Here is a 72,089-nt window from a genome sequence, read left to right as displayed (position 1 = left end):
GGTTCTTCTTTTTTTGCATAGGTGAAGTATGAAGTGTGAAGCCGTGAAGCCTATCAGCAAGAGTAGCATATTATGTATTGTAATATCAGGAGTGTAATATTAGTCAGGGTAGCATATTATGTATTGTAACATTTAGTGTTGTTTTGGATGAATTTCATTTGCTCTATAGTATGTTTGAAATATTTATTGTGTATATAATTTCAATACCTATGAAATGGAAACCTGGCCAAGGGGGCCCACTTATGAAAATTGTTTGACAAATTGAAAATTGTTTGACAAATTTTGAAATTTCTGACATGTGGGTCCAATGGTTATATCAACATGACAAGTGGGACCAATATGATCAGTGGGACCGGCACAAAAATAATATGGCTGAAAATAGAAAATTAATAGTAATGGCCCAGAAAATAAGGCTGAATAGTTGGGCCTGGCCCATATAGCTGACCAAAATTATTAAGAAAAAATAATATAAAAAGGCAGAATTGTTGGGCTCGGCCCATCTAAAACACCAAATTGAACCGGGTTGAATCTTATCAACGACCTTTTCAATTGGTCGCAATTTTGTCATGTCAGATTGCCACGTCGGATCTAACGTGGCCTGACAGACAGCCAGTGACCAAAACAAAAGGTCATGGGTTCCACAACCTTTTGTTTTGGTCATAAACATCTACGACCTTATCCCGAAGAAGGTCGTTAATTTCAGTTTACGACCGCCAGCTTTTGACCATCTGTTTTTGGTCACAAAAAGGTCGCAAATAAAAAACAATGACCTTTCACTAACCAATAGTGGTGGTCACAAGTTGACATATTTCTTGTAGTGGGCGGCCGTTGTCTGGGATTAGACGGGCTCCATCGTGGCAAGATATACCGCAAACGAACGGATGGTTGCTTGAACACTCTCAGCGATTGCCAACTCTTCGGTCGTGGGTTGCCGACCATTGTCGGAGAAGCTTCGTGTGATTCGTGCGGTGACCGCCAGGAGCTGGGCGTGGGCAGCCTCGACATGATCGTGGGCGGCCTCCATTAGGGATAAGGTGGACACTGTAGAACGGACAACTTTTGTGCCGCTCTCGCTAGTTGCTATCCATGTCGCAGATGTTGGTGCCGCCATCTGAGCTGCAATAGCGGCCGTTTGGGCTGCCGCGGCCGCCCGGTCACAGATTGCGGCCACGCTCTTGCAGGTTGTTAGCACCCTCATGGCGGTTGCGGTCGCGCTCTCGCCGGAGTGGGCCGCCAAAGTTGCCCTCATGATGCGGGTTCATGTCTCCATCTTTGACCGACGATGATTGAATAGTGAAATGATATTTGGGGAGCGAGCTAGTGTGCTTGATGCATCGGTTGTGGATTGTAGCCGGCAAACCTTCTCGCGTAAGCCTTATACTATGACAGTGCTACAAGATTTTTTTGTACTACACCTCACACGATTGGTGATAATAAATTGTGTGTGATGTACTTGATTTTCTTGTTGATTTGAAATACATAATGGGGTCACAGTGGCAAAGGAGGGTGTTTGAATTACTAGAACTTTTATCTGCAGTGAATATGCAACTATAGGAGTGTCGTATTAAAATTTGGAATTTTTGGGGGTTTGTTTGGACATTTTTATACATTAAATGAGTTTTCTAAGCATTTTATGTGCATAATTCAAATTTGAACTACAGGCACATGCTCCAATGACCAAATGGGTTAAAAGGTCAAATGTGTGTCCTTGGGTGCATTCTTAGGTCCCATGAAATAAATGGGAATGAATTTCAAACACCTCGGCACCGTCGCTCGGCCGCAAACATTGATATACTTTTTTTTAAATCCTGGTAAATCCAAAACTCATCTGAAATTCATGAAACTTGCCATGCTATCATGGAATGGCACCAACATGTTGTGGTAAAAAAAAATCCCATTCAAGGCCGGTTTTGGTATAAGCTTCTCAGAAACCAGAGCTTCTCACAAGAAGCCTCATGGTTTCAGTAGGGAACGTGTCACGTTTGTGGATGAAATGATATTCGTTGCCTCTTCTTGCTTTGAAATTTTTTTAGTGGCAACATAGACCAACCAGAGTGTCGTGTTAAAATTTCAATTTTCGGGGGTTTTGTTTGGACATTTTTATACATTAACTAAGTTTTCTAGGCATTTTATACGCATAATTCAAATTTGAAATACAGGAACATGCTCCATTGACCAAAATGGGTGGAAAAATCAAATGTGTGTCCTAGGGTGCATGCTTAGGTCCCATGCAACAAATAGGAATGAATTTGAAACACCTCGGCACCGTCGCTCGGTCGCAAACATTGAGATACTTGGTTTTCAAATTCCAGTAAATCCAAAACTCGTCTGAAATTCATGAAACTTGGCATGCATTAATGGAACGGCACCAACATGTCGTGGTAAAAAATTTATCCCATTCGGGGCAGGTTCTGGTATAAGCTTCTCACAAACAAGAGCTTCTCACAAGAAGCCTCATGCTACCGGTAGGGAACGTGTCACCTTTGTGGATGAAACGATATTAGTTGCCTCTTCTTGCTTTCAAATTTCTTCTAGTGTAAACATAGACCAAAAGGAGTATCGTGTTATAATTTGGAATTTTTGGGGTTCGTTTGGATATTTTTGTACATTAGCTGAGTTTTCTAGGCATTTTATGTGCATAATTCAAATTTGAACTACAGGCACATGCTCCAATGCAGACAAATGGGTTCAAAAATCAAATCTATGTCCTTGGGTTCATGCTTAGGTTCCATGCAAGAAATGGGAATGAATTTGAAACACCTCGGCACCATCGCTTGACCGCAAACATTGAGATACTTGGTTTTTATATAATAGTAAATCCAAAACTCGTATGAAATTCATGAAACTTGGCATGCTATCATGGAATGGCACCAACATGTTGTGGTATTTTTTTTTCTAGATAGAACATAGACTAACAAGAGTGTCGCGTTAAAATTTGGAATTATTCAAAGTTCGTTTAGACATTTTTATATATTAACCGAGTTTTCTTGGCATTTTATGTGCATAATTCAAATTGGAACTATACGAACATGCTCCAGTGTAGCAAAGTGCGTTGAAAAATCATATGTGTGTTCTTGGGTGCATGCTTAGGTCCCATGCAAGAAGTGTGAATGAAATTCAAACACCTTGGCTTCGTGGCTCGGCCACAAACATTGAGATACTTGGTTTTAAAATTCTAGTAAATCCAAAACTCATCTGAAATTCATGAAACTTGGCATGCTATCATGGAATGGCACCAACATGTTGTGGTATTTTTCGTGTCCAATTTGAGAGAAGACACATGAATTAACAACCAACAAAGGCATTTTGAAACAAATAGGTGCCACATTATCATCTCAAACGTTTGTATAATTTAAACCGTGGGCGTTCTGCTAACCATTCTCGTGATGCCACACATCATACTTTTACTGGCTAGGAGGTGCCATCGTTCATCTTCTTCAGGTGTGCAAGCGCAATCCACTACACAGGCTTATCGGGAGGCGTGCGAGCGCAGTCCACTGCACAAGCTGGCCGGGAGGCCTGCAAGCAGTCCTCCGTTGCGCAGGCTCACCGAGAAGCGCGCGAGTTATATGCTGAGTAGGCTCACTGGGAAGCGAGCCTTTTGACTTACATGGCTGCCCGCCTTGCTCCTAACCTGTCAATAAATGGCGCCCAAGCTGTTGTTTAATATGGGCAACCTTACTCTTCGCCTCCCATTCCCCTCTCGCAGACCTCCACCAACGCCATGGCATAGAAGGATCATCTGCCACTAGTCTTCCAGTTTGGTGAAGTCAACTCGGAGCCGGAGGAGATAGAAAATAAGGAGGAATGGGGCCTCATGGACATGGCCCTGAATGAGCTGGCCGGGGCGGATGCTGCCCTGTGGCCTTCTAAGTGATACATCTCTAACGTATCTATAATTTGTGATTGTTCCATGCTATTATATTATCTGTTTTGGATTTTTTATATGCATTAATATGTTATCTTATATTATTTTTGGGACTAACAACCTAGAACCCAGTGCCAGTTTTTGTGTTTTCCTTGTTTTTTAGCTTCGCGGAAAAGGAATATCAAACGGAGTCCCAATGGAACAAAACTTTCGCGATGATTTTTCTTGGACCAAAAGACACCCAGTGGACTTGGAGTATAAGTCAGAAGAGCCATGAGGCGGCGGCAAGGGTGGAGGGCGCGCCCCTGTAATGCCCGAATAATTAAGCTACAGTGAAACTCTGCTAATGATGCGACGTCACCTCCGTTACCATTGCTAATCTCTCGTTAATTCAAAAACCGATTCAAATTCAAATTTAAAATCAAGCAAACAATAAAAGTTTTCAAATATTAAGACTAAAATGTTCCGAGTGAAGCAAATATTGTATAGGAAATTATGGTGGAGAAACCCAACATCTTTAGGGGTGTTTGAATGTCCTAACACAAATCAAAAGTAGCAAGAACAATTAATAAAATGCCTTTTAAGAATAATAAAATATTGAACTATTTTATCTAGTTGCCCAAGTTTGTGTGGCATTAGAATATGTAGTAACACTATTTTAGGAACTAATTTTATATTTTACTAAAACTAAATTGTATTGCAAATAATAGAAAATTGTAAAGGAAAAATAAGTAAAAAAGAAAAGAACAAATCAGAAAGCAAAAAAAGGACCCCGGCCAACTGGGCCAGACGGCCCAGCCGACCAGCCCACCAACCGGCCCAAACCCCCCCATATCCCCAACGGGGGAAAAACCCTAAACCCCCACGACCCCACACCCCACTCCCTCAACTGGATCTGGATCGGGAGGAGCCCGATCCCAACGCCCCCCCGGTCGCCCGCCGCCGCCTACCTCCTCCTCCCCGCCGGACTGCTTCCTCTCCGTCCCCGTCGTCTTCGTCCTCCTCCTCGCCTCCCGTTTCCCCATTCCATCCAACCCGCGGTGAGGCCCCGTCCTCTCCTCTCTCCCTCGCCACGCGCTCACCACGACCCCGTCGCGCCCACGACCGCGCCTTTGCGCGCGTGCCCGTGTCTGGACTGTGCACGCATCGCCGCGGCCGTCTGGCGGAGCTCGCGCTCCGGGCGGCACTTGCCACCCCGCGCCTCTGGCCTCTCCTCCTCTTGCCGCGCGGTCACGCCAGCCACCGCGCGCACTGCCTTTCGGCCGGCGTCGGCCCTCGCACATCTCCCGCCGCGGCGACCGCCTAGCCCCGCTCCGCCCTGTCAACCGCTCGCCGTCGTCTGCCCGATGCTGCCCCGTGGCCGCGGCCTCCTCCCCGCACCGCGCGTGGGCAGTAGCCCCTGCTCGCGCCCCTGCAGACGTCGCTGCCGCTGCCGTCCACCGCTGCTAGCCAGCGCCTGCGTCCAGTCGCCCTCGCCACGCTCCGGCCAGGCCTCGGTCGTGCGTGGCCGCGCCCACACTCGCTTCGGTGAGCCGCTGCCCTCTATCGCTACCTCATGTGCCCGACGCGCGCGCCTCGATCTACGCCCCTCCTGGCCATCCGCTATCGTCGCTCCGTTCTCCTCGCCAGCGTTGCACGCCGCGCCGGCAGCGCCGCCCGTTAGCGCCCAGGCGCCCCGCTGGCCGCTACGCCCGCCCGACACGCTAAGGCCACAGGGGCCTATGATAGCTGGGCCCCGCCCCATGTGTCAATGACTGGTGGCCCAAGCCCCTGGAACGTAAAAAAGGAATTAAAAATAATTATTATTATATAAATAATAATTAATTAATTAATCAATTAATTAATTAACCTAATCACTTAGTTAACTATTTAATCATGATTAGTTGGTCTAGCCAATGACAATAGGGACCCACACGTCTATTGACCCAGTCAACAGGCAGTTGATAGCTGACATCGCGCTGATGTCATAATTACATTTTCTAATTAAATGAATTCTAAAAATGAATTAAATCTTTAAAAATTAATATAAAATAATCGGTAGCTCGGATGAAAATACTTTGTACAGTAAAGTTGCTCAGAACAACGAGACGAATCCGGATACGCAGCCCGTTCGTCTACCACACATCCCTAGCATAGCGAACACGCAACTTTCCCCCTCTGGTTCATCTGTCCGAAAACGCGAAACACCGGGGATACTTTCCCGGATGTTTCCCCCTTAGCCGGTATCACCTCTTACTGCGTTAGGGCACACCTGGCACCATTACTTGTCATGTCATGCATCGATATGCATCTATTTGCATTGTATTCGTTGTTTCTTCCCCCTCTTCTCTCTGGTAGACTATGAGACTGACGCCGCTGCTGGTGCCCCGATCGACTACGTTGTTGATGACCCCTACTTGCCAAAGCAACCAGGCAAGCCCCCCCTTGATCTGAAGGAAATATGCCCTAGAGTATTTATTTCCTTATTTCATGATAAATGTTTATTATTCATGCTAGAATTGTATTAACCGGAAACATAATACATGTGTGAATACATAGACAAACAGAGTGTCACTAGTATGCCTCTACTTGACTAGCTCGTTGAATCAAAGATGGTTAAGTTTCCTAGCCATAGACATGAGTTGTCATTTGATTAACGGGGTCACATCATTAGAGAATAATGTGATTGACTTGACCCATTCCGTTAGCATAGCACTTGATCATTTAGTTTGTTGCTATTGCTTTCTTCATGACTTATACATGTTCCTATGACTATGAGATTATGCAACTCCCGTTTACCATAGGAACACTTTGTGTGCTACCAAACGTCACAACGTAACTGAGTGATTATAAAGGTGCTCTACAGGTGTCTCCAAAAGGTACTTGTTGGGTTGGCGTATTTCGAGATTAGGATTTGTCACTCCGATTGTCGGAGAGGTATCTTTGGGCCCTCTCGGTAATGCACATCACCTAAGCCTTGCAAGCATTGCAACTAATGAGTTAGTTGCGAGATGATGTATTACGGAACGAGTAAAGAGACTTGCTGGTAATGAGATTGAACTAGGTATTGAGATGCCGATGATCGAATCTCAGGCAAGTAACATACCGATGACAAAGGGAACAACGTATGTTGTTATGCGGTTTGACCGATAAAGATCTTCGTAGAATATGTAGGAGCCAATATGAGCATCCAGGTTCCGCTATTGGTTATTGACCGGAGACGTGTATCGGTCATGTCTATATAGTTCTCGAACCCGTAGGGTCCGCACTCTTAAAGTTCGATGACGGTTATATTATGAGTTTATGTGTTTTGATGTATCGAAGGAGTTTGGAGTCCCGAATGAGATCGGGGATATGACGAGGAGTCTCGAAATGGTCGAGACATAAAGATCGATATATTGGACGACTATATTCGGACATCGGAAAGGTTCCGAGTGATTCGGGTATTTTCGGGAGTACCGGGGAGTTACGGGAATTCGTATTGGGCCTTAATGGGCCATACGGGAAAGGAGAGAAAGGCCTCAAAGGGTGGCCACACTCCTCCCCATGGGCTGGTCCGAATTGGACTAGGGAGGGGGGCGCCCCCTTCCTTCCTTCTCCTTTTCCCTACCATTTCCTTCCCTCCTACTCCTACTACTTGGAAGGGCTCCTAGTTCTACTAGGAAAGGGGGAATCCTACTCCCGGTGGGAGTAGGACTCCCCTAGGGCGCGCCATAGAGAGGGCCAGCCCTCCCCCTCCTCCACTCCTTTATATACGGGGGCAGGGGCACCCCAAAGAGACACAAGTTGATCAGTTGATCTCTCCCAGCCGTGTGCAGTGCCCCCCTCCACCATATTCCACCTCGGTCATATCGTAGCGGTGCTTAGGCGAAGCCCTGCGTCGGTAGCAACATCATCACCGTCACCACGCCGTTGTGCTGACGGAACTCTCCCGTGAAGGTCTGCTGGATCGGAGTTCGCGGGATGTCATCGAGCTGAACGTGTGCTGAACTCGGAGGTGTCGTGCGTTCGGTACTTGGATCGGTCGGATCATGAAGACGTATGACTACATCAACCGCGTTGTGCTAACGCTTCCGCTTTCGGTCTATGAGGGTACATGGACAACACTCTCCCCTCTCGTTGCTATGCATCACCATGATCTTGCGTGTGCGTAGGAAAATTTTGAAATTACTATGTTCCCCAACAGTGGCATTAGAGCCTAGGTTTTATGCGTTGATGTTGTGCACAAGTAGAACACAAGTGAGTTGTGGGCAATATAAGTCATACTGCTTACCAGCATGTCATACTTTGGTTCGGCGGTACTGTTGGATGAAGCGGCCCGGACCGACATTACGCGTACACTTACGCGAGATTGGTTCTACCGACGTGCTTTGCACACAGGTGGCTGGCGGGTGTCAGTTTCTCCAACTTTAGTTGAACCAGGTGTGGCTATGCCCGGTCCTTGCGAAGGTTAAAATAGCACCAACTTGACAAACTATCATTGTGGTTTTGATGCGTAGGTAAGAACGGTTCTTGCTAAGCCCGTAGTAGCCACGTAAAACTTGCAACAACAAAGTAGAGGACGTCTAACTTATTTTTGCAGGGCATGTTGTGATGTGATATGGTCAAGACATGATGCTAAATTCTATTGTATGAGATGATCATGTTTTGTAACCGAGTTATCGGCAACTGGCAGGAGCCATATGGTTGTCGCTTTATTGTATGCAATGCAATTGCGCTGTAATGCTTTACTTTATCACTAAGCGGTAGCGACAGTCGTGGAAGCATAAGATTGGCGAGACAACAACGATGCTACGATGGTGATCAAGGTGTCGCGCCGGTGACGATGGTGATCATGACGGTGCTTCGGAGATGGAGATCACAAGCACAACATGATGATGGCCAGATCATATCACTTATATTGATTGCATGTGATGTTTATCTTTTATGCATCTTATCTTGCTTTGATTGACGGTAGCATTATAAGATGATCTCTCACTAAATTTCAAGATAAAAGTGTTCTCCCTGAGTATGCACCGTTGCCAAAGTTCGTCGTGCCCAGACACCATGTGATGATCGGGTGTCATAAGCTCTACGTCCATCTACAACGGGTGCAAGCCAGTTTCTGTACACGCATAATACTCAGGTTAAACTTGACGAGCCTAGCATATGCAGATATGGCCTCGGAACACTGAGACCGAAAGGTCGAGCGTGAATCATATAGTAGATATGATCAACATAGTGATGTTCTCCATTGAAAACTACTCCATTTCACGTGATGATCGGTTATGGTTTAGTTGATTTGGATCACGTGATCACTTAGAAGATTAGAGGGATGTCTTTCTAAGTGGGAGTTCTTAAGTAATATGATTAATTGAACTTAAATTTATCATGAACTTAGTCCTGGTAGTATTAGCATATCTATGTTGTAGATCAATAGCTCGCGTTTAGCTCCCCTATTTTATTTTTGATATGTTCCTAGAGAAAACTAAGTTGAAAGATGTTAGTAGCAGTGATGCGGATTGGATCCGTGATCTGAGGTTTATCCTCATTGCTGCACAGAAGAATTATGTCCTTAATGCACCGCTAGGTGACTGACCTATTGCAGGAGTAGATGCAGACGTTATGAACGTTTGGCTAGCCCTAGTTCTACTAGGAAAGGGGGAATCCTACTCCCAGTGGGAGTAGGACTCCCCTAGGGTGCGCCATAGAGAGGGACGGCCCTCCCCCTCCTCCACTCCTTTATATACGGGGGCAGGGGGCACCCCAAAGAGACACAAGTTGATTAGTTGATCTCTCCCAGCCGTGTGCGGTGCCCCCCTCCACCATATTCCACCTCGGTCATATCATAGCGGTGCTTAGGTGAAGCCCTGCGTCGGTAGCAACACCATCACCGTCACCACGCCATTGTGCTGACGGAACTCTCCCGTGAAACTCTGCTGGATCGGAGTTCGCGGGACGTCATCGAGCTGAACGTGTGCTGAACTTGGAGGTGTCGTGCGTTCGGTACTTGGATCGGTCGGATCGTGAAGACGTACGACTACATCAACCACGTTGTGCTAACGCTTCCGCTTTCGGTCTACGAGGGTACATGGACAACACTCTCCCCTCTCGTTGCTATGCATCACCATGATCTTGCGTGTGCGTAGGAAAATTTTGAAATTACTACGTTCCCCAACATGATCACCATATATCGCCTATTCTTCTCTCTACTGCTCGCATTAGAGTAGTGTACCATGTTACTGCTTTCGATTAATCCTATTCTGTTGCATAGCCTGTCCTTGCTACTACTATTGTTACCTTTACCTGCAATCCTAAATGCTTAGAATAGGATGCTAGTATTTCATCAGTGGCCCTACATTCTTGTCCGTCTGCCATGCTATACTATCAGGCCGTGATCACTCAGGAGGTGATCACGAGTGTATACTTATATACATAATACATGATAAATGTGGTGACTAAAGTCGGGTCAGCTCGTAGAGTACCCGCGAGTGATTCACGTATTGGGACCAAAAGGACGTTTGTCCTGACGGCCCCCGACTGTTACTTTGTGGTAGAGCGGCATGCAGGTTGAGACCACCTAGGAGAGAGGTGGGCCTGGCCCTGGTCGGCGTCCATGGTTAATTCAATTAACATGCTTAACGAGATCTTGGTATTTGATCTGAGTCTGGCCACTGGCCTATACGCACTAACCAACTACGCGGGAAAAGTTATGGGCACTCGACGTCGTGGTATCAGCCGAAGCCTTCTTGACGTCAGCGACTGGGCGGCGCACGTTGAGTTGGACTGGAATGCCTACTCTTGTATAAGGAGGCTAGGTCTGCTCGCCGGCCGCGTCTGCAACGTGCAGGTGTGCAATGGAGGATGGGCCCAGACCCCCGCGCCATAGGATTTAGACTGTCGTGCTGACCTCTCTGTTGTTCCTAGGTAGGGTTGCGACGTGTTGATCTTCCGAGGCCGGGCATGACCCAGGAAAGTGTGTCCGTCCAAAGGGGATCGAGCGTGTTGGGAAATGTGGTGCACCCCTGCAGGGAAGTTTATCTATTCAAATAGTCGTGTCCCTCGGTAAAAGGACGACCCGGAGTGGTACCTTGACCTTATGACAACTAGAATTGGATACTTAATAAAATACACCCTTCCAAGTGCCAGATACAACCCGGTGATCGCTCTCTCACAGGGCGGCGATGGGAGGATCATTGGGTAGGATTTTGCTATACGATGCTACTTGGTGAACTTACCATCTACTATCTTCTATATGCTTGAAGATGGAGGCTGCCAGAAGCGTAGTCTTCGATAGCACTAGCTATCCCCCTCTTATTATGGCATTCTGCAGTTCAGTCCACATATGCTACTGAGGGAGTCCTGGATTAGGGGGTGTTCGGGTAGCCGGACTATACCTTCAGCCGGACTCCTGGACTATGAAGATACAAGATTGAAGACTTCGTCCCGTGTCCGGATGGGACTTTCCTTGGCGTGGAAGGCAAGCTTGGCGATGCGGATATTCAAGATATCCTACCATTGTAAACGACTCTGTGTAACCCTAACCCTATCCGATGTCTATATAAACCGGAGGGTTGTAGTCCGTAGGGGATCAACTCCATACACAACAATCATACCATAGGCTAGCTTCCAGGGTTTAGCCTCCTTGATCTCGTGGTAGATCTACTCTTGTACTACCCATATCATCAATATTAATCAAGCAGGAGTAGGGTATTACCTCCATCGAGAGGGCCCGAACCTGGGTAAAAAACATCGTGTCCCTTGTCTCCTGTTACCATCCGGCCTTGACGCATAGTTCGGGACCCCCTACCCGAGATCCGCCGGTTTTGACACCGACATTGGTGCTTTCATTGAGAGTTCCTCTGTGTCGTCGCCTTTAGGCCCGATGGCTCCTTTGATCATCAACAACGATGCAGTCCAGGGTGAGACTTTGCTCCCCGGACAGATCTTCGTCTTCGGCGGCTTCGCTCTGCGGGCCAATTCGCTCGGCCACCTGGAGCAGATCGAAAGCTACGCCCATGGCCATCATGTCAGGTTTGGAAGCCTAAACTACACGACTGACATCCACGGGGACTTGATCTTTGACGGATTCGAGCCACAGCCAAGCGCGCCGCACTGTCTCGATGGGCATGATATAGCTCTGCCGCCGAATAGCGCCTTGGAGGCCGCATACGCATCGGTTCCGACACCTAACTCGGAGCCTATTGCGCCAATCGAGGATGAACGGTTGGACGTCACCTCAGGGGCTGCGATCCCGAAAGCGATCGAGCTGAACGCTAGCCCCGCACTCTGCACTACCCATGACTCCGAGGATCCGGACTCCTCTCCGGACTCCAAACCCCCCGCGCCCCTGCCAATCGAATCCGATTGGCCGCCGATAATGGAGTTCACCGCCGCAGACATCTTTCAGCACTCGCCTTGTGGCGATATCCTGAACTCTCTCAAGTGTCTCTCCTTATCAGAAGAGCCCTGGCCGAACTACGGTCGGCGAGGATGGGATACGGACGATGAAGAAATTCAAATCCCACCCACCACCCACTTGGTAGCCACTGTCGACAATTTAAACGACGTGCTCAACTTCGACTCCGGAGACATCGACAACATGGATGACGATGCAGGAGATACCGATGAACCAACGCCCATAGGGCATTGGACAACCACCTCATCTCACGATGTGTACATGGTGGATACCCCTAAAGGAAAGGACAACGAGGAAAAATGGGATGGGACGGGAGATCGACCCCCCGAAAAGCAATCAAAGCGTCGGCGTAAACGCCGACCCAAGCCCCGCCTCGACAAAAACCCAGCCATAGAGCAGGACGAGCCGGTAGACGACGAGTAGGCCTTAGAGCAACCGTTCGAACAGGGCAACACGGATAGAGAAACCGAACATCCCTCCTCCGGCGAAAACTGCATTCCGGACGACCTCACGCCAAATAAACCTCTGGAGCAGAAGAATCTCCACGAGAGGCTCGTTGCAACTGTACGCAGCCTAAAAAAGCAGAAGCGGAAGCTAAAAACAGCGGAAGATGCACTCCGGATTAGATGGAGCAAAGTAATCAATACCACAGATAAGTACGGTGACAGTCGCCGCACTAAAAGCTATCCGAAAAGAAAGCTACTGCCTGAATTCGACGAAGAGGCCCTAGAGCCCTCGCATTCAAAAAATGAAAGAGCCACACGGTCGGATAGACGACCCCATAAAGCGGCAAGCGGCGCCGCACCTAAATCGGCATGCGACCCACTTAAGGATTCGCATCACGGCCCAGTCAGGTCCATTTATGGGCCAAGAAAGCAAGCTCTCGTAAGCAACGCTATGAAGCCATCATCAGAATCCGGCACACCCAAATACAGGGGCGCCGCACACCCCCTATGTTTCACCGATGAGGTTCTGGACTATGAATTCCCAGAGGGATTCAAACCCGTAAACATAGAGGCATATGATGGAACAACAGACCCTGGAGTTTGGATCAAGGATTATATCCTCCACATACACATGGCTAGAGGAGATGATCTCCACGCCATAAAATATCTACCCCTTATGCTTAAAGGGCCAGCTCGGCATTGGCTTAAAAGCCTTCCCGAAAACACAATTGGAAGCTGGGAAGAGCTCGAGGATGCTTTCCGAGCAAACTTTCAAGGGACCTATGTCCGCCCTCCGAATGCAGACGATCTTAGTCACATAACTCAACAACCCGGAGAATCAGCTCGGCAGTTCTGGAATAGATTCCTCACTAAAAAGAATCAGATAGTCGACTGTCCGGACGCCGAAGCCTTAGCAACTTTCAAGCATAACGTCCGAGATGAATGGCTCGCCAGAAACCTCGGCCAAGAAAAGCCAAGAACAATGGCCGCACTAACAAGCCTCATGACCCGCTTTTGTGCAGGGGAGGACAGCTGGTTGGCAAGGTACAGCCCCAGCGACCCAAGTACATCCGAAACTAGGGATGGAAATGGAAAACCGCGACGCAACAAGGACCGTCGCTGGACTAAGGACAAAAGTCCAAAGAGCACGGCAGTCAATGCCGGATTCAAAGGCTCACGACAAAAACAGGAAAAATCGCCCCCCAGGATAACAGGGACGATCCATCCAACCTAAATAAAATCCTGGACAGGATATGTCAGATACACAGTACTCCCGGGAAGCCTGCTAACCATATCCATAGAGACTGTTGGGTTTTCAAACAATCCGGCAGACTAAATGCCGAACACAAGGGGCTCGACACACCAAGCGAAGACGAGGACGAACCCCAAAAGCAGAGCACCAGGAAACAAAAGAGCTTCCCACAAGAAGTAAAAACAGTGAACTCACTTCACATAACAAAACGTGCGGCGCCCGTAAAGGTACACACCACACGGCCCATCCCCAAAGGGTCCCGCCACTGGTTGTCAAAACCGATCATCTTCGATCAGCTAGATTATTCTAGGAATATCAAGAATGTAGGCTGGACTGCCTTGATACTCGATCCAATAATTGGCGGACTCCAGTTTTCAAATGTCCTTATGGACGGCGGCAGTGGACTAAACCTGATATATCAGGATACAATCCAACACATGGGGATAAACCCAGCAAGAATCCGCCGCAGCAAAACCTCCTTTCAAGGGGTAATACCTGGTCCGGACACCCATCGTATGGGTTTTCTCCGGCTCGAAGTCATATTCGGCTCAGCCGATAACCTCCGCCGCGAAAAGCTGACCTTCCATATCGTCCCGTTCTCAAGTCGCTATCAAGCACTACTGGGACGTGAAGCTTTCGCTCGCTTTAACGCAATACCGCATTATGCATCTCTTACGCTTAAGATGCCCGGTCCACGAGGCATCATCTCTTTGAAGGGGAAGCACTAAAGTGCACCTCCCCAAGCGGAGGACTGTGCGGCCGCTTTGACAGCCCCACAGCAAAACGGCCTCACCGGCCAGAAAACTTCGAAATAGGTCATTAAAGACCACGAACGCAGATAGACGAGTTCGGTGCAAAATCATCATTGATGCAGGCCTAGAAGCCATATACCCCCGCACTAGGGGCTCCACGCATATACAATAAGAGACAATAAAGCTCAATATATCTTACTTTATACTTTGTTTATTTTAAACTTTTTTCGGCACGACCCATTTTCAACTCAGTTCCTCTCTTTTACAGATGAACGTCGTGCGGCGCCCGTCCAGGATACGGCACAACGGAGACACAGGCGCAGACGTGCAGTAGGGACCCGTCCTAAAAGATTCTTTTTAGATTAAGACCCTGCGTAAACCTTTTTTTACTGTCTCTTGTTGCTACACATCCCCTGGTTTTTTCTTTCTGATATAACCAAGGAGGAGGTTGGCGTCTTGGCATGTGGCCACGTCAGAATTTTTGCACGTACCTGGACACTAGGGGCTTTTTTTTAATAAAGAGTGTTGTTTCGCCCGCACTCACAAAGACCGAACACCTTATGGAGTGTTCGGCGTCGCGAGTTTTGGCATTATATGCATCAGCTCCGAATCATGTCTTTGATCAAATGTTGGGTTGCCAGGCTCCTGAGTTCGGCTACCTTACGTTCCGCTTTATCGGCTAAGGTAGCACCAGGAGAACTACTACGATTGTGCCCCTGGTTCGGCCGGGCGAGCACCTCAGTAGAGAAAGCCGAAAACTGACTGTCATGATGTAGCGTGAGACTGGTCAGCCACTCGATGACCTATCGGAATCTATCGGATTCCTCCGCTTTAATGAAGGGCCGCTTCCCGGTCAGGCACATACGCGCTCCGAATTCGGACGAGCGCAGTTGCCACCAAGGAGCTACCTAAAGAGTCTCATTGTCAAACTCCTATGGCTAAGTGAAAGTGTTAAAGCATTATAGTCCGGTTGCCTAGCCCACTGCGCTATCACCTCCTTTGTAGGACCAAGATGTTGGGTTAAGTGTGAAAATGTGTCTTCTGCGAGCACCCCCGCACTATGTGCGTGGGGGCTGAAGCCAACGACTGCCATCTTTCAGATTCTATATATATATATATATATATCTTAAAACGGCCGCACAGGAGGTGTTCCCAATACTTGGAGGCACAAGTATAAAAAAGGACACTACAGTTTATCAAAATATTACTTTATAATTACATATGCTATCATAACATAGCATCTTTCGGGCACTGCGTCTCTATTACACGAGCGCCTTCAAGAACTTCCTGAAAATAGTGCTCGGAGGGTACTCGGCTTTGTCCGAATCTCGGGACGCAACAACGGTGGTCTCCATCTCTGCCCAATATGTCTTAACACGGGCAAGAGCCATCCTAGCGCCCTCTATGCATGCTGACCTCTTCATTGCATTTATACGCGGCACCGCGTCAAGGAATTACTGCACCAAGCTGAAATAACTCTTCGGCTCCGATCTCCCCGGCCACAGGTGACCCATGACGTACTTCATGGCGAGTCCAGACAACCTACTCAGTTCGGCCCATTGAGCCAAACGATCATCCACTGCCAGTGGACGCTCTGGATTGTGAAACTGCGACCAGAAAAGCTTTTCCACTTCGCGATCTTTCTGATCTCGAAAGTGTTCGGTCGCATCAGCAGCACTCGCTGCCAAGTCCAGATAGGTATCCTCCACACTCCACATCTGGTCCAAGGGAGCAAACTTCGGATCACAAAATTTCCTTCGCAGCATAAAGGGCTTTCCAGCCGCAATCTGTTCGGCCTGACGCAACTCCTCCTTCGCAGCTCTCATCGCAGAGCGAGCGTCCTTGGCATCGGCAACAGCCTTCTCTAAGTCCGTCTGTCTCGCTCGGTCTTCTTTCTCAAGAAGTTTGCAACGGTCTGCAGCGCTCTTTAACTTCTCGGCCATCTCGGCCATCTCTTCTTTGCTTCGGCAGTGAGCAGCCTGTTTGGCTCTCAGCTCTTCAAGGGCCTTCTCGGCAGCCACATCGCTTTTTCTGGCTTGCTCCTTAGCTCGGGCAAGTTCTGCCCTAAGATTCTCCACGGCGGCCGTACCATCTGCGTCAAGCACACACATTGTAAGACACTGGCATGAAGCTCCTCTTACCTGATGCCGCCCGAAGAATTACATACCTTGAGCCTCATCAAGCCGCTTGTTGACAAGCGCGATGTCGGCATCTGCCACGTCCAGTTGCCGCTTTAGTTCGGCTACATCATCAGTTCGGCTAGATTCCGGACACCTCGCCACCTACATTCAAAGGCAACATCTTAGACCTGGGATTATGATCCTCTGCGCACCATCATTTCTTGACAATGCGCAGAGTCTCAGGGGCTACTATCTACACAGGGCGCATCTTACTTATGCGCAACTGACAAAAGTGTACACTATCTAACGTACCTCAAGACCCGTCAGTAAACTTTTGACGGCCTCATGCAATCCGCTTTCTGCGGATGAAATCCTTTCAATCACCGTGCCCATCAATGCGCGGTGCTCCTCTAAGATAGAAGTTCACCCCAGCAGAATCTTTAGCTCCTCCGGCCGAGCACCAGACGGTGCCGGACTTGTCCTATGGCCTCTTTCGAAGGCCGCATGCGGAGAGCCTTGGGGGGCCACATAGCTATCTTCCGCCCCTGCCGGATTCAGAGAAACCCTCCGCGACGACACCTCAGGGTCGCCCGCCCCGCTAGGCGGTACGACAGGGGGAGGCGTCCCGCTCTCCATCATCTTTGGAAGAAGATCCCCCGAAGACGAGCTCTGCTGAGAAGGGCTGAGGTCCGAGCTACAAGGTAAAATTTCGGTCAATCTTCTCAGATATAAATCAAGGATTTCTTTCATCCCTCAAAAGGAAAACCTCTCTCTACTTACGGCTCGCTGGAGGGCTGATCCCTTTGAGGGCGTAGTTCGGCTGAGGAACTCCCCGGCGTCGGACCCTCTGACGAGGATTTTCTCCCCTGCTTCAGGGCCATGGTCTCCGGGTCGTCAAAGGCGGCCCTCTTCTTCCCCTTGGGAGAGGAATTGTCGGTTCCTCCCTTCGGAGCAGCCTCCTTCGAGGAGGCCATAGTTCCCTTGTCCTTCCCCTTACTTCCCTCCAAAGGCATTATCTTCAACATCCTGACAAGCACGGGATCCGGCCTGGTTTCAGGAAGGGGAGCCGGACACCTGATCAGCTTTGCCTTCGCTATCCACTCCTGTTTAAAAGGACAACTCTTTTAAGGGCAAGTTTATGACGATTATATGGATAGTAGGTCCGGGCACAAGGTTACTTACTTCGGTATCTGGGCGATTGCAGCTTAGGCCTGCGTCCTCGGTCAAATCCGGACACATCATTTGTGATCCGAAGAACAGTTTATACATCTCCACGGGCGTTGCGCCCATAAAATGATGGAGAGCTCGTGGTCCCTCCGGATTAAACTCCCACAGACGAAGGGAGCGACGTTTGCCGGGCAGTGTTCGGCGAATCAGCATGACCTGCGTCACCTTGACCAGGTTGAGGTCTCTTTCTAAGAGATCCCTGATGCGGCCCTGCAACAAGGGCACGTCTTTGGATAACCCCCAATCTAATCCTTTGTTGACCCATGACGCTAGCCGTGATGGGGGACCCGAGCGAAAGGCAGGAGGCGCCGCCCACTTGGCGCTCCTGGGAGCGGTGATATAGAACCATTCTCGTTGCCACAAGCCGAGCTCCTTTTGAAAGGAGCCCTCGGGCCATGGAGCATCAGCATTCTTACTTATGACAGCGCCTCCGCACTCTGCGTGCCGTCCCTCGATCATCTTCGGCTCCACTCCAAGAGTCTTGAGCCATAATCCGAAGTGAGGGGTGACACGGAGGAACGCTTCGCACACAACGATGAATGAGGAAATGTGGAGGATGGACTCCGGAGCTAAGTCATGAAATTCCAGCCCGTAATAAAACAGCAGCCCCCTCACGAAGGGATCCATCGGGAAGCCTAACCCCCGAAGGAAGTGAGACATGAACACTACGCTCTCACCGGGTTGGGGACTGGGAATAGCCTGCCTTTGAGCAGGCAACCTATGCGAAATTTCAGCGGTCAAGAACTTAGCCTCTCTCAACTTTAGCACGTCCTCCTCCGTGACGGAGGAGGGCATCCATCGGCCTTGAAGGTCGGAACCGGACATTGTCGAAGGTCCGAAGCGCCTGGAATCTGGAGCCTAGGGTGTTGGAACTCGAGGCAACGGGCGAACTCATTGGAGATTGGAAAAAGGAGTAAGGCCTTGGTCTCTTTATAAGAGGTTGAATACCAGGAGCCCTCCCCGTAACCGTTTAGGACTCACTTTTAATCGAGAAAACATGCTAACGGGCTCGATTGGGTTACCCACGTCCGTATTGATGAGAATCCCGTAAAAGGGGGGCACACGATCTCTGCTTTGACAAGACGTGCCAAGGAAACCGCCTCGCAAAACATGCTGAGGTGGAAAAGTGAAAACGATTCGAGTAAAGGACTTGGCTGTAGTGTGACGACGCACTGCGGAATACGTCAGCAGATTTGATTTGTGTTAATATTATTCTCTCTATGGCAATATGTGGAAGCTTATTTTGCGGAGCCGGACACTACTCTTGGTGTCTACAATCTTCTATGAAGGACTTGGAGGAGGAACCCGCCTTGCAATGCCGAAGACAATTTGCGCGCCGGACTTGTCGTCATTGAAGCCTGGTTCAGGGGCTACTGAGGGAGTCCTAGATTAGGGGGTGTTCGGGTAGCCGGACTATACCTTCAGCCGGACTCCTGGACTATGAAGATACAAGATTGAAGACTTCGTCCCGTGTCCGGATGGGACTTTCCTTGGCGTGGAAGGCAAGCTTGGCGATGCGGATATTCAAGATCTCCTACCATTGTAACCGACTCTGTGTAACCCTAACCCTATCTGGTGTCTATATAAACCGGAGGGTTGTAGTCCGTAGGGGATCAACTCCATACACAACAATCATACCATAGGCTAGCTTCTAGGGTTTAGCCTCCTTGATCTCGTGGTAGATCTACTCTTGTACTACCCATATCATCAATATTAATCAAGCAGGAGTAGGGTATTACCTCCATCGAGAGGGCCCGAACCTGGGTAAAAAACATCGTGTCCCTTGTCTCCTGATACCATCCGGCCTTGACGCACAGTTCGGGACCCCCTACCTAAGATCCGTCAGTTTTGACACTGACAGCTACCCTTTTCCATTTGATACCAATGCATACATATGTAGTGTAGCTCCTTGCTTGTGAGTACTTTGGATGAGTACTCACGGTTGCTTTGCTCCCCCTTTTTCCTCTTTCTATACCCAGTTGTTGCGACCAGACGTTGGAGTCCAGGAGCCAGACGTTGGAGTCCAGGAGCCAGACGCCACCGTCGACGACGACTCCTACTACTCTGGAGGTGCCTACTACTACTACGTGCAGGCCGCTGACGACGACCAGGAGTAGTTTAGGAGGATCCCAGGCAGGAGGCCTGCGCCTCTTTCGATATGTATCCCAGTTTGTGCTAGCCTTCTTAAGGCAAACTTGATTACTTATGTCTGTACTCAGATATTGTTGCTTCCGCTGACTCGTCTATGATCGAGCTCTTGTATTCGAGCCCTCGAGGCCCCTGGCTTGTAATATGATGCTTGTATGACTTATTTTATTTGTAGAGTTGTGTTGTGATATCTTCCCGTGAGTCCCTGATCTTGATCGTACACGTTTGCGTGTATGATTAGTGTATGATTGAGTCGGGGGCGTCACAAGTTGGTATCAGAGCGGACTGCCTGTAGGAATCCCCTTCCACACTCCTTGGCCGAAGTCAAGTCTAGACATTACAAAACTTTTACTAACATGGTTGTGTGTCTTACGGGCCCACGTCGCCATTTGGGCGGTATTAGGATCTTTTACTCCTTGATCTTTACTCTGGGACTCTAAACTCTCTTCTATTCGGGTTAAATGAATTTACTAACTCTAACATTAGGATCCCGTGACCACATTTACCCCAAAGTTGGATAAGCCCTAATTATTCCTTAGATTAGTATTTTGAACAATATCCACACTGTCATTTGACTCATTTGAAACATCTTTGTTTTCATATGAAACCCATGAAGCAGGTCATGCGCCATATGACGGACATTGGTGTCTCAGGATCACCTGCTGTGTTAGCTGAGATGATGACCCATCTGGGTTATCGCTGGCACCCTGAGTACACCGTGTACGAGTAGTACAAGACTTTAACCAGGAGCAGTATCGTGCCATCGTCCACCTCTACTCTCGGGAGTATGACTCCACTACTGTGCTGCACACTGCTCATGGTGTTGGAGTGACTATCGACATGGCAGTCCATGATGCTACTTATGCTGCTGTGACACGTCTTCGTGGAGAGTATCAGGAGTTGGACACCTCCCCTTTCAGGCACATTGCTATCGCATACGATGTTGGTGCGGATGGATACTACATTGCTGCCTACTCCACCATCACCCGAGAGCCCTTCTACCATTAGAACCTAGTTCTGCATGCTGATGGGCTGGATCGAGCTAACCGTGCTCTTCGCCATGAGTTGTACACCACCCGTCAACATCTTTACCGTGCTCTGACGCTGTTGCACCCCCTTGTCCGATCTGGTGAGCTGTCGCGATGTGCGGTCTACCCAGCCAGGACCGTGATGCCCCAGGGTGTCGGTGGCCAGATGTGGGAGGCTGCTCTCCCGCACTTGGTCCTCTTCTGCCACCTGAGCGTCGGGTTCTGCACCAGAGTATCCGCGGACCCCAGACTACTGACGTGGAGGACTTCCCGTCGCGTCACTACCATGTGTTAGGCTACACCTACCTCCACAGTGCCTCCCGGGACTGATGTAGTCTTGCTTATTAGTATTAGGTGCCTTTGTCATGAGCCTACGTGCCGCCTATTATGTCCTTAGTCTATGTACTGAACTCTGTGTACCGAACTCTATGCATGATCCCTTTTGTAAGATATGCCGACTACTATGTAGTATCTATCGCGCTTCTTGCATTGTGCATGCTTCATCGTGAATGATGCTTGTCTTTGCAAATTTCTCAATGCTAAACTACCCCTGTTATATTTTAGTAGGATGGTTAGACCAGGTGGTCGTGGTCGTGGTGGCCATCCCCCACCACCGCCTGAGTACATGGCTGGTATGATGCAACAGTTCGAGATGAATCGCCAGTTCATGGAGAATATTATGGCTCAGTTTCCTCGCCCCAATATGAACCAGCAGCCAGCCCAGGTGACTCTGTAGGATTTCATGCGCCTCAACCCAACTGTGTACCGCAGCTCAACTCAGCCTCTGGATGCTAATGACTGGCTCCATGACATCACCTATGAGATGGAGTCTGCTGATGTAGCCCCTGCCAGCTATGTCACCTTTGCTTTCTCCTTCCTGAAGGGACCCGCCACTCAATGGTGGGATAGCCACTGGCGTACTCTGCCGGTTGGAACAATCATCACCTGGCCAGGCTTCCAAGCTGCTTTCCGTGAACGCTTCATTCCTTAGGGAGTCATGGACTGGAAGAAGCGCGAGTTCCACAACCCCACCCAGGGCAACAAAACTATGGAATCTTATCAGCGGGAGTTTCTGGATTTATCCCGCTATGCTGAAGAAGACATTGCAACTAATGCACGCAGACAGGAGGAGTTTCGTGATGGCCTTCAAGCTGACATCAAGCTCGCACTCTAGTGCATGACTTTGTTGATTTCGCCACCTTTGTGAACAAGGCCATCAATGTCGAAACTGGTCTGCAGGAACACCAGAGCTCTCATAGGCGCAACCATGACACGGGCTCATCTTCGGGCCCATCCTCGCAGAAGCGTAGGATATGGATTCCCAACAGCATGTACCAGCCAACTACACCTGCTCCAAGGCAGTCCTATGCTGCACCGCGTCTGCCTCCCCCACCAACTAGGCAGCCAAGACTTCCAGCTCCACCACCCCGATCTCCTATCGCCACTCCCAATAATGGTCTGTGCTTCAGGTGTGGTCAACCAGGACACCGTGAAAGGGAATGCAACCAGAACCAGAATCAACTGGCCCTCCCTATAGCTGGCCGTGGAAGCAACCAGCCTCGCAACAACAATGTCAAGTCTTATGGTCGTCTTCATGCCAACCACGTTGATCTCAATGAAGTTCTAGACCAGCCTGCTACTGTGATGGGTACACTCCTCGTAAATTCTGTAACAGCATCCGTTTTATTTGATACAGGAGCATCGCATTCATTCATATCAGCTGAGTTTGCATTCATGCATGGCATTAAATACGAAGAGATGAACACTGCAATAGTGGTACACACCCCTGAGGGCCAATGTCAAACCTCTATGGTTAGTCACAACATTCCCGTTGAAATCGAAGGACTGGAATTCCTTGTCTCTCCCATCGTACTGAAGTCATGTAGTATTGACCTCATTCTGGGAATGGATTGGTTGAAAGCGCATATTGCTTCTATAGTTTTCTCCACTAAGACCGTCCATCTGCTACACCCTTCTAATGAAATAATTACTTACCAGGCTCATCTGGTTCAGAATGTCGAGGCATGGCTTTATGCCTTGAATGTATTGAACGCTGCACCACTCGAGGGCATTGAAAACATTCCCGTCGTTCATGAATTCCAAGACGTCTTTCCGGAAGAACTTCCAGGGATTCCCCCTACTAGAGCTGTCGAATTCATCATCGACTTGAAACCAGGCACCACTCCTATAGCCAAACGACCCTACAAGAACTCATTGAGCTTAAGGAGGAAATCGACAAATCTCTGCGCAAAGGTTTCATTCACCCTAGTTTCTCTCCTTGGACCTTCTCTCTTTGTTAAGAAGAAGGGTTGGACGAACCGATTAGTCCAAGACTGCCGCCCTATTAACCAAGCCACTATCCAGAACAAATATCCCCTCCCCCGGATCAATGATCTTTATGATCAACTGGCTTGTTCATCAATGTTCTCCAAACTTGACTTGAGGTTGGGTTACCACCAGATTCGTGTTCGTGAAGAGGATATCCCAAAGACCGCCTTCGTGACTCGGTATGGATCATACGAGTACATCGTCATGTCTTTCGGCTTAACCAATGCTCCAGCCACCTTCTCTCGCCTGATGAACTATATATTCATGGATTACCTCGACAAGTTCGTCGTGGTTTATCTAGATGATATTCTGGTATTTTCCAAGAACAAAGAAGAACATGCTGAACATCTTCGTCTTGTGTTGGAAAAGCTTCGAGAGCATCAACTATATGCCAAGCTCTCCAAATGTGAATTCTGGCTTCCCGAAGTAACCTATCTTGGGCATGTCATCTCCAAGGATGGTATTGCCGTCAACCGTGAACGAGTCCAGGCTATTCTCGATTAGACTCCTACGAAGAATGTCAAGCAAGTCAGAAGTTTTCTCGGACTCGCCAGCTATTGCCGTCAATTTGTCGAGAACTTCTCCAAGATTGCTAGGCCTCTGACTAACCTTTTGCATAAGGGTGAAAAGTTCCAATGGTCAGACCAATGTCAGGAAAGTTTCCAGGCACTCAAAGACAAGTTGACCTCTGCCCCAGTGCTTGCTCCACCTGACACTAAGAAGGACTTCGTCATTTACTATGACGGCCCTCACGAAGAGAACTACCCAGTTCATGACGTCGAGCTTGCTGCTGTCATTCATGCTCTGAAGCAGTGGTGACATTACCTTCTCGGTAATCGTTGCGAGATCTTCACCGACCACCAAATTCTGAAGTATATGTTTACTCAGCCAGACCTGAACCTCCGTCAGCAGAGATGGATGGAGACTATTGCAGACTTTGACGTGGGTATATCATGTACCCCAGGTAAGGCTAATGTAATGGCTGATGCCTTGAGCCGCAAGTCTTACTGCAACCACCTCCAGGTTCGAAAAGTTTAGCCCTCGCTTGTCGAGATTTTAGAAAGCTGAACCTTCATATTGTCCCTCCTGGTGCACTCGCTCCCCCTCCCCCAGAGTTCCAAAAGATGGATCTTCGTGTTGTTACTAAGGGTTCTCTAAATACCCTGGCTGTCATACCAGATCTCGTAGACGGTATCAAGACTATTCAATTTTATGACTCTGAAGTCGAGAAGATTAAACGCTATCTCGCAGAAGGAAAGCCCTCATTCTTCACTATCGCCGATGATGGCGCCTTGTACTTCAAAGGCCGCCTAGTGGTACCATGTTCGAGGAAAAACCTGGATAAGACTAAATGGGTTATGAAAGAAGCTCATGATACGCCTTTGTCTATTCATACCGGTAGTACAAAGATGTACCAAGACATTCGTCAGAGATTCTGGTGGTCTAATATGAAGCAAGACATTGCTTGTTATGTTGCTGAGTGTGATGTTTGCCATCATATCAAAGCTGAACATCAAAGGCCTGCTGGAACTCTGTAGCCTATCTCTATTCTTGAATGGAAATGGGACCATGTTGAAATGGATTTCGTCACTGGATTTCCCAAATCACAGAAAGGTAACAATGCTATTCTTGTCATCATTGACCGGCTTTCTAAAGTTGCACATTTTCTGGCGGTCAAAGAAACAATCACTGCTAGTCAGCTTGCAACTCTCCACATGTCCAGAATTGTTCACTTCACGGTATTCCACCGGTTATCAGTTCAGACCGTGGCAGCTTGTTCACTTCAAGATTCTGGGCAAGTTTCCAACAAGCTATGGGAACTCATCTGTTGTTCAGTACTGCGTTTCATCCTCAATCGCAAGGACAAGTTGAACGTGTCAACCAAGTTCTCGAAGGCATGCTTTGAGCTTGTGTAATTTCCTTGGCAAGAAATGGGAGGAATCTCTTCTGTATGCCGAGTTCTCTTATAATAATAGCTATCAAGCTAGTCTGAAGATGGCCCCCTTCGAAGTGTTATATGGACGAAAGTGTCGAACCCCTCTGAACTGGTCAGAAACTGGGGAACATTCACTCTTCGGTCCGGATATTATCCAACTGGCCAAAGAACAAGTCCGCATTGTTCGTGAGAATCTTAAGACTGCTCAGTCATGTCAGAGAAGTCAGTATGACCGTCATCACAAAGACATGGTCTATCAACCTGGCGAAAAGGCTTATCTTCGAGTTACACCAATGAAGGGTGCTCACTGCTTCAGAATCAAGGGCAAGCTAGCTCCTCGCTATATCGGTCCCTTCACTATTTTGGAAAGGCATGGAAAAGTGGCATATCAATTGGAGCTCCCACCGAACCTTTCTCAGGTTCACGATGTGTTCCACATGTCACAGCTCTGCCGCTGCTTCAAGGACCCAATCCGAGTAGTGGTCATGAAGTGCTTGAATTGCAACAGGACCTCTCCTATAAAGAGCATCCGGTCCGCATTCTCGACGAAGCTGAACGCCGCACATGTTAGAAGGCGATCAAGTTCCTCAAGGTCCAGTGGTCGCATCACTCTGAAGATGAAGCCACTTGGGAGCGCGAGGACCACCTGCGTGATGAATACCCCGCACTGTTTCCTTCTACCTCCTAAATCTCGGGATGAGATTTCTTGTAGTGGAGGAGTTTTGTAACGCCGGATAATTAAGCTGCAGTGAAACTCTGCTAATCATGCCATGTCACCTTCGTTACTGTTGCTAATCTCTCGTTAGTTCAAAAACCGATCGAAATTCAAATTCAAAATCAAGGAAACAATAAAAGTTTTCAAATATTAAAACAAAAATGTTCGGAGTGAACCAAATATTGTATAGGTCATTATGGTGGAGAAACCCAACATCTTTAGAGGTGATTGAATGACCTAACACAAATAAACAGTAGCAAGAACAATTAATTAAATGCCTTTTACGGTTAATAAAATATTAAACTATTTTATCTAGTTGCCCAAGTTTTTGTGGCATTAGAATATGTAGTAACACTATTTTAGAAACTAATTTTATATTTTACTAAAACTAAAGTGTATTGGAAATAATAGAAAACTGTAAAGGAAAAATAAGTAAAAAAAAGAAAAGAACAAATCAGAAAGCAAAAAAAGGACCCCCGGCCAACTGGGCCACACGGCTGCTACCTCTTGAGCACTGCATTGGTTTTCCCTTAAAGAGGAAATGTCAGGACCCCGATTCCAAGTCACACCGATCTAGCCGGTAACACCTCATATCACTTTGCGGCCTCACGCACGGTATCCCACGGGTGTCGCCTTACCATGGCCCGGGACCGTTTGCGCCTTTTGGCTCACGTATATGATAGTGTCGCTAGCATCCATATGACAGAGAACCCGGGCCGACATGGCTAGTCATGAACCCAAAGCGGCACAGACCTATGGAGACAGGCATACATGAATCACATCGAACATGTCGATCATCAATGAGTGATTCCGGGCTGTAGCATTGGGCTAACAGGACTCCGGGGAACCCGGGCTGTAGCACTGGGCTAACAGGACTCCGGGGAACCCGGGCTGTAGCAGGCTAGGCAGGACTCCGGATATCACCGCGTGACATTTCCCCGAAGGGACAGACATAGGAACGAAGTGAAACACATGCCGGCCAGTCAAGTGTCCTGAGCAGTAGTGCTGGGCTAGCAGGACTCCGGTGAACCGGGCTGTAGCGGACTACTATGGCTCGAGGAACACTAGACTACATTTCCCCATAAGAAAGGCTGCCAAGGATAAACAACTAGATTGTCGGATCCCACTCATACCAAGCATTTCAATCATACACACAATATGCCCGATATGAGTACATACAACATGGCATCACAACAAAACTCTACAACTCAAGTACTTTATTTAAAGGCTCCAGAGAGCCATACATAACATGTTCATACAGATAGGGGTCACATGACCCGACACTCAAGTCATACAATCATACAAGCACATGTGGAAGCAACTAGTCTGAGTACAGATCTAGAAAGAAAGAAGGCTTCTCGAAGCCTGTCTATCTACATAGGGCCCTCCATGGCCAGGATCACCACCTGGGTGGCTAGTCACTCGTCGACGTCAAGGTCTATGTAGAACCCATCGGAGGGGGCGGTGTTGTCGTCTGAAAACAGTAATTAAGCAAACATGAGTACAAAGGTACTCAGCAAGTCTTACATCAGAACCTACTATACATGCTTATTCTCAAGAAGGTGGTGGGGTTAAATGCAGCAAGCCAGCTTTGACTCTTGGCTAAACTATCCTACGGAACTTCACCAGTACAATAGTTTTCGCACACGAGTCCACTACTCACCAACACAATACTCCACCGGGGATCCTCCCTCGTCATCCTATGAGAGGGCCATCCTCGGTACTCACACTTATCTTAAGTCTTTTATTAGTACCCATTAACTTGTCTATGAACTGTATAGGCAACCAAGTAGTCCTTTACCGCGGACACGGCTATTCGAATAGTTTTATACCCTGCAGGGGTGTACTTCTTCATACACGCTTTCACCACTTACCGCCGTTTACACGACATGTACTCGGCAACCTTCAAGCGGAAGCCCAGCGAGGGTGTCCGCCACGGCCTACCTAAACACTTAAGTCTCTAGTCCAGGTTTACCGCCTATCCAGGTTCCATCCGCAGGGAGTCCGGCCGAGGTTTCCACATACGGCCCTGAACGATGTGAACAGGGTTCCCGAGACACCAAACGGGTGACTCGGTACACTGTGCCACAGTGTATCTACCGCAACATAGCCCACCCCTAGGGTCAGCGCTACGCACGGCCGCCAACACATAACCTACAAACACTAGAAACTAGTTGCAACTCCTGGACAGAGTACTAGGGTGGTTAAGAAGCCGAGAGGGTCAATTAAGGATCCCAATGCATGGTAGTAGCTGAATCTTAAATCACACATACAGATCTTAGTTCTTAGGGACGGCCTCAATGAAACAACCCACCATGTACTCCTACATGGCCTCTCATCGATACCTTTACCAAAACATGTTCAACACATCCCTCACATTACCGGCATAAGCATTTCACTCTGGCCCATCACCCAGATGAACCAGACCCGACACAACTCTAAGCATAGCAGGCATAGCAAGGTAGGAATCACATACATGGCTCAATCAACTCCTACACATGCTAGTGGGTTTCATCTAGTTACTGTGGCAATGACAGGTCATGCAGAGGATAAGGGTTCAACTACCGTAGCACACAACAGTTTGAATCGCGTTGTCTTAATGCAGTAAACAAGAGCAGAAGCGAGAACATGGGTTGTATCGGAATGATCAATGGTTGCTTGCCTGATGGAGTGGTAGTGGGATACTGCCCTTTAGTTGGATACTCGTGAATATCCTCGGAGGCAGAACCTACCACGAAGAACACATCGGAACACAATCAACACATGGCGATATGCAACAATATGATGCATGCTATGACATGGCAATATGATTGTGTCTTGGCCTAATGCAAGTTATAACAGAAAGGAATGAACTCATTTGAATCAAAGATTCAAATATTAGCTCATTAAACATGGCCTTAATAGTGCATTTCCTTATTCTGCTTAAACAGCAAGGTAAACTTGTTTTGTCATGCATGAAACCATTATAGATGGATAGACTGAATTTTTCTAATAATTTTTCATATATAAATTATTTCATTTGGAGCTATGGTTGATTTTCTATGATTTTTAGAAGTTTTAACTATTTTCTGGAAATTCCTGAATAAAAATAAATCCAGAAAATGCATTACTACGTCAGCATTGTGTCATGCTGACCTCAGTAGGTCAAAGGCGCCAGCCCAGGTCAAACCTGACTGGTGGGCCCCTTCTGTCAGCCTCTCAGCTAATTAACAGGATTAGATTAACACTAATTAGCTGTCAGTGGGGCCTGGGCCCACATGTCAGTGACTGATTTAATTAAAATTAATTAAAACTAATCCTAAATTAGTTAGCAGACCGGCCCCACCTGTCATAGACTCAGGGGGGGTCACCTGGGCCCACCCAGGAGTCAAACTGGGTCAAACTCGTCGGTGACTCGACGTCGGCGAGGCCCGGGACGGCGGAGGGCTTCGGATTTGGTCCTCCAGTGACAAAATCGACGGCGGAGACGTGCTATGCGTAGTTGGGGAGCTGCCGCATCCAGTGGTGCAAGTGGTTGGACACGGGGACGCCGGAAACGACGCCGGCGACGACCTTGGCGGTCGCCGGAGTTCGGGCGTGGATGTATTCGACGGTACGGTGCATGGGAGAAGGAGCTGGTGGTGGCTACGGGTTCCTGGTGCTGCGCTGAGCACAACGGCGAGCTTGGCCTCCAGCCACTGTGGCTCTAGCCACGACGGCGCCATGGTCGGCGGCGGGGAGCTCTCGGGTGCGGTGGGAATGGCGGCTACGGAGGCCGAACGAGCACGGAAGCTAGGGAGAAAGGAAGAGGAGCTCACAGCGGGGTCAGAGAGGGGGTCAGCGAGCTCGGGGAGGACTTGAGGCTGGCGAATTGAACGACGGTGTCCGGCGGCCGTGGACGGGGAAGAAGGGCACCACGTCGTCTTGGGGTCGTCCGAGCTTGCGTGGGTCGACGGAGAGGTCCAGGGTGATGAGGCGGAGCGATTGGGCTCGTCGGAGGGGCGAGGGAGTGGCCCTGGTGGCAACTACGGCGATTGGCGGTGAGGGACGCGCTCGGCCATCGCGGGAGAGAGTGAGGGAGACGAGGGGGAGAGTGCGAGAGGATGAGAGGGGACGTGGGGGGTCGCGTGGCACCCCTAGGCGTCTCCATGGGTCGGCAGAAGCAGGAGGTGGCCGACGTGTGGCCGCAGGCGCCGGCCACACGCTCCGCGTCCTTCTGGCGCGAGGCTGACGACGACTGGCAGGGCCAGTCAGCTGGGCCGAGCCAGGTGGCTGGCCAGCACAGGTAAGGCCCAGGTGGGCTTCCCTCTTTTTTTTATTTGTTTCTATTTTTCTATTTAACTGCAACTGTTGGGCTTTATTAAAAATACTAAAACGTTTCCAAAAATCCTGAAAATAATTGTGGGCTCTGTTTAGAATATTTCCAACAGCAAACATTTATTTCCAGAATTATTTGAGCATTTAATTTATTTTATAGTATTTAAATGCCCAAATTCAAATACTTATGATTTAATTCAATGACCTTCTGTTGACCTAGAAAATTGTGCACCAATTTTGCCAGAGGTTTTAACCCAAGACAAAGAGGGTGAACTTTTTAGAAGGGCATTTTAGGTTCATTGAAAATAATTTTAGTAAACCCTAGTTGTTTCCAGGGGGGTGTTGGGGGTTTCTGCCTTCCCCATTTCAAATTTAAGAGAAATTTAAACATGATGCACACTCTAATGCTTGAACTAGCTAGGGTGTGACAACTCACCCCCACTCAAAAGAATCTTGTCCCGAGATTTAGGATCCTCCGGGAAGAAGGTGGGGTACTCAAGTCGAAGACGATCCTCCCTTTCCCAAGTGGCTTCTTTCTCGGAATGGTGTGACCATTGAACCTTGAGAAACTTGATATTATGACGTCAAGTGGTATGCTCGGCTTGATCAAGGATACGAATGGGATATTCCCGATAGGAGAGGTTATCTTGTAGATCAAGCATTTCGTGGTCCACTCCACGGATAGGATCCGCGAAGCAACGCCTGAGTTGTGAAACGTGGAAGACATCGTGAACTTTGGAAAGATGCGGAGGTAGTTCCAATTGGTAGGCAGCTTCTCCTCGTTTGGCAAGAATGCGAAAGGGTCCAATGTAACGAGGGGCCAATTTGCCTTTGATACCGAAATGATGGGTTCCCTTTAACGGAGTAACCCGAAGGTAAGCCTTCTCGTCGACTTCATAAGTCATAGGCTTATGTTTACGATCATATTGACTCTTTTGACGAGATTGGGCTATTTTCAATTTCTCACGAATAACGCGAACCTGCTCTTCTGCTTCCTGAATCATATCCGGGCCAAAGAGTTGTCTTTCCCCGGTTTCTGACCAGTTAAGAGGCGTTCGACATTTTCGTCCATAGAGAACTTCGAAAGGAGCCTTGCCCAAGCTGGCTTGATAACTATTGTTATAAGCAAACTCCGCGAATGGAAGGCATTTCTCCCAACTCATTCCGAACGAGATGACAGAAGCTCGGAGCATATCTTCCAGAATTTGATTAACTCGCTCTACTTGACCACTTGATTGAGGGTGGAAGGCAGTAATAAAAGAGAGACGAGTTCCCATAGCATTTTGGAAACTTTCCCAAAATCGAGAGGTGATGAGACTCCCACGGTCTGAGTTAATTTCCAATGGAACACCATGAAGAGACACTATTCGGGAGATGTATAATTCGGCTAGCTGGCTAGCGGTGATACTCTCACGAACAGGTAGAAAGTGGGCTAGTTTGGAAAGACGGTCGATCACGACGAAGATGGCATTATTCCCTCTCTTGGTCCTGGGAAACCCAGTGATGAAATCCATACTGATTTTATCCCATTTCCATTCGGGAATAGCCGAAGGTTGAAGGGTGCCAGCAGGCCGTTGATGCTCTGCTTTAACACGACGACAAACGTCGCAATTAGCAATGTATTGAGCGATTTCTCTCTTCATCCTAGTCCACCAAAACCTCTGGCGTAGGTCTTGATACATTTTAGTATTACCGGGATGAATGGTGAGAGGGGATTCATGAGCTTCCTTAAGGATCAACTGGCGCAGATGTTGTTTCTTGGGAACCACCAAACGGTTCTCGAAGAAGACAGCACCTCGCTCATCCATGGAGAAACATTTAGCAACTCCGCTAGCGATGTTTTCCTTAATCCGGGATATGCCCTTATCATATCGCTGGGCGGTTATGATTTGATCCATAAGGGTAGGTTTCGCCACCAGGGTGGATAGGAATCCTTGAGGAACAATGTGAAGGTTAAGCTTACGGAATTCCTCATGGAGAGGTGGTTGACTCTGTTGTAACATCAGGTTGTTACAATAGGATTTACGGCTTAGTGCATCAGCCATGACATTGGCTTTGCCCGGGGTGTAAGTTATTCCTAAGTCGTAATCCGAGATCAACTCAACCCAACGTCTTTGCCTGAGATTCAAGTCTGGTTGGGTGATGATATATTTCAAACTTTGGTGATCGGTGAAGATCTCGCAACGATTACCGAGGAGGTAATGTCGCCAGGTTTTAAGTGCATGGACTACAGCTGCAAGCTCTAGATCATGTGTGGGATAATTTTCCTCATGTGGGTGTAATTGCCGTGAAGCATAGGCAATTACCTGACGATCCTGCATGAGTATGCAACCTAGTCCTTGTCGCGAGGCGTCGCAGTAGATAATAAAGTCCTTGGAGAAATCTGGTGGTACTAGTACGGGAGCAGATGTCAGGCGTCTTTTCAGTTCCTGAAAGCTGAACTCGCACTGTGGAGTCCACTCGAACTTTTTATCTTTCTTGAGGAGTTCAGTTAGAGGTTTAGCAACCTTGGAGAAATTCTCGACGAAGCGGCGGCAATAGCTCGCTAAGCCAAGGAAGCTCCGAACTTGCTTAACCGTCTCAGGTGGAGTCCAATCAAGGACGGCTTGAACTCGCTCGGGATTGACAGCAATACCCTTACCAGAGATTACATGGCCTAGATAGGTCACTTCTGGCAACCAAAATTCACACTTGGAGAATTTGGCATAAAGGCGATGCTCTCGAAGTTTCATCAATACCAGCCTTAGATGTTCGGCATGTTCCTCTTCATTCTTGGAGTAGACGAGTATGTCATCGAGGTATACTACGACGAATTTATCCAAGTACTCCATGAAAACCGAGTTCATTAACCGCGAGAAGGTGGCTGGGGCATTGGTTAAACCGAAGGACATGACAGTGTACTCGTATTGGCCATAACGAGTAACAAAGGCCGTTTTGGGAATGTCCCCGTTTTTTATTTTGATTTGATGGTAGCCCAACCTCAGATCCATCTTGGAAAAGACTGAGGATCCAGCGAGCTGATCATACAGATCGTTAATCCTGGAAAGCGGGTATTTGTTCTTGATGGTGACCAGATTGACAGGGCGGTAATCCACAACCATTCGATCCGTTCCATCCTTCTTCTTAACGAAGAGGACGGGGCAAGCCCAAGGAGAGGAACTAGGATGGATGAAACCCTTTTTCAAGGACTCATTGAGTTGGTTCTTAAGCTCGGCTAGTTCTAATGGTGCCATCTTGTAGGGTCTTCTAGAAATTGGAATGGTTCCTGGAACAAGGTCTATCACAAACTCAACATCCTTGTCAGGTGGAACACCTGGCAGTTCTTCTAGAAAGACATCCGGAAAGTCTCGGACTACTGGAACATCCTCAAGGTCTGGAAGGGGGTTGGCATTTAAGGAGTAAAGCTGGCGCTTGGCCACTCGAGTTAAGACATTGACTGTCTTGCCCGATGGGTGAGTAAGTTGAACGGTTCTAGTGGCACGATCGATTTTAGCATAATGAGCTGACATCCAGTCCATACCCAAGATGATGTTTATGTCCGAGGACTTGAGAGCTATTAAGGATGCAAGGAAGACAAGTCTATCGACAAGAATTTCGTTCCCATGGCTTACTTTAGAAGTTTGCCATTTGGAACCCGGAGTTTGAATTACCATGGAAGTGGGCATGTCACAGAATGTCGTGTTATGCAATCGAGCATAGCTCTCGGATATGAATGAATGAGATGCTCCAGTATCGAAAAGAACAGATGCCGGATGGCAGTTAACAAGGAGCGTACCAAGGACGACGTTGGGATCCTCATGAGCCTCCTCGGCTGAAACATAGTTGACATGGCCATGTGCAGTGGTGACCGGCTTGGCGTAGAATGTTTTTCCCGCGGGCTTACCATGGCCAACGGACTTTCCAGTTTGATTGGGGTTGTTGTTCTGGGGACACTCTCGGCTATAGTGACCCGGCTCTCCACACTTAAAGCATGTCACCACATTGGGGCATGGAGCAGCATTAGCAGCGGGGCCACCATAGGGCTTGGGCGGTGCAAATTGCTGGTTGGGACGAGGCGCCTCAAAGGATGGCCTTGGGATGAACCTGGGTGGCAGTGCCGTGCTTGGGATCCACACCCGACGCTTCTGAGCTCCAGAGCCGGATGAAGAGCCAAAGTCACGGGAGTGCTTGCGTGAAGCGTCATAATCAGTCTGGCCTGTCTCAGCACTGATGGCTTTATTGACCAACTTCTGAAAGAAGGTGCACTCGTGCAGACGAAGATCGTGGCGAAGCTCGGGGCTAAGTCCCTTGCGGAACCTTGCTTGCTTCTTAGCGTCAGTAGATACCTCTTCGGGAGCATAGCGTGCCAGATTTCCAAATTCATGACTATAAGCATCCACAGTCAGTCTTCCTTGGGTGAAGTTGCAGAACTCCTCCCTCTTGCGATCCATGATACCTTCCGGAATGTGATGCTCGCGGAAAGCCTCACTGAACTCAGCCCAAGTAGTGATTTGGCCGACCGGGCGCATAGCTTCGAAGTTTTCCCACCAAAGGCTAGCAGGGCCTTCGAGGTGATAGGCAGCATAGGTAACCCTGTCAGCTTCGGCTACGTTGGCAGAACGTAGCTTGTGAGTGATGCTGCGAAGCCAGTCATCCGCGTCGAGGGGTTCGACGGAATGGTTAAACTTTGGTGGGTACAGCTTGATGAAGTCATTGATCGACACCAAGTCATTTCGCGGGTGGTGTGCAGTGTTCTGCTCAATCCGCTCTAGCAGGCGGTTAGTCTCACGCTTGTTTCTTTCCGCCTCCAGCATTACCTCGGCCAGAGAAGGCGGGTGAGGCAGATTTTCACCCCTAGCTGCATAGGCTTCCCACTGCTCCGAGGCAGCAGGGTTGCTGCGGGTGTTGACCATCCTAGGAGAAAACAAGACAATGGTTTAGATAAGGATGGCTCAAACTTAGCAAGGAAGTGCGGAATGTAATTGATAACGTGGAATGCAGAGATGTTCATCCGTATGTCATGGTAATATAAAACTACCATATATATACCAATGGTCATACACATCATACATAGTTTAGTACAAGCCCAGGCTACAGTACAACTATGATGAAAGACAATACATCTCATCGGAGGCATTCCAAGCTCCTATACATTATTTGTCTACACCTCCGGGATTGACTACACACTAAGTCGTATTCCACAAGTCACGCAGGACAGTGGAGATACAACTGCTACAATACTAGTGGTACTACTACTAACTCAGACAGCTCCATAGTAGTCCTCATAGAAGTCACCTCCATAGCCTGGAAGTTCAACGTGACCATCCGGGAACAGACGGTCCCGAGGAGCCTGTGGACCATAGGGGCTAGGATGAGGTCTTGGACCAACAAACGGTGGCCTGCGGGGACCACGGGGTGGGGTGATGCCTCCCACATCACGCCAATCCACCATGTCTGGCAGAGCTGATCTCACAGGATACAGATCCCTTGTATCCATACATCCAGCTTGCACCGCAGGTGCAAACTGAGTCAATGTGGCCCAATGATCAGCACGGGTATTGAAAAGCTCCAGCCTCAAGGCCCGATTCTCTCGGTCCTTATCTTCGAGCATCTCGGCAGTGGTACGAGTTAATGAGTCCTCCTGAGTGGAGTCAGCATAGATAGCCTGAAGATACCCTTGCGCTCCCGGAAGTGAAGCTGGCATGTAACGGAAGTCGGTGTTCCAAAGCAGGCCAGTCCAGACTCGCAAGATGGTCATCATGGAATAGGCGGCATCCTGCACAGCCATCTCAACAGTAACTCCGAGTCCATAGGAACAGTGAAGGGGCTCGGTAGATCCAGGATAAGAAGGAAATATCCTGACGGTGCAGAGATATTGGCTTTGATTAAAGTCGCGAAACTGCTCTTCGACAGTGTATTCGGGATACCAACGGTAGCCCGTCTCAATCATTACCCGGACTAACATAGCAGTATGACCGGGCACGTCGAGGCACCGGGTCAGGCGAACCACTTGGTTTTGAACACGGTTGGCCATCTGAAAGCACAACCACAATGCAAAGATGAAGGAAATATGCCCTAGAGGCAATAATAAAGTCATTATTTATTTCCTTATTTCATGATAAATGTTTATTATTCATGCTATAATTGTATTAACCGGAAACATAATACATGTGTGAATACATAGACAAACAGAGTGTCACTAGTATGCCTCTACTTGACTAGCTCGTTAATCAAAGATGGTTATGTTTCCTAACCATAGACAAAGAGTTGTTATTTGATTAACGGGATCACATCATTAGGTGAATGATCTGATTGACATGACCCATTCCATTAGCTTAGCACCCGATAGTTTAGTATGTTGCTATTGCTTTCTTCATGACTTATACATGTTCCTATAACTATGAGATTATGCAACTCCCGTTTACCGGAGGAACACTTTGGGTGCTACCAAACGTCACAACGTAACTGGGTGATTATAAAGGAGTACTACAGGTGTCTCCAAAGGTACATGTTGGGTTGGCGTATTTCGAGATTAGGTTTTGTCACTCCGATTGTCGGAGAGGTATCTCTGGGCCCTCTCGGTAATGCACATCACTTAAGCCTTGCAAGCATTGCAACTAATGAGTTAGTTGCGGGATGACGTATTACAGAACGAGTAAAGAGACTTGCCGGCAACGAGATTGAACTAGGTATTGGAATACCGACGATCGAATCTCGGGCAAGTAACATACCGATGACAAAGGGAACGACGTATGTTGTTATGCGGTCTAACCGATAATGATCTTCGTAGAATATGTAGGAGCCAATATGGGCATCCAGGTCCCGCTATTGGTTATTGACCGGAGACATGTCTCGGTCATGTCTACATTGTTCTCGAACCCGTAGGGTCCGCACGCTTAAGGTTACGATGACAGTTATATTATGAGTTTATGCATTTTGATGTACCGAAGGTTGTTCGGAGTCCCGGATGTGATCATGGACATGACGAGGAGTCTCGAAATGGTTGAGACATAAATATTGATATATTGGAAGCCTATGTTTGGATATCGGAAGTGTTTCGGGTGAAATCAGGATTTTACCGGAGTACCGGGAGGTTACCGGAACCCCCCGGGAGCTAAATGGGCCATGATGGGCCTTAGTGGAAAAGAGAAGAGGCAGCCCTACATGGGCCGCGCGCCCCTCCCCTCCCTTGGTCCGAATTGGACAAGGAGAGGGGGCCGGCCCCTCTCTCTCTTTTCCCCCCTCCACAAGTCCTATTCCAACTAGGATTGGGGGGGGGGAATCCTACTCCCAGAGGGAGTAGGACTCTCCTGGCGCGCCCTCCTTGGATGGCCAGCCTCCCCCCTTTTGGTCCTTTATATACTGAGGCAGAGGCACCCTAGAGACACACAAGTTGATCCACGTGATCTATTCCTTAGCCGTGTGCGGCGCCCCCAGCCACCATAGTCCTCGATAATACTGTAGCGGAGTTTAGGCGAAACCCTGCTGCTGTAGTGCATCAAGATCGTCACCACGCCGTCGTGCTGACGGAACTCTTCCCCGACACTTTGCTGGATCGGAGTCCGGGGATCGTCATCGAGCTGAACGTGTGCTAGAACTCGGAGGTGCCGTAGTTTCGGTGCTTGATCGGTCGGATCATGAAGACGTACGACTACATCAACCAAACGCTTCCGTTGTCGACCTACTAGGTATGTAGATCACACTCCCCCCCTCGTTGCTATGCATCACATGATCTTGCATGTGCGTAGGAATTTTTTTGAAATTACTACGAAACCCAACAGTGGTATCAGAGCCTAGGTTTTATATGTTGATGTTATATGCACGAGTAGAACACAAGTGAGTTGTGGGCGATATAAGTCATACTGCCTACCAGCATGTCATACTTTGGTTCGGCGGTATTGTTGGATGAAGCATCCCAGACCGACATTACGCGTACGCTTACGCGAGACCGGTTCTCCCGACGTGCTTTGCACAGAGGTGGCTTGTGGGTGACAGTTTCTCCAACTTTAGTTGAACCAAGTGTGGCTACGCCCGGTCCTTGCGAAGGTTAAAACAGAGTCAAATTGACAAACTATCGTTGTGGTTTTGATGCGTAGGTGAGATTGGTTCTTACTTAAGCCCGTAGCAGCCACGTAAAACTTGCAACAACAAAGTAGAGGACGTCTAACTTGTTTTTGCAGGGCATGTTGTGATGGGATATGGTCAAGACATGATGCTGAATTTTATTGTATGAGATGATCATGTTTTGTAACCGAGTTATCGGCAACTGGCAGGAGCCATATGGTTGTCGCTCTATTGTATGCAATGCAATCGCGATGTAATGCTTTACTTTATCACTAAGCGGTAGCGATAGTCGTAGAAGCACAAGCTTGGCGAGACGACAACGATGCTACGATGGAGATCAAGGTGTCGCGCCGGTGACGACGGTGATCACGACGGTGCTTCGGAGATGGAGATCACAAGCACAAGATGATGATGGCCATATCATATCACTTATATTGATTGCATGTGATGTTTATCTTTTATGCATCTTATCTTGCTTTGATTGACGGTAGCATTATAAGATGATCTCTCACTAATTATCAAGAAGTGTTCTCCCTGAGTATGCATCGTTGCGAAAGTTCTTCGTGCTGAGACACCACATGATGATCGGGTGTGATAGGTTCTACGTTCAAATACAACGGGTGCAAAACAGTTGCACACGCGGAATACTCAGGTTATACTTGACGAGCCAAGCATATACAGATATGGCCTCGGAACACGGAGACCGAAAGGTCGAGCGTGAATCATATAGTAGATATGATCAACATAATGATGTTCACCAATGAAACTACTCCATCTCACGTGATGATCGGACATGGTTTAGTTGATTTGGATCACGTGATCACTTAGAGGATTAGAGGGATGTCTATCTAAGTGGGAGTTCTTAAGTAATATGATTAAATTGAACTTAAATTTATCATGAACTTAGTCCTGGTAGTATTTTGCAGATTATGTTGTAGATCAATAGCTCACGTTGTTGCTTCCCTGTGTTTATTTTGATATGTTCCTAGAGAAAATTGTGTTGAAAGATGTTAGTAGCAATGATGCGGATTGGATCCGTAATCTGAGGTTTATCCTCATTGCTGCACAGAAGAATTATGTCCTTGATGCACCGCTAGGTGACAGACCTATTGCAGGAGCAGATGCAGACGTTATGAATGTTTGGCTAGCTCAATATGATGACTACTTGATAGTTTAGTGCACCATGCTTAATGGCTTAGAATCGGGACTTCAAAGACGTTTTGAACGTCATGGAGCATATGAGATGTTCCAGGAGTTGAAGTTAATATTTCAAGCAAATACCTGAGTTGAGAGATATGAAGTCTCCAACATGTTCTATAGCTAAAAGATGGAGGAGAATCGCTCAACTAGTGAGCATGTGCCCAGATTGTCTGAGTACTACAATCGCTTGAATCAAGTGGGAGTTAATCTTCCAGATAAGATAGTGATTGACAGAATTCTCTAGTCACCATCACCAAGTTAGTAGAACTTCGTGATGAACTATAATATGCAAGGGATGACAAAAATAATTCCCAAGCTCTTCATGATGCTGAAATCGACGAAGGTAGAAATCAAGAAAAACATCAAGTGTTGATGGTAAACAAGACCACTAGTTTCAAGAAAAGGGCAAAGGGAAGAAGGGGAACTTCAAGAAGAACGACAAGCAAGTTGCTGCTCAAGTGAAGAAGCCCAAGTCTGGTCCTAAGCCTGAGACTAAGTGCTTCTACTGCAAAGGGACTGGTCACTAGAAGCGGAACTACCCCAAGTGATTGGCGGATAAGAAGGATGGCAAAGTGAACATAAGTATATTTGATATACATCTTATTGATGTGTACTTTACTAGTGTTTATAGCAACCCCTCAGTATTTGATACTAGTTCAGTTGCTAAGATTAGTAACTCAAAACGGGAGTTGCAGAATAAACAGAGACTAGTTAAGGGTGAAGTGACGATGTGTGTTGGAAGTGGTTCCTAGATTGATATGATCATCATCGCACACTCCCTATAATTTCGGGATTAGTGTTGAACCTAAATAAGTGTTATTTGGTGTTTGCGTTCAGCATGAATATGATTTGATCAGTTTATTGTAATACAGTTATTCATTTAAGTAAGAGAATAAATTGTTGTTCTGTTTACATGAATAAAACCTTATATGGTTACACACTCAATGAAAATAGTTCATTGGATCTCGATCGTAGTGATACACATAATCATAATATTGAAACCAAAAGATGCAAAGTTAATAATGATAGTGCAACTTATTTGTGGCACTGCCGTTTAGGTCATATTGGTGTAAAGCACATGAAGAAACTCCATGCTGATGGGCTTTTGGAATCACTTGATTATGAATCAGTTGATGCTTGCGAACCATGCCTCATGGGCAAGATGACTAAGACTCCGTTCTTCGGAACAATGGAGCGAGCAACAGATTTGTTGGAAATCATACATACTGATGTATGTGGTCCGATGAATATTGAGGCTTGCGACAGGTATCATTATTTTCTGATCTTCACAGATGATTTGAGCAGATATGAGTATATCTACTTGATGAAACATAAGTCTGAAACATTTGAAAAGTTCAAAGAATTTCAGAGTGAAGTGAAAAATCATCGTAACAAGAAAATAAAGTTTCTACGATCTGATCGTAGAGAAGAGTATTTGAGTTACGAGTTTGGCTTTCAGCTAAAAACAATGTGAAATAGTTTCACTACTCACGCCACCTGGAACACCACAATGTAATGGTGTGTCCGAACGTCATAACCGTACTTTATTAGATATGGTGCGATCTATGATGTCTCTTACCGATCTACCACTATCATTTTGGGGTTATGCATTAGAGACAGCTGCATTCACGTTAAATAGGGCACCATCTAAATCCGTTGAGACGACACCGTATGAACTATGGTTTGGCAAGAAACCTAAGCTGTTGTTTCTTAAAGTTTGAGGTTGCAATGCTTATGTGAAAAAGTTTCAACCTGATAAGCTCAAACCCAAATCGGAGAAATGTGTCTTCATAGGATATCCAAAGGAAACTATTGGATACACCTTCTATCACAGATCCGAAGGCAAGACTTTTGTTGCTAAATTCGGAAACTTTCTAGAGAAGGAGTTTCTCTCGAAAGAAGTGAGTGGGAGGAAAGTAGAAAACTTGATAAGGTAATTGTACCTTCTCCCTTATTGGAAAGTAGTTCATCACAGAAATCTATTCTTGTGACTGCTACACCAATTAGTGAGGAAGATAATGATGATCATGTAACTTCAGATCAAGTTACTACCGAATCTCGTAGGTAAACCAGAGTAAGATCCGCACCAGAATGGTACGGTAATCCTGTTCTGGAAGTCATGTTACTAGACCATGACGAACTTGCGAACTATGAGGAAGCGATGATGAGCCCAGATTCCGCGAAATGGTTTGAGGCCATGAAATCTGAGATATGATCCATGTATGAGAACAAAGTATGGACTTTGATGGATTTGCCCGATGATCTACAAGCCATAAAAATAAATGGATCTTCAAGAGGAAGACGGACGCTGATAGTAGTGTTATTATCTACAAATCTAGAATTGTCGCAAAAGGTTTTTCGACAAGTTCAAGGTGTTGACTACGATGAGAGACTCTCACTCGTATCTATGCTTAAGTCTGTCCGAATCATGTTAGCAATTGCCGCATTTTATGAAATCTGGCAAATGGATAAACAAAACTGAATTCCTTAATGGATTTATTGAAGAAGAGTTGTATATGATGCAACTAGAAGGTTTTGTCAATCCGAAAGGTACTAACAAAATGTGCAAGCTCCAGCGATCCATCTGTGAACTGGTGCAAGCATCTCGGAGTTGGAATATACGCTTTGATGAGTTGATCAAAGCATATAGTTTTATACAGACTTGCGGTGAAGCCTGTATTTGCAAGAAAGTGAGTGGGAGCACTACGGCATTTTCTGATAAGTATATGTGAATGACATATTGTTGATCGGAAATAATGTAGAATTATTCTGTAAAGCATAAAGGAGTGTTTGAAAGGAGTTTTTCAAAGAAAGACTTCGGTGAAGCTGCTTACATATTGAGCTTCAAGATCTATAGAGATAGATCAAGACGCTTGATAAGTTTTTTCCAATGAGTACATACCTTGACAAGATTTTGAAGTAATTCAAAATGGAGCAGTCAAAGAAAGAGTTCTTGCCTGTATTACAAGGTGTGAAGTTGAGTAAGACTCAAAGCCCGACCACGGCAGAAGATAGAAAGAGAATGAAAGTCATTCCCTATGCCTTGGCCATAGGTTCTATAAAGTATGTCATGCTGTGTACCAGATCTATTATATACCCTGCACTGATTTGGCAAGGGAGTACAATAGTGATCTAGGAGTAGATCACTGGATAGCGGTCAGAATTATCCTTAGTGAAATAAGGATATGTTTCTCGATTATGGACGTGACAAAAAAGGTTCGTCGTAAAGGGTTACGTCGATGCAAATTTTTGAGACTGATCTTGAAGACTCTAAGTCTCGGTCTAGATACATATTAAAAGTGGGAGCAATTAGCTAGAGTAGCTCCAAGCAGAGCATTGTTGACATAGAAATTTGCAAAATACATGCAGATCTGAATGTGGCAGACCCGTTGACTAAGACTCTCTCACAAGCAAAACATGATCACACCTTAGTACTCTTTGGGTGTTAATCACATAGCAATGTGAACTAGATTACTGAATCTAGTAAACCCTTTGGGTATTGGTCACATGGCGATGTGAACTATGGGTGTTAATCACATGATGATGTGAACTATCGAAGTTAATCACATGGTGATGTGATCTAGATTATTGACTCTAGTGCAAGTGGGAGACTGAAGGAAATATGCCCTAGAGGCAATAATAAAGTCATTATTTATTTCCTTATTTCATGATAAATGTTTACTATTCATGCTATAATTGTATTAACCGGAAACATAATACATGTGTGAATACATAGACAAACGGAGTGTCACTAGTATGCCTCTACTTGACTAGCTCGTTAATCAAAGATGGTTATGTTTCCTAACCATAGACAAAGAGTTGTTATTTGATTAACGGGATCACATCATTAGGTGAATGATCTGATTGACATGACCCATTCCATTAGCTTAGCACCCAATCGTTTAGTATGTTGCTATTGCTTTCTTCATTACTTATACATGTTCCTATAACTATGAGATTATGCAACTCCCGTTTACCGGAGGAACACTTTGGGTGCTACCAAACGTCACAACGTAACTGGGTGATTATAAAGGAGTACTACAAGTGTCTCCAAAGGTACATGTTGGGTTGGCGTATTTCGAGATTAGGTTTTGTCACTCCGATTGTCGGAGAGGTATCTCTGGGCCCTCTCGGTAATGCACATCACTTAAGCCTTGCAAGCATTGCAACTAATGAGTTAGTTGCGGGATGACGTATTACAGGACGAGTAAAGAGACTTGCCAGCAACGAGATTGAACTAGGTATTGGAATACCGACGATCGAATCTCGGGCAAGTAACATACCGATGACAAAGGGAACGACGTATGTTGTTATGCGGTCTGACCGATAAAGATCTTCGTAGAATATGTAGGAGCCAATATGGGCATCCAAGTCCCGCTATTGGTTATTGACCGGAGACATGTCTCGGTCATGTCTACATTGTTCTCGAACCCGTAGGGTCCGCACGCTTAAGGTTACGATGACAGTTATAATTATGAGTTTATGCATTTTGATGTACCGAAGGTTGTTCGGAGTCCCGGATGTGATCACGGACATGACGAGGAGTCTCGAAATGGTCGAGACATAAAGATTGATATATTGGAAGCCTATGTTTGGATACCGGAAGTGTTCCGGGTGAAATCGGGATTTTACCGGAGTACCGGGAGGTTACCGGAACCCCCCGGGAGCTAAATGGGCCATGATGGGCCTTAGTGGAAAAGAGAAGAGGCAGCCCTACATGGCCGCGCGCCCCTCCCCTCCCTTGGTCCGAATTGGACAAGGAGAGGGGGCCGGCCCCTCTCTCTCTTTTCCCCCCTCCACAAGTCCTATTCCAACTAGGATTGGGGGGGGAATCCTACTCCCAGAGGGAGTAGGACTCTCCTGGCGCGCCCTCCTTGGCCGGCCAGCCTCCCCCCTTTTGGTCCTTTATATACTGAGGCAGAGGCACCCTAGAGACACACAAGTTGATCCACGTGATCTATTCCTTAGCCGTGTGCGGCGCCCCCAGCCACCATAGTCCTCGATAATACTGTAGCGGAGTTTAGGCGAAACCCTGCTGCTGTAGTGCATCAAGATCGTCACCACGCCGTCGTGCTGACGGAACTCTTCCCCGACACTTTGCTGGATCGGAGTCCGGGGATCGTCATCGAGCTGAATGTGTGCTAGAACTCGGAGGTGCCGTAGTTTCGGTGCTTGATCGGTCGGATCGTGAAGACGTACGACTACATCAACCAAACGCTTCCGTTGTCGATCTACTAGGTATGTAGATCACACTCCCCCCTCATTGCTATGCATCACATGATCTTGCGTGTGCGTAGGAAATTTTTTGAAATTACTACGAAACCCAACAAAAAACATCAGAATTTCTAGGGAAAATTGGACAGCATAACAGCTGTAAATGCTCAGAAAAAGATTTGAGACATCCATAACAGTTCGCAATACCACTCAACAACATCTTATCAAGGTTCTGATCCAATTAGCAACATACTAAGAATAGTAGAAACTGAACTGGGACTTGTAACAACATTCCTATAAGCTACTACGGATTAGTAACACGTGAACCTGATAGAAGAAGAGAGCCTAGTCCTTAACCCACGTTGAATGAGAAGAGAATGACTCAGATCAGAGGCATAGGGTAAAGGAGTAAAAGAGCCTTACGTTCCCTCCCACAATCAATTCCCCTACATATAACTAAAGCATTTCTAGACTCGACATCGACCAGTTTGGCTCAACGAACCTACAGGCAGTCCGGCTCTGATGCCAACGCTGTCAGGACCCCGATTCCAAGTCACACCGATCTAGCCGGTAACACCTCATATCACTTTGCGGCCTCACGCACGGTATCCCACGGGTGTCGCCTTACCATGGCCCGGGACCGTTTGCGCCTTTTGGCTCACGTATATGATAGTGTCGCTAGCATCCATATGACAGAGAACCCGGGCCGACATGGCTAGTCATGAACCCAAAGCGGCACAGACCTATGGAGACAGGCATACATGAATCACATCGAACATGTCGGTCATCAGTGAGTGATTCCGGGCTGTAGCACTGGGGTAACAGGACTCCGGGGAACCCGGGCTGTAGCAGGCTAGGCAGGACTCCGGATATCACCGCGTGACATTTCCCCGAAGGGACAGACATAGGAACGAAGTGAAACACATGCCGGCCAGTCAAGTGTCCTGAGCAGTAGTGCTGGGCTAGCAGGACTCCGGTGAACCGGGCTGTAGCGGACTACTATGGCTCGAGGAACACTAGACTACATTTCCCCATAAGAAAGGCTGCCAAGGATAAACAACTAGATTGTCGGATCCCACTCATACCAAGCATTTCAATCATACACACAATATGCCCGATATGAGTACATACAACATGGCATCACAACAAAACTCTACAACTCAAGTACTTTATTTAAAGGCTCCAGAGAGCCATACATAACATGTTCATACAGATAGGGGTCACATGACCCGACACTCAAGTCATACAATCATACAAGCACATGCGGAAGCAACTAGTCTGAGTACAGACTCTAGAAAGAAAGAAGGCTTCTCGAAGCCTGTCTATCTACATAGGGCCCTCCATGGCCAGGATCACCACCTGGGTGGCTAGTCACTCGTCGACGTCAAGGTCTATGTAGAACCCATCGGAGGGGGCGGTGTTGTCGTCTGAAAACAGTAATTAAGCAAACATGAGTACAAAGGTACTCAGCAAGTCTTACATCAGAACCTACTATACATGCTTATTCTCAAGAAGGTGGTGGGGTTAAATGCAGCAAGCCAGCTTTGACTCTTGGCTAAGCTATCCTACGGAACTTCACCAGTACAATAGTTTTCGCACACGAGTCCACTACTCACCAACACAATACTCCACCGGGGATCCTCCCTCGTCATCCTACGAGAGGGCCATCCTCGGTACTCACACTTATCTTGAGTCTTTTATTAGTACCCATTAACTTGTCTATGAACTGTATAGGCAACCAAGTAGTCCTTTACCGCGGACACGGCTATTCGAATAGTTTTATACCCTGCAGGGGTGTACTTCTTCATACACGCTTTCACCACTTACCGCCGTTTACACGACATGTACTCGGCAACCTTCAAGCGGAAGCCCAGCGAGGGTGTCGGCCACGGCCTACCTAAACACTTAAGTCTCTAGTCCAGGTTTACCGCCTATCCAGGTTCCATCCGCAGGGAGTCCGGCCGAGGTTTCCACATACGGCCCTGAACGATGTGAACAGGGTTCCCGAGACACCAAACGGGTGACTCGGTACACCGTGCCACGGTGTATCTACCGCAACATAGCCCACCCCTAGGGTCAGCGCTACGCACGGCCACCAACACATAACCTACAAACACTAGAAACTAGTTGCAACTCCTGGACAGAGTACTAGGGTGGTTAAGAAGCCGAGAGGGTCAATTAAGGATCCCAATGCATGGTAGTAGCTGAATCTTAAATCACACATACAGATCTCAGTTCTTAGGGACGGCCTCAATGAAACAACCCACCATGTACTCCTACATGGCCTCTCATCGATACCTTTACCAAAACATGTTCAACACATCCCTCACATTACCGGCATAAGCATTTCACTCTGGCCCATCACCCAGATGAACCAGACCCGACACAACTCTAAGCATAGCAGGCATAGCAAGGTAGGAATCACATACATGGCTCAATCAACTCCTACACATGCTAGTGGGTTTCATCTAGTTACTGTGGCAATGACAGGTCATGCAGAGGATAAGGGTTCAACTACCGTAGCACACAGCAGTTTGAATCGCGTTGTCTTAATGCAGTAAACAAGAGCAGAAGCGAGAACATGGGTTGTATCGGAATGATCAATGGTTGCTTGCCTGATGGAGTGGTAGTGGGATACTGCCCTTCAGTTGGATACTCGTGAATATCCTCGGAGGCAGAACCTACCACGAAGAACACATCGGAACACAATCAACACATGGCGATATGCAACAATATGATGCATGCTATGACATGGCAATATGATTGTGTCTTGGCCTAATGCAAGTTATAACAGAAAGGAATGAACTCATTTGAATCAAAGATTCAAATATTAGCTCATTAAACATGGCCTTAATAGTGCATTTCCTTATTCTGCTTAAACAGCAAGGTAAACTTGTTTTGTCATGCATGAAACCATTACAGATGGATAGACTGAATTTTTCTAATAATTTTTCATATATAAATTATTTCATTTGGAGCTATGGTTGATTTTCTATGATTTTTAGAAGTTTTAACTATTTTCTGGAAATTCCTGAATAAAAATAAATCCAGAAAATGCATTACTACGTCAGCATTGTGTCATGCTGACCTCAGTAGGTCAAAGGCGCCAGCCCAGGTCAAACCTGACTGGTGGGCCCCTTCTGTCAGCCTCTCAGCTAATTAACAGGATTAGATTAACACTAATTAGCTGTCAGTGGGGCCTGGGCCCACATGTCAGTGACTGATTTAATTAAAATTAATTAAAACTAATCCTAAATTAGTTAGCAGACCGGCCCCACCTGTCATAGACTCAGGGGGGTCTACCTGGGCCCACCCAGGAGTCAAACTGGGTCAAACTCGCCGGCGACTCGACGCCGGCGAGGCCCGGGACGGCGGAGGGCTTCGGATTTGGTCCTCCGGTGACCAAATCGACGGCGGAGACGTGCTACGCGTAGTTGGGGAGCTGCCGCATGCAGTGGTGCAAGTGGTTGGACACGGGGACGCCGGAATCGACGCCGGTGACGACCTTGGCGGTCGCCGGAGTTCGGGCATGGATGGATTCGACGCTACAGTGCACGGGAGAAGGAACTGGTGGTGGCTACGGGTTCCTGGTGCTGCGCTGAGCACAACGGCGAGCTTGGCCTCGAGCCACTGTGGCTCTAGCCACGACGGCGCCATGGTCGGCGGCGGGGAGCTCTCAGGTGCGGTGGGAATGGCGGCTACGGAGGCCGAATGAGCACGGAAGCTAGGGAGAAAGGAAGAGGAGCTCACAGTGGGGTCGGAGAGGGGGTCAGCGAGCTCGGGGAGGACTTGAGGCCGGCGAATCGAACGATGGCGTCCGGCGGCCGTGGACGGGGAAGAAGGGCACCACGTCGTCTTGGGGTCGTCCGAGCTTGCGTGGGTCGACGGAGAGGTCCAGGGTGACGAGGCAGAGCGATTGGGCTCGTCGGAGGGGCGAGGGAGTGGCTCTGCTGGCAACTACGGCGATCGGCGGCGAGGGACGCGCTCGGCCATTGCGGGAGAGAGTGAGGGAGACGAGGGGGAGAGTGCGAGAGGATGAGAGGGGACGTGGGGGGTCGCGTGGCACCCCTAGGCGTCTCCATGCGTCGGCAGAAGCAGGAGGTGGCCGGCGTGTGGCCGCGGGCGCCGGCCACGCGCTCCGCGTCCTTCTGGCGCGAGGAGGACGACGACTGGCAGGGCCAATCGGCTGGGCCGAGCCAGGTGGGCTGGCCAGCACAGGTAAGGCCCAGGTGGGTTTCCCTCTCTCTTTTTTTATTTGTTTCTGTTTTTCTATTTAACTGCAACTGTTGGGCTTTATTAAAAATACTAAAACGTTTCCAAAAATCCTGAAAATAATTGTGGGCTCTGTTTAGAATATTTCCAACAGCAAACATTTATTTCTAGAATTATTTGAGCATTTAATTTATTGTATAGTATTTAAATGCCCAAATTCAAATACTTATGATTTAATTCAATGACCTTCTGTTGACCTAGAAAATTGTGCACCAATTTTGCCAGAGGTTTTAACCCAAGACAAAGAGGGTGAACTTTTTAGAAGGGCATTTCAGGTTCATTGAAAATAATTTTAGTAAACCCTAGTTGTTTCCAGGGGGGTGTTGGGGGTTTCTGCCTTCCCCATTTCAAATTTAAGAGAAATTTAAACATGATGCACACTCTAATGCTTGAACTAGCTAGGGTGTGACAGGAAAGGGTGATGCAGCAAAGTAGCATAAGTATTTCCCTCAGTTTTTTGAGAACCAAGGTATCAATCCAGTAGGAGATTGCGCTCAAGTCCCACGCACCTACACAAACAAATAAGAACCTCACAACCAATGTGATAAAGGGGTTGTCAGTCCCTTCAAGGTCACTTGCGAGAGTGAGATCTGATAGATATGATAAGATAATATTTTTGGTATTTTTATGATAAAGAGAAATAAAGATGCAAAGTAAAATAAACATCAATAGAAATAACTAAGTGTTGGAAGATTAATATGATGGAAGATAGACCCGGGGTCCATAGGTTTCACTAGTGGCTTCTCTCAAGAGCATAAGTATTACGGTGGGTAAACGAATTACTATCAAGCAATTGATAGAATTGAGCATAGTTATGAGAATGTCTAGGTATGATCATGTATATAGGCATCACGTCCATGACAAGTAGACTGAAACGATTCTGCATCTACTACTATTACTTCACACATTGACCGCTATCCAGCATGCATCTGGAGTATTAATTTCATAAGAACAGAGTAATGCTTTAAGTAAGATAACATGATGTAGAGGGATAAACTCATGCAATATGATATAAACCCCATCTTTTTATCCTCGGTGGCAACAATACAATACGTGTCGTTTCCCTCTCTGTCACTGGGATCAAGCACCGCAAGATTGAACCCAAAGCTAAGCACTTCTCCCATTGCAAGAAAGATCAATCTAGTAGGCCAAACCAAACTGATAATTCGAAGAGACTTGCAAAGATAAACCAATCATACATAAAATAATTTAGAGGAGATTCAAATATTGTTCATAGATAAACTTGATCATAAACCCACAATTCATCAGATCTCAACAAACACACCGCAAAAGAAGATTACATTGAATAGATCTCCAAGAGAAACGAGGAGAACTTTGTATTGAGATCCAAAGAGAGAGAAGAAGCCATCTAGCTAATAACTATGGACCCGTAGGTCTGAAGTAAACTACTCACACATCGTCTGAGAGGCCATGGAGTTGATGTAGAGGACCTCCGTGATCAATGCCCCCTCCGGTGGAGCTCCGGAAAGGGCCCCAAGATGGGATCTCTCGGGTACAGAAGGTTGCTGTGGTGGAATTAGGTTTTCGTGGTGCTCCTACATGTTTGGGGGTGCATGGATATATATAGGAGGAAGAAGTACATCAGTGGAGCAACGAGGGGCCCATGAGGGTGGAGGGCGTGCCCAGGGGGGTAGGCATGCCCCCCTGCCTCGTGCCCTCCTCGATCGTTTCTTGATGCCCACTCCAAGTCTCCTGGATCACGTTCGTTGAGAAAACCACATTCCCGAAGGTTTCTTTCCGTTTGGACTCCATTTGATATTCCTTTTCGGCGAAACCCTAAAATAGGCAAAACAACAGCAATTTGGGCTGGCCCTCTGGTTAGTAGGTTAGTCCCAAAAAATGATATAAAAGTGTAAAATAAATCCCATTAACATCCAAAATAGATAATATAATAGCATGGAGCAATCAAAAATTATAGATACGTTGGAGACGTATCAAGCATCCCCAAGATTAATTCATGCTCGTCCTCGAGTAGGTAAATGATAAAAAAGAATTTTTGATGTGGAATGCTTTCTAACATATTTCTCAATGTAATTTTTCTTTATTGTGGCATGCATATTCAGATCCGAAAGATTCAAGATAAAAGTTCAATATTGACATAAAAATAATAATACTTCAAGCATACTAACTAAGCAATCATGTCTTCTCAAAATAACATGGCCAAAGAAAGTTATCCCTACAAAATCATATAGTCTGGCTATGCTCTATCTTCACCACACAAAATATTTAAATCATGCACAACCCCGATGACAAGCCAAGCAATTGTTTCATACTTTTGATGTTCTCAAACTTTTTAAATCTTCACGCAATATATGAGCGTGAGCCATGGATATAGCACTATATGTGGAATAGAGTGGTAGTTGTGGAGAAGACAAAAAGGGAGAAGATAGTCTCACATCAACTAGGCATATCAGTGGGCTATGGAGATGCCCATTAATAGATATCAATGTGAGTGAGTAGGGATTACCATGCAACGAATGCACTAGAGCTATAAGTGTATGAAAGCTCAACAAAATAAACTAAGTGGGTGTGCATCCAACTTGCTTGCTCATGAAGACCTAGGGCATTTTGAGGAAGACCATCATTGGAATATACAAGCCAAGTTCTATAATGAAAAATTCCCACTAGTATATGAAAGTGATATCATAGGAGACTCTCTGTCATGAAGATCATGGTGCTACTTTGAAGCACAAGTGTGGAAAAAGGATAGTAGCATTGTCCCTTCTCTCTTTTTCTCTCATTTTTTTATTTGGGCCTTCTCTCTTTTTTGGGCCTTCTCCTCTTTTTTATGGCCTTTCTCTTTTTCTCGTCCGGAGTCTCATCCCGACTTGTGGGGGAATCATAGTCTCCATCATCCTTTCCTCACTTGGGACAATGCTTTTCCCCTCAAAAAAAAACTTGGGACAATGCTCTAATAATGATGATCATCACACTTTATTTACTTACAAATCAAGAATTACAACTCAATACTTAAAACAAAATATGACTCTATGTGAATGCCTCCGACAGTGTACCGGGATGTGCAATGATGCATGAGTGACATGTCTGAAGAATTATGAACGGTGGCTTTGCCACAAATACGATGTCAACTACATGATCATGCAAGCAATATGACAATGATGAAGCGTGTCATAATAACGGAATGGTGGAAAGTTGCAAGGCAATATATCTCAGAATGGCTATAGAAATGCCATAATAGGTAGGTATGGTGGCTGTTTTGAGGAAGGTATATGGTGGGTTTATGGTACGGACGAAAGTTGCGCGATACTAGAGAGGCTAGCAATGGTGGAACTGTGAGAGTGCGTATAATCCATGGACTCAACATTAGTCATAAAGAAGTCACATACTTATTGCAAAAATCTATTAGTTATCGAAACAAAGTATTACGCGCATGCTCCTAGGGGGGTAGATTGGTAGGAAAAAACCATCGCTCGTCCCCGACCGCCACTCATAAGGAAGACAATCAATAAATAAATCATGCTCCGACTTCACCACATAACGGTTCACCATACGTGCATGCTACGGGAATCACAAACTTCAACACAAGTATTTCTCAAATTCACAACTACTCAACTAGCATGACTCTAATATCACCATCTCCATATCTCAAAATAATTATCAAGTATCAAACTTCTCATAGTATTCAGTGCACTTCTATGAAAGTTTTTATATTAAAGCAAATTTCCATATTGTTCTAAAGGACTCTCAAAATAATATAAGTGAATCATGAGAGATCAATTATTTCTATAAAATAAAACCACCGCCGTGCTCTAAAAGGTATAATTGAAGCACTAGAGCAAAAACTATATAGCTCAAAAGATATAAGTGAAGCACATAGAGTATTCTAATAAATTTCAAATCATGTAAGTCTCTCTCAAAAGGTGTGTACAGAAAGGATGATTGTGGTAAATTAAAAAGCAAAGACTCAAATCATTCAAGACGCTTCAAGAAAAACACATATCATGTGGTGAATAAAAATATAGCTCCAAGTAAAGTTACCGATAGACGAAGACGAAAGAGGGGATGCCTTCCGGGGCATCCCAAAGCTTAGGATTTTTGGTGTCCTTGAATTTTACCTTGGGGTGCCATGGGAATCCCCAAGCTTAGTCTCTTGCCACTCTTTGTTCCATAATCCATCAAATCTTTACCCAAAACTTGAAAACTTCACAACACAAAACTCAAAATAGAAAATCTCGTGAGCTCCGTTAGCGAAAGAAAACAAAACACCACTTCAAGGTACTGTAATGAACTTGTTCTTTATTTATATTGGTGTTAAACCTACTGTATTACAACTTCTCTATGGTTTATAAACTCTTTTACTAGCCATAGATTCATCAAAATAAGCAAACAACACACGAAAAACAGAATCTATCAAAAAGAGAACAGTCTGTAGGAATCTGTATATAACGCAAACTTCTGGAACCCCAAAAATTCTAAAATAAATTTCTGGACGTGAGGAATTTATCTATTAATCATCTGCAAAAATAATTAACTAAATATCACTTTCCAAATAAAAATGGAAGCAATTCTCGTGAGCGCTAAAGTTTCTGTTTTTTACAGCAAGATCAAAAAGACTTTCCCCAAGTCTTCCCAACAGTTCTACTAGGCACAAACACTAATTAAACACAAAAAACACAACCAAAACAGAGTCTAGATAAATTATTTATTATTAAACAGGAGAAAAAAAGCAAGGAATAAAAATAAAATTGGGTTGCCCCCAACAAGCGCTATCGTTTAACGCCCCTAGCTAGGCATAAAAGCAAGGATAGATCTAGGTATTGCCATCTTTGGTGTGCAATCCATAAGTGGCTCTCATAATAGATTCATATGGTAATTTAATTTTCTTTCTAGGAAAGAGTTTCATGCCCTTCCTTAATGGAAACTGGAATTTAATATTCCCTTCCTTCATATCAATAATTGCACCAATTGTTCTAAGGAAAGGTCTACCAAGAATAATAGGACATGAAGGATTGCAATCTACATCAAGAACAATGAAATCTACGGGCACATAGTTCCTATTTGCAACAATAAGAAAATAATTAATTATTCCCATAGGTTTCTTAATAGTGGAATCTGCAAGGTGCAAGTTTAAAGAACAATCATCAAAATCATGGAAACCTAGCAAATCACACAAAGTTTTTGGAATCGTGGAAACACTAGCATCCAAATCACACAAAGCATAGCATTCATGATCTTTAATTTTAATTTTAATTGTAGGTTCCTACTCATCATAAAGTTTTCTAGGGATAGAAACTTCCAACTCAAGTTTTTCTTCATAAGATTGCATCAAAGCATTAACGATATGTTTAGTAAAAGCTTTATGTTGACTATAAGCATGAGGAGAATTTAGCACGGATTGAAACAAGGAAATACAATATATCAAAGAGCAATTATCATAATTAAATTCCTTGAAATCCAAAATAGTGGGTTCATTGCTATTTAAAGTTTAAACCTCTTCAATCCCACATTTACCAATTTTCGCATCAAGATCTAAAAACTCCGAATTTTTGGAACGCCTTCTAGGTAAAGGTGGCTCATCTTCAGTCCCATCATTATAAAGATTCATATTACAAAACAAAGATTTAATAGGAGACACATCAATCACTTTTAGATCTTCATCTTTATTATCATGAAAACTAGAAGAACATGCTTTCACAAAGCAATATTTCTTAGCACGCATCCTAGCGGTTCTTTCTTTGCACCCATCAATGGAAATTTTCATGGCTTTGAGAGACTCATTGATATAATGCTTAGGTGGAATAGATCTAAGTTTCACAGAATCAACATCAAGAGAAATTCTATCAACGTTCCTAGCCAATTCATCAACCTTAAGCAATTTTTCTTCAAGCAAAGCATTGAAATTCTTTTGCAAATTCATAAACTCCTTAACGCTAGTCTCAAATTCAGAGGGAATCTTATTAAAATTTCCATAAGAATTGTTGTAGGAATTACCATAATTATTAGAGGAATTACTAGGAAACGACCTAGAATTAAAATTACCTCTATACGCGTTGTTACCAAAATTGTTCCTACCAACAAAATTCGCATCCATAGATTCATTATTATTCTCAATCAAGGTAGACAAAGGCACATCATTAGGATCAGAGGAAACACTCTTATTAGCAAAAAAATTCATAAGTTCATCCATCTTTCCACTCAAAACATTAATCTCTTCAACTGCATACACTTTTTTACTAGTAGATCTTTTGGTGTGCCATTGAGAATAATTAACCATAATATTATCTAGGAGTTTAGTAGCTTATCCTAAAGTGATTTCCATAAAAGTGTCTCCCGCGGCCGAATCTAAAAGATTTCTAGAAGCAAAATTCAATCCGCATAAATTTTTTGTATAATCATCCAAAGATTCAAACCATGTGTAGGGCAATTACGTATCATTAATTTCATCCTCTCCCAAGCTTGTGCAACATGTTCATGATCAAGTTTCTTAAAATTCATAATATCGTTTCTAAAAGAGATGATTTTAGTGGGAGGAAAATACTTAGAGATAAAAGCATCTTTGCACTTATTCCAAGAATCAATACTATTTTTAGGCAAAGACGAAAACCAAGCTTTAACACGATCTCTAAGCGAAAACATAAATAGCTTAAGTTTAACAATATCATTATCCACATCTTTCTTCTTTTGCATATCACACAAATCAACAAAGTTGTTTAGATGGGTAGCGGCATCTTCACTAGGAAAGCCGGCGAATTGATCTTTCATGACAAGATTCAACAAAGCAGCATTAATTTCACAAGATTCAGCATCGGTAAGAGGAGCAATCGGAGTGCTAAGAAAATCATTGTTGTTGGTATTGGTAAAGTTACACAATTTAGTATTATCTTGAGCCATCGTGACAATCAAGCAATCCAACACACGAGCAAACAAGAAGCAAGCGAAAAAGAGGCGAACGGAAAAAAGAGAGGGCGAACAAAATGGCAAGGGTGAAGTGGGGGAGAGGAAAATGAGAGGCAAATGGCAAATAATGTAATGCGAGGGACAAGAGTTTGTGATGGGTACTTGGTATGTCTTGACATGGCAACGGCGCCAGAAATGGATTGTTGTCGGGAGTCAAATCTTGACTTGACTTGGCGTGAATCTCCCCGGCGATGGCGCCATAAATCCTTCTTGCTACCTCTTGAGCACTGCGTTGGTTTTCCGTTGAAGAGGAAAGGGTGATGCAGCAAAGTAGCGTAAGTATTTCCCTCAGTTTTCGAGAACCAAGGTATCAATCCAGTAGGAGATCACGCTCAAGTCCCACGCACCTACACAAACAAATAAGAACCTCGCAACCAACGCGATAAAGGGGTTGTCAATCCCTTCATGGTCACTTACGAGAGTGAGATCTGATAGATATGATAAGATAATATTTTTTGTGTTTTTATGATAAAGAGAAATCAAGATGCAAAGTAAAATAAACGACAATAGAAATAACTAAGTGTTGGAAGATTAATATGATGGAAGATAGACCCGGGGGCCATAGGTTTCACTAGTGTCTTCTCTCAAGAGCATAAGTATTACGGTGGGTAAACGAATTATTGTCGAGCAATTGATAGAATTGAGCATAGTTATGAGAATATCTAGGTATGATCATGTATATAGGCATCACATCTGTGACAAGTAGACCGAAACGATTCTGCATCTACTACTGTTACTCCACACATCGACCGCTATCCAGCATGCATCTAGAGTATTAAGTTCATAAGAACAGAGTAATGCTTTAAGTAAGATGACATGATGTAGAGGGATAAACTCATGCAATATGATATAAATCCCATGTTTTTATCCTCAATGGCAACAATACAATACGTGTTGTTTCCCTTTCTGTCACTGGGATCGAGCACCGCAAGATTGAACCCAAAGCTAAGCACTTCTCCCATTGCAAGAAAAATCAATCTAGTAGGCCAAACCAAACTGATATTTCGAAGAGACTTAGAAAGATAAACCAATCATACATAAAAGAATTCAGATGAGATTCAAATATTGTTCATAGATAAACTTGATCATAAACCCACAATTCATCGGATCTCGACAAACACACCGCAAAAGAAGATTACATCGAATAGATCTCCAAGAGAAACGAGGAGAACTTTGTATTGAGATCCAAAGAGAGAGAAGAAGCCATCTAGCTAATAACTATGGACCCGTAGGTCTGAAGTAAACTACTCACACGTCACCGGAGAGGCCATGGAGTTGATGTAGAGGCCCACCATGATCAATGCCCCCTTCGGTGGAGCTCCGGAAAAGTCCCCAAGATGGGATCTCTCGGGTACAGAAGGTTGCGGCGGTGGTAATAGGTTTTCATGGTTCTCTTGGATGTTCGGGGGGTACGTGGATATATATAGGAGGAAGAAGTACGTCGGTGGAGCAACGAGGGGCCCACGAGGGTGGAGGGCGTGCCCAGGGTGGAGGGCGCCCCCTGCCTTGTGCCCTCCTCGATCATTTCTTGACGCCCACTCCAAGTCTCCTGGATCACGTTCGTTGAGAAAATCACGTTCCCGAAGGTTTCATTCCGTTTGCACTCCGTTTGATATTCCTTTTTGGCGAAACCCTAAAATAGGCAAAAAAAACAGCAATTTGGGCTGGGCCTCCGGTTAGTAGGTTAGTCCCAAAAAATGATATAGAAGTGTAAAATAAAGCCCATTAACATCCAAAATAGATAATATAATAGCATGGAGCAATCAAAATTTATAGATACATTGGAGACGTATCAACGGCCCAGCCGGCCAGCCCACCAACCGGCCCAACCCTCTCCATATCACCACCGAGGGAAAAACCGTAAACCACCACGACCCCACACCCCACTCCCCCACTCCCTCGACTAGATCTAGATTGGGAGGAGCCAGATCGCATCCCCCCCCCGGTCACTCGCCGCCGCGGCCACCTCGCCGTCGGCGGAGCAACCTCGCCGGCCTGCCTCCTCCTCCCCGCCGCACTGCTTCATCTCTGTCCCCGTCGTCTCCATCCTCCTCCTCGCCCCCCGTTGCCCCGTTCCCTGCAACCCGTGGTGAGGCCCTGGCCTCTCCTCTCTCCCTCGCCCCACGCTCACCATGACCCTGTCGCGCTCCGGGCGGCACTTGCCACCCCGCGCCTCTGGCCTCTCCTCCTCTTGCCGCACGCTCGCGCCAGCCACCGTGCGCGCTGCCTTCCGGCCAGCGCCCAACCCTCGCAAGCCTCCCGTCGCGGCGACTGCCTAGCCCCGCTCCGCCCTGTCAACCACTCGCCGCCGTTCGCCCGATGCTGCCCCGTGGCCGCGGCCTCCTCCCGCACCGCGCGTGGGCAGTACCCCCTGCTCGTGCCCCTGCAGACGTCCCTGCCGCTGCCATCCACCGCTGCTGGCTAGCGCCTGGGTCCAGTCGCCCTTGCCGCGCTCCGGCCAGGCCTCGACCGCGCGTGGCCGCGCCCACGCTCGCTTCGGTGAGCCGCTTCCCTCTGCCGCTACCTCGTGCTACCGACGCGCGTGCCTTGATCTACGCCCCTCCTGGCCATCCGCTGTCGTCGCTCGCTTGTCCTCGCCGGTGTTGCACATCGCGCCGGTCGCGCCGCCCATTAGCGCCCAGGCGCCCCGCTGGCCGCTACGCCCGCCCAGCCCGCTAAGGCCACAGGGGCCTATGACAGTTGGGCCCCGCCCCCACGTGCCAATGGTTGGTGGGGCAAGCCCCTGGAACGTAAAAAGGGAATTAAAAATAATAATTATTATAAAAATAATTAATTAATTAATTAATTAACTTAATTAATTCTGATTAATTAACCTAATCACTTAGTTAACTAATTAATCATGATTAGTTAGTCTAGCCAATGACAAACGAGACCCACACGTCTGTTGACCCAGTCAACAGGCGGTTGACTGCTAACATCATGCTGACATCACGCTGACATCATAATTACATTTTCTAATTAAATGAATTCTAAAAATTAATTAAATCTTTAAAAATTAATATAAAATAATCCGTAGCTTGGATGAAAATACTTTGTACATGAAAGTTGCTCAGAACGACGAGACGAATCCGGATACGCAGCCCGTTCGTCTGCCACACATCCCTAGCATAGCGAACACGCAACTTTCCCCCTCCGGTTCATCTGTCCGAAAACGCGAAACACTAGGGATACTTTCCCGGATGTTTCCCCTTCGCCGGTATCACATCTTACTATGTTAGGGCACACCTCGCACCATTACTTGTCATGTCATGCATCGATATGCATCTGTTTGCATTGTATTCATTTTTTCTTCCCCCTCTTCTCTCCGGTAGACTATGAGACTGACGCCGCTGCTGGTGCCCCGATCGACTATGTTGTTGACAACCCCTACTTCCCAGAGCAACCAGGCAAGCCCCCCCCCCTTGATCACCAGATATCACCTTTTCTTCTGTCTACTGCTTGCATTAGAATAGTGTACCATGTTACTGCTTTCGGTTAATCCTATTCCGTTGCATAGCCTGTCCTTTCTACTACTGTTGTTACATTTACCAGCAATCCTAAATGCTTAGAATAGGATGCTAGTATTCCATTAGTGGCCCTACATTCTTGTCCATCTGCCATGCTATACTATCGGGTCATGATCACTCGGGAGGTGATCACGGGTATATACTTATATACATAATACATGATATATGTGGTGACTAAATTCGGGTCAGCTCGTAGAGTACCCGCGAGTGATTCATGGATTGGGACCGAAAGGAGGTTTGTCCTGACGGCCCTCTGAGTGAACCTTTGTGGCGAAGTGACAGGGCAGGTTGCGACCACCTAGGAGAGAGGTGGGCCTGGCCCTGGTCGGGATCCACGGTTAATTCAATTAACACGCTTAACGAGATCTAGGTATTTGATCTGAGTCTAGCCACTGGCCTATATGCACAAACCAACTATGCGGGAACAGTTATGGGCACTCGACGTCGTGGTATCAGCCGAAGCCTTCTTGATGTCAGCGACTGGGCGGCGCACGCCGGGTTGGACGGGAACGTCTGCTCTTGTATAAGGGAGGCTATTGCTGCTTGTCGGCCACGTTGGCAACGTGCAGGTGTGCAATGGGCGATGGGCCCAGACCCCTGCACCATAGGATTTAGACCGGCGTGCTGACCTCTCTATTGTGCCTAGGTAGGGCTGCGATGTGTTGATCTTCCAAGGTCGGGCATGACCCAGGAAAGTTTGTCCGGCCAAAGGGGATTGAGCGTGTTGGGAAATGTGGTGCACCCCTGCAGGGAAGTTTATCTATTCGAATAGCCATGTCCCTCGGTAAAAGGACGACCCAGAGTTGTACCTTGACCTTATGACAACTAGAACCGGATAGTTAATGAAATACACCCTTCCAAGTGCCAGATACAACCCGGTGATCGCTCTCTCACAAGGCGACGAGGGGAGGATCTCCAGGTAGGATTATGCTATACGATGCTACTTGGTGAAATTACCATCTACTCTCTTCTATATGCTTCAAGATGGAGGCTGTCAGAAGCGTAATCTTCGATAGGACTGGCTATCCCCCCTCTTATTCTGGCATTCTGTAGTTCAGTCCATATATGCTACCCTTTTCCATTTGATACCAATGCATACATATGTAGTGTATCTCCTTGCTTGCGAGTACTTTGGATGAGTACTCACGGTTGCTTTGCTCCCCCCTTTTTCCCCTTTCTATACCCGGTTGTTGCGACCAGACATTGGAGTCCAGGAGCCAGACGCCACCATCGACGACGACTCCTACTACTCTGGAGGTGCCTACTACTACGTGTAGGCCGCTGATGACGACCAGGAGTAGTTTAGGAGGATCCCAGGCAGGAGGCATGCGCCTCTTTCGATATGTATCCCGGTTTGTGCTAGCCTTCTTAAGGCAAACTTGATTACTTATGTCTGTACTCAGATATTGTTGCTTCCGCTGACTCGTCTATGATCGAGCTCCTGTATTCGAGCCCTCGAGGTCCCTGGCTTGTAATATGATGCTTGTATGACTTATTTTATTTGTAGAGTTGTGTTGCGATATCTTCCCGTGAGTCCCTGATCTTGATCGTACACGTTTGTGTGTATGATTAATGTATGATTGAATCGGGGGCGTCACAGCCCCCTACCTTGTGGTCCCCTCGGTGACTCCCTACCTAGACCTTTCTCCTATATATTCACATATATTCCAAAACCCTCAGAAGCATCCAACAAAACACTTATCCAAAGCCGCAACCTTCTGTTCCTGTGAGATCCCATCTTGGGGTCTTTTCCGGCATCCTACCGGAGGGGGATTCGATCACGGAGGGCATCAACATCAACTCTATTCCCCTTCCGATGAAGCGTGAGTAGTTTACCACAGACCTACGGGTCCATAGCAAGTAGCTAGATGGCTTCTTCTCTCTCTTTGATTCTCAATACCATGTTCTCCTCGATGTAATCTTCTTTTGTGGTGTGTTTGTCCAGATTCGATGAATTGTGGATTTATGATCAGTTTATCTATGAATATTATTTGAATCTTCTCTGAATTCTTATATGCATGATTTGATATCTTTGTATTTCTCTTTGAATTATCGGTTTGGTTTGGCCAACTAGATCGGTTTTTCTTGCAATGGGAGAGGTGCTTAGTTTTGGGTTCAATCTTGCGTTCACCTAGTGACAAAGTATGGGTAGTGAGACACGTATTGAATTGTTGCCATCGAGGATAAAAAGATGCCGGCTTTCATCATATTGCTTGAGTTTATTCCTCTACAGCATGGCATCTTACTTAAGGTGTTACTCTGTTCTTTATGAACTTAATACTCTAGATGTAGGTAGGAGTCGGTCGATGTGTGGAGTAATAGTAGTAGATCCAGGAAGGAGTCGGTATACTTGACACGGACGTGATGCCTATATTGCATAATCATTGCCTTGGATATCGTCATAACTTTGCGCTTTTCTATCAATTGCTCGACAGTAATTTTTTCACCCACCGTATTATTTGCCTTCAAGAGAGAAGCCTATAGTGAAACCTATGGGCTCCGGGTCTATTTTCCATCATATTAGTTTCCGATTTACTATTTCGCAATCTTTTAGTTTCAGATCTATAAACCAAAAAAACCTAAAAATATTTTATTTTTTGTTTAGTTTTATTTATCTCTATCAGATCTCACCTTTGCAAGTGACCATGAAGGGATTGACAACCCCTTTATCGTGTTGGGTGCAAGTGCTTGATTGTTTGTGCAGGTGCATCTATTGGGGACTTGCGCATCTCTCCTACTGGATTGATACTTTGGTTCTTAATTGAGGGAAATATGGATCTCTACTATGTTGCATCGCCCTTTCCTCTTCAAGGGAAAACCAACGCAAGCTCAAGAAGTAGCAGGAAGAATTTCTGGCGACGTTGCCGGGGAGATCTACACCAAGCCTACCAAGTACCCATCATAAACTCTCATCTCTTGCATTACATTATTCGCCATTCACCTCTCATTTCCCTCTCCCCCACTTCTAAAACGAATTTCGAAAAGATTTTCCCTTTTCTTTGCCCTTCTTCCGTTCATCTTTTCACTTTCTTTTGGTTTGCTCGTTCGCTAGATCGGTTGTTGCCATCATGTCTGAGTTTGGGGAGGTTATCGTTGAAAATCTTGAGGAAAAATTTGGATCTTGTTCTTTGGATCATGAAATTGAAACTCCTCCTAATTACGAAGCAAAACTTTTCATGTGGGAGATGGTAATATTATCGGGAAAAGTGTTATTCAAGAATTCTTTGATCTTACGAGATCTACGCCCATGAGTAAAAGATCTATTCTTCTCGATACAAATTGTTATGCAGATGCCATTGTTATGCTCATTGAGAAACTAGAAATAAAATTTGTGCACATCCATCCTGCTTTGCAAAAGGTGTTTTACGAGCTTCCCAATATTAACCATCCTAGAGCTAAAAAGATTGCCACTATCATCCTTATGCGAGAATTAGATTTTATAATACAAGAAGCTAGGGAGAATTTTGCTTTCTATAATAAAACTGTTGAAGACCCTCTGATTGAAGATATCCTCCATGATAAAGAAACTATGTGTAGTTTGGAATCTAGGGATTATCAATCTTATAGTGAAAATCTTAGGAGGAGAGTTCCCTATTCAGAGATCTCTCAAGCCTTGTACCTTGAGGCCTACGAAGAATTTGATTGGATTACAAAGGGAATTTATGTAGGGTTTAATAGGGGCTGATTGAATAAGATGATGAAGGAACCCGTTAGAAATGAAATACGTGTTTTATATGATGATATTTATGGTGATGATCCTGATTACGGGTTTATGAATGTCAAAATCACTAATCAAAGTCCTTTTCATGATTTAAATTCGTCTACTATAAAGGAAATAAAGGAAATGATAGATTTGTTAAGACGAGTTTTGGAAGATTTGATGAGAAAGGAATTGCATACCAAAGATGACAATACTTAGATCTATGTTTTTATGCCTATCTAGGGACGTTAAACAATAGCACTTGTTGGGAGGCAACCCAATTTTATTTTATTTCTTACTTTTTCGGTTCTATTTTCCAATAAATAATTCATCTAGCCTCTGGTTAGATGTGTTTCTGTGTTTTAATTAGTGTTTGTGCCAAGTAAGACCTTTGGGATAGCTTACGGTGATAGTTGATTTGATCTTGCTGAAAAACAGAAACTTTTGCGCCCAGGAAAATATTCTCGTTTTTAATAGAAGCGTGATAAAATATTGATTCTTTTTGCAGAAGATTAATATACAAATTTCCCAGGCTGTCCTAATTTTCAGAATTTTTGGAGTTACAGAAGTATTCTAGACTTACAGATTGCTACAGATTGTTCTATTTTTGACAGATTCTGTTTTCTATGTGTTGTTTGCTTATTTTGATGAATCTATGGGTAGTATCGGGGGGTATGAACCATGGAGAAGTTGGAATACAATAGATATTACACCAATATAAATAAAGAATGAGTTCACAACAGTACCAAAAGTGTTGATTTATTTTCTTATACTAACGGATCTCATGAGATTTTCTCTTGAGTTTTGTGTTGTGAAGTTTTCAAGTTTTGGGTAAAGATTTGATGGACTATGGAATAAGGAGTGGCAAGAGCCTAAGCTTTAAGATGCCCAAGGCACCCCAAGGTAATATTCAAGGACAACCAAGATCCTAAGCTTGGGGATGACCCAGAAGGCATCCCCTCTTTTGTCTTCGTCTATCGGTAACTTTACTTGAGGCTATATTTTTATTCACTAGATGATATGTGTTTTGCTTGGAGCGTCTTGTATGATATGAGTCTTTAATTTTTAGTTTGCCACAATCATCCTTTCTGTACACACCTTTTGAGAGGGGCACGCATGAATCGTGATTTATTAGAATACTCGATCTGCTTCACTTATATCTTTTGAGCTAGGCAATTTTGCTCTAGTGCTTCACTTATATCTTTTTAGAGCACGGCGGTGGTTTTATTTTATAGAAATTATTGAACTCTCAAGATTCACTTATATTATTTTGAGAGTCTTTTTGAACATCATGGTAATTTGCTTTGGTTATGAATTTAGTCCTAATATGATGGGCATCCAAGAGGGATATAGTAAGAACTTTCATATAAAGTGCATTGAATACTATGAGAAGTTTGATTCCTTATGTTTGTTTTGAGATATGAGGATGGTGACATTAGAGTCATGCTAGTGAGTAATTGTGGATTGTAGAAATACTTGTGTTGAAGTTTGTGATTCCCGTAGCATGCATGTATGGTGAACCGTTATGTGATGAAGTCGGAGCATAATTTATTTATTGATTGTCTTCCTTATGAGTGGCGGTCGGGGATGAGAGATGGTTTTTTCCTACCAATCTATCCCCCTAGGAGCATATGCGTAGTACTTTGTTTCGATGACTAATAGATTTTTGCAATAAGTACGTGAGTCCATGGATTATACGCACTCTCACCCTTCCACCATTGCTAGCCTCTCTAGTGTCGCACAACTTTCGCCGGTACCATACACCGACCATATACCTTCCTCAAAACAGCCACCATACCTACCTATCATGGCATTTCCATAGCCATTCCGAGATATATTGCCATGCAACTTTCCACCGTTCCGTTTATTATGACACGCTTCATCATTGTCATATTGCTTTGCATGATCATGTAGTTGACATAGTATTTGTGGCAAAGCCACCGTTCATAATTTTCATACATGTCACTCTTGAGTCATTGCACATCCCGGTACACCGCCAGAGGCATTCATATAGAGTCATATTTTGTTCTAAGTATCAAGTTGTAATTCTTGAGTTGTAAGTAAATAAAAGTGTGATGATCATCGTTATTAGAGCATTGTCCCATGTGAGGAAAGGATGATGGAAGCTATGATTCCCTCACAAGTTGGGATGAGTCTCCGGACTTTACAAAATATAAAAGAGGCCAAGAAGCCCACCAATAAAAAATGAGAGAAAAGAGAGAAGGGGCAATGTTACTATCCTTTTTCCACACTTGTGATTCAAAGTAGCACCATGATCTTCATGATAGAGAGTCTCCTATATTGTCACTTTCATATAGTAGTGGGAATTTTTCATTATAGAACTTGGCTTGTATATTCCAATAATGGGCTTCCTCAAATTGCCCTAGGTCTTCATGAGCAAGCGAGTTGGATGCACCCCCAATTAGTTTCTTTTTGAGCTTTCATACACTTATAGCTCTAGTGCATCCATTGCATGGCAATCCCTACTCACTCACATTGATATCTATTGATGGGCATCTCCATAGCCCATTGATACGCCTAGTTGATGTGAGACTATCTCCTTTTTGCCTTCTCCACAACCACCATATTCTATTCCACCTATAATGTTATGTCCATGCCTCGCGCTCATGTATTGTGTGAAAGTTGAATAGGTTTGAGAACATCAAAAGTATGAAACAATTGCTTGGCCTGTCATCGGGGTTGTGTGCATTTTGAATATTTTGTGTGATGAAGATCGAGCATAGCCAGACTATATGATTTTGTAGGGATAGCTTTCTTTGGCCATGCTATTTTGAGAAGACATGATTGCTTTATTAGTATGCTTGAAGTATTATCATTTTTATGTCAATATTAAAATTTTGCATTGAGTCTTATGGATCTGAAAATTCATGCCACAATAAAGAAAATTACATGGATAAATATGTTAGGTAGCATTCCACATCAAAACTTCTGTTTTTATCATTTACCAACCCGAGGACGAACAAGAATTAAGCTTGGGGATTCTACGTATCTATAATTTTTGATATTTCCATGCTATTATATTATCTGTTTTGGATGTTTTATATGCATTAATATGCTAATTTATATTATTTTTTGGACTAACTTATTAACCTAGAGCCCAGTGCCAGTTTCTATTTTCCCTTGTTTTTTAGCTTCGCAGAAAAGGAATATCAAACGGAGTCCAAACGGAATAAAACTTTCGCGATGATTTTTCTTGGACCAAAAGACACCCAGGGGACTTGGAGTGCAAGTCAGAAGAGCCACGAGGTGGCGACAAGGGTGGAGGGTGCGCCCCCCTACCTTGTGGGCCCCTTGGTGACTCCCTGACCTAGATCTTCGTGCTATATATTCACATATATTCCAAAACCCTCAAAAGCATCCATGAAAACACTTTTCCACTGCCGCAACCTTCTATTCCCGTGAGATCCCATTTTGAGGCCTTTTGCGGCATCCTGCCAGAGGGGGATTCGATCACGGAGGGTATCTACATCAACTCTATTGCCCTTCCGATGAAGCGTGAGTAGTTTACCACAGACCTACGGGTCCATAGCTAGTAGCTAGATGGATTCTTTTCTCTCTTTGATTCTTAATACCATGTTCTCCTCGTTGTTCTTGGAGATCTATCCAATGTAATCTTCCTTTGTGGTGTGTTTGTCGAGATCTGATTAATTATGGATTTATGATCAGCTTATCTATGAATATTATTTGAATTTTCTCTGAATTCTTATATGCATGATTTGATATCTTTGTATTTCTCTTCAAATTATCGGTTTTGTTTGGCCAACTAGATTGGTTTTCTTGCAATGGGAGAGGTGCTTAGCTTTGGGTTCAATCTTGCGTGATTTCACCCAGTGACAAAGTAGGGGTAGCGAGACACGTATTGAATTGTTGCCATCGAGGATAAAAAGATGGGGTGTTCATCATATTGCTTGAGTTTATTCCTTTACATCATGTCATCTTACTTAAGGTGTAACTCTGTTCTTTATGAACTTAATACTCTAGATGCAGGTAGGAGTTGGTCGATGTGTGGAGTAATAGTAGTATATGCAGGCAGGAGTTGGTCTACTTGACATGGACGTGATGCCTATATTGCATAATCATTGCCTTGGATATCTTCATAACTTTGCGCTTTTCTATTAATTGCTCGACAGTAATTTGTTCACCCACCGTATTATTTGCCTTCAAGAGAGAAGCCTCTAGTGAAACCTATGGCCCCCGGGTCTATTTTCCATCACATTAGTTTCCAATTTACTATTTTGCAATCTTTTATTTTTAGATCTATAAATCAAAAAAACCCAAAAATATTTTATCTCCTGTTTAGTTTTATCTATCTCTATCATATCTCACCTTTGCAAGTGACCGTGAAGGGATTGACAACCCCTTTATCGCGTTGGGTGCAAGTGTTTGATTGTTTGTGCAGGTGCATCTATTGGGGACTTGCACATTTCTCCTACTGGATTGATACCTTGGTTCTTAACTGAGGGAAATACTTATATCTACTGTGTTGCATCACCCTTTCCTCTTCAAGGGAAAAACCAATGCAAGCTCAAGAAGTAGCACCCAGCTCGCATTCCCACGCCTGCGCCAGCGACCATCCCCGTGGCATTGACAGGCTGGTCGCCGAGCACTATCGCAGGGCTGGAAGCCGCGGGCGTCAGGGAGGTCCCCATGGACTCCGCATGAGATCATGTACATGCCAGCGCCAACGCCCCCGCCTCTGCCCGTGTGAGCCCCTACACCCACCGCGGCGCCGGCCCCTGTGCGATTGGCTACACCCGCCGTGCGTTGTGCCCGTGCCCATGTGCCCCCAGCGTCATCGGACGCCGCTGTTGACCACTACCTCGCAGCGCCATGAGACACCGTCCTCCCCTGCCCCGCCTGTCGATTGCGTGATGACAGGGTCTTTTATTTCCAAGTCAAGAATATTCTGGGTCGGCTTGAAGACTTGAACAACGACCTCCCTGAGCACGACAAAACCCGCGCATCACGCTGCCTCCGCCGCCACCGCAATTAGTTTTTTTGGGTTTAATATCATATCTCGATCGTATGAATGTAAATTCACAGTGTGACTGAATGAAACCTATGGTTGGAACAAACTTGTGTTTTCTTTCTGAATGTATAGACTTATCAACTGATTTTTTTAAGACCAAAGTTTTTTAAATTTAAAACACTCAACATAGAAGTTTTAGATAGAACACCTGTACACAAACCGAGAGCTTCCCCAGTAAGCCAAGAGAAAATTTGCCGCACGTGATTTGTGCGTCTCTTCATCGCAAATGTTTTAGATAGAACACCCATATGCAAAGCGAGAGCTATGGTCCTTCCCCAGTAAGCCAAGGGAAAATTTGCCACGCGGGATGTGTGCATCTCTTCATCGCAAACAGTTCAGATTGAACATCGCATGCAAAGGGAGAGCTATTCTTCCTTCGCCAATAAGCCAAGAGAAAATTTGGTGCGTAGGATTTGTACATCCCTTCATTGCAAACGAGTTTTTATGACTCGTGTGGAACCACATACAGACAATTTGGTAAGATTTGCATCTGTCATATTGGGTATATTGCCATTTATCAAACTGGAAACATTGGCATTTGTTGATCTAGTAACATTGCCATTTTCAACCTTGTAACACTGCCATTTGTCACAATTTACAGCTAAAAATCACTAGCACTATCTAATTTTGCAACTGAAATTCAATAAGCATATATTTCATTCATAGATTAATTAAGCAGTCGTTATTTATACAAACAGTTCAACTCGACAGCTGAACCAAACAAACTTTTCCCCAATTGCTGCCAACCACGTACTGAAATAACTAGTTCAACTATATATACTAGCTAATTTTAAGTACGTTGTACAGTTCAACCATATCTATAATCAGATAAACTAAACAAAATAGCCCCTAAATACTACTACTACAGAGGGGCTTTGTACTACTTCCAGCAGCCTCTTCTTTTACAAGCATGCTCAGTAAGAGGTAGAGGAGGAGGAGCCTATCAACGAGCTGGAGAACTGGAATCCGGTGCCTACCACTTCTGCACCTTTAGTGACGCTCACCTCGAACGCCCTCTGCCGCTCCAGATGACCCCTCTCAAACTAACTGGACTCCTCATAGATCTCCTAATTCCACGTCTCTATAGTGGCGCATACTGCAGCCACGGTGGCGGTAAGACTCTTTACCTGCTCGACCAGGCGCTCCTCCTACTCCCGTAGGAACTCGATGTAGCACGCAAGGTCGCTGATGCACATGCAGCGCTCCACTTCCACCTCCTTCCTCCGGGTGATACGTCTCCAACGTATCTATAATTTTTGATTGTTCCATGCTATATTATATTCTGTTTTGGACATTATTGGGCTTTATTATACACTTTTATATTATTTTTTGGACTAACCTATTAACCGGGTTTTTTGCTTATTTCAGAGTTCCGTAGAAAAAGAATATCAAACGGAGTCCAAACGAAATGAAACCTTCAGGAACGTGATTTTCGGAACGAACGTGATCCAGAGGACTTGGACCCTACGTCAAGAAAGCAACCAGGAAGGCACGAGGTAGGGGGCACGCCTACCCCCCCCCAGGCGCGCCCTCCACCCTCGTGCGGCCCATGTTGCTCCACCGACGTACTTCTTCCTCCTATATATACCTACGTACCCCCAAACTACCAGATACAGAGCCAAAACCCTAATTCCACCACCGCAACCTTCTGTACCCGTGATATCCCATCTTGGGGCCTTTTCCGGAGCTCCGCCGGAGGGGGCATCGATCACGGAGGGCTTCTACATCAATGCCATGGCCTCTCCGATGATGTGTGAGTAGTTTACTTCAGACCTTTGGGTCCATAGTTATGAGCTAGATGGCTTCTTCTCTCTTTTTGGATCTCAATACAATGTTCTTCCCCTCTCTTGTGGAGATCTATTCGATGTAATCTTCTTTTGCGGTGTGTTTGTTGATACCGATGAATTGTTGGTTTATGATCAAGTTTATCTATGAACAATATTTGAATCTTCTCTGAATTCTTTTATGTATGATTGGTTATCTTTGCAAGTCTCTTCGAATTATCAGTTTGGTTTGGCCTACTAGATTTATCTTTCTTGCAATGGGACAAGTGCTTAGCTTTGGGTTCAATCTTGCGGTGTCCTTTCCCAGTGACAGTAGGGGCAGCAAGGCACGTATTGTATTGTTGCCATCGAGGATAACAAGATGGGGTTTATATCATATTGCATGAGTTTATCCCTCTACATCATGTCATCTCGCTTAAAGTGTTACTCTATTCTTTTGAACTTAATACTCTAGATGCATGCTGGATAGCGGTCGATGTATGGAGTAATAGTAGTAGATGCAGGTAGGAGTCGGTCTACTTGTCTCGGACGTGATGCCTATATACATGATCATACCTAGATATTCTCATAACTATGCTCAATTCTGTCAATTGCTCAACAGTAATTTGTTTACCCACCGTAATACTTATGCTCTCGAGAGAAGCCACTAGTGAAACCTATGGCCCCGGGTCTATTTTCCATCATATTCATCTCTCATCAACAAGCTATTTATTTTGCTGTTTTTATTTTGCTTTATTTACTTTGCATCTTTATCGTAAAAATACCAAAAATATTATCTTATCATATCTATCAGATCTCACTTTCGTAAGTGACCGTGAAGGGATTGACAACCCCTTTATTGCGTTGGTTGCGAGGATTTTATTTGTTTGTGTAGGTGCGAGGGACTCGTGCGTGGCCTCCTACTGGATTGATACCTTGGTTCTCAAAAACTGAGGGAAATACTTACGCTACTTTGCTGCATCACCCTTTCCTCTTCAAGGGAAAACCAACACAGTGCTCAAGAGGTAGCAAGAAGGATTTCTGGCGCCGTTGCCGTGGAGTCTGTGCAAAAGTCAACATACCAAGTACCCATCACAAACCCTTATCTCCTGCATTACATTATTTTCCATTTGCCTCTCGTTTTCCTCTCCCCCACTTCACCCTTGCCGTTTTATTTGCCCTCTCTCTCTCTCCGTCCTCCTTCTCTTTCCCTATTTGCCTCTTTTCGCCCGTTTCTTGTTTGCTTGTGTGCTGGATTGTTTGCCTGTCACGATGGCTCTACCTAGATTTGGCGATCTTCACCTTAAAAGGTTAGAAGAGATCGAAAGGAACGTCGGGAGTTTTATGGTCTTACAATTTGAGCATAATAATTTCTTTAGAAATGAGCTTAAGGAACAAAAAAAGCTTTATGGGTTATATGAATAAAGAGCTCGATGATATGTCTAAAGAATTTGATGGTTTGAAATCTCAGATTGCTCATCTTGAGAAGTTAATAGATGAAGTTTCGGACAAGCAGGCCACCTTAGTTAATAAGATGGCCGCTAAGCCGGAATTTTTTTTTGGAGAATAAAGATGAAGATCTAAAAGTTATTGATGTGTACCCTATTAAATCTTTGTTTTGCATTATGAATCTTTATAATGATGGGACTGAATATGATCCACCTTTACCTAGAAGGCGTTCCAAAAATTTGGAGTCTTTAGATCTTGATGCTAAAATTGTTAAAAGTGGGATTGAAGAGGTCAAAACTTTAAATATCAATGAACCCAATATTTTGTATTTCAAGGAATTTAAATATGATAATTGCTCTTTGATAGATTGTATTTCCTTGTTGCAATCCGTGCTAAATTCTCCTCATGCTTATAATCAAAATAAAGCTTTTAATAAACA

This window comes from Triticum urartu, chromosome 7 (genome assembly GCF_003073215.2).
Source record: "Triticum urartu cultivar G1812 chromosome 7, Tu2.1, whole genome shotgun sequence".
Lineage (NCBI taxonomy): Eukaryota > Viridiplantae > Streptophyta > Magnoliopsida > Poales > Poaceae > Triticum > Triticum urartu.
The sequence above is the reverse complement of the archived record's forward strand: the minus strand, read 5'-3'. Positions refer to the sequence as shown.